Source organism: Argopecten irradians, chromosome 4, assembly GCF_041381155.1.
Source record: "Argopecten irradians isolate NY chromosome 4, Ai_NY, whole genome shotgun sequence".
NCBI classification, from domain to species: Eukaryota; Metazoa; Mollusca; class Bivalvia; order Pectinida; family Pectinidae; genus Argopecten; species Argopecten irradians.
The window spans coordinates 50197204-50250646 of record NC_091137.1 but is presented as its reverse complement, the minus strand read 5'-3'; the positions used below and the strand labels follow the sequence as shown (position 1 = coordinate 50250646).

Genomic DNA, 53443 nt, shown 5'->3' with positions numbered 1-53443 from the left:
GATGCTTTGATTGGTGTAAATCGGCAGTGATCTATATTTTTTTTAAGGAGGTGTATTTAACATTTTTGTATATATTCGCACAGGTAAAAGGAGATACTATGTTGTTGGTTTGTCGGGGCATGAGTGAGAGGGAGTAATGAGAGAGGTAGGCGAGACGAGCTTGTGGGCCAGCGTATTTCCAGCTGAGTTAACACATGATATACAAACACCAAAAATGAGAGGAGAGATAGTGAAAGATGTCTGTCTGAAATCTATAGATTTGTTATGGCAAGGACGAGACATTTATAAGGCAAGTGGACCAATACAGTCCCCAGAGGCTCTTAATTGTGCCTCAATGTTATAGTCTCAAGAGTAACGAATACATATACCATAAAAAATAAAATTTGACGGAGGGCACAGACTTTTATATGTGGTACACAAAAACATAACTTAATTTTACATTGAGGGGTTAGGGGGGGGAGGTGGGGGTTAGTTGGTAAATTATTAGAAAAGAAAACATCAGAAACTCTAGAAGGTAAAACGTTAAACAAGTAAGTAAGGAATACTTTACACTAGATTACTGATGAACGCACTCAAAATGCAAACAGACAACCAAGAAAACTAAAATTGAATTATGATTGATTATCCACTGCTATAAGAATTTGTATTCAGTGTATACATGGTGAGCACAAAATTTTCATATACTTACAGCACATCCGTTACCACAGCGCGTCAGTAACAGCTATATAAAATTCAATATAGCTGGACACCGAGTCGCGCAGCCAACATGTTGTAAGTGAACGTACGCCTGATACACCGTAACGCAGCGAGATTGGCGTGAAATGCGTTACAGTGTAGCTGAGGCTTATTCTAATGTAAATCGCTATTTGTAACATCTTACATACATTACCATGATATTGTAACATTCTCTACCATTAACTGTACCAATGCAGATTGTTAACATCACTACCATCACATTACCCTGATATTGTAACATCACTACCATCACATTACCCTGATATTTGTGTAACATCTCTACCATCACATTACCCTGATATTGTAACATCACTACCATCACATTACCCTGATATTTGTAACATCAACTGACCATCACATTTCCCCTGATATTGTTTCTAACATCACTACCATCACATTACCCTGATATTGTAACATCACTACCATCACATTACCCTATTATTGTTTACATCACATTACCCAGATATTGTAACATCTCTATCATCACATTACCCTGATATTGTAACATCACAGCTAACCATCACAATTACCCTGATATTGTAACATCACTACCATTCACATTACCCTGATATTGTAACATCACTACCATCACATTACCCTGATATTGAAACATCACAGCTACCATCACATCACCTCTGACATTGTAACATCACTTCACCATCACATTACCCTGATATTGTAACATCACTGAGCCATTCACATTACCCTGATATTGTAACACATACTCTCTGATATTGTAGACATCAATCACATTAACCCTGGGATATTGATATGTAACATCACTACATCACATTACCCTGATATTGTGGTAATACATCTCTTATACATCTAATTACCCTGATATTGTTAACATCACTACCATCACATTACCCTGATATTTGCGTTATACATCCTTCTACCATCACATTACCCTGAATATTGAAATCCGACTACCAACTGGCGGAGGTATGGTATCGCCACAAATGCATCACTACCATCCATACATAATTGTAACACCACTGCTAGACCATCACATTACCTCCTAGATATTGTAACATCACAACCATCACATTACCCACTGATACTATGTAACATCTGAACCATCACATTACCCTGATATTGTAACACATCTCCTACCATCACTATTCTACCCTGATATTGTAACAATTCACTTCTACATCTCTATCAACAATTACCTTGATTATTGTAACATCCAGCCCACATTACCCTCTATTTTAACACTTACCATCACATTACCCTGATATTGGTAACATCACTACCATCACGATTACCCTGATAATTTGTTAACATCACTACCATCACATTACCCTGATATATTTGTAACAATCTACAGCCACCTATCACATCACCTGAATCCATTGTAATCCATCACTACCATCACATTACCCTGATATTGTAAACTCATCTCTACCATCACAATTACCCTGATATTGTAACATCTCTACCATCACATTACCCTGATATTGTAAACACGTCTCTACTCTATCACATTACCCTCCGATATACTATTGTAACATCACTCTACCATCACATTACCCCTGATATCTGTAACATCACAGCCAGCCAATCACATTAACCGCTGACAAATTATTATGTATCATCACAGCTATCCCATCACATTTCACCCTGATATTGTAACATCACTACCATCACATTACCCTGATATTGTAACATCTCTACCATCACAATTACCCTGATATTGTAACATCACTACCATCACATTACCCTGATATTGTAACATCACAGCTACCATCACATTACCCTGATATTGTAACATCACTACCATCACATTACCCTGATATTGTAACATCACTACCATCACATTACCCTGATATTGTAACATCACTACCATCACATTACCCTGATATTGTAACATCACTACCATCACATTACCCTGATATTGTAACATCACTACCATCACATTACCCTGATATTGTAACATCACAGCTACCATCACATTACCCTGATATTGTAACATCTCTACCATCACATTACCCTGATATTGTAACATCTCTACCATCACATTACCCTGATATTGTAACATCACTACCATCACATTACCCTGATATTGTAACATCACAGCTACCATCACATTACCCTGATATTGTAACATCTCACTACCATCACAATTACCGCTCATATTGTAACATCACAGCTACCATCACATTACCCCTGATATTGTAACATCTCTACCATCACATTACCCTGATATTGTAACATCACTACCTACCATCACATTACCCTGATACTTTTGGCTAACATTACATATTGTACATCACTACCATCACATTACCCTGATATTGTAACATCTCTACCATCACATTACCCTGATATTGTAACATCACTACCATCACATTACCCTGATATTGTAACATCTCTACCATCACATTACCCTGATATTGTAACATCTCTACCATCACATTACCCTGATATTGTAACATCACTACCATCACATTACCCTGATATTGTAACATCTCTACCATCACATTACCCTGATATTGTAACATCACTACCATCACATTACCCTGATATTGCTAACATCACTACCATCACATTACCCTGAATTGTTAACATTGTAACCACACATCACATATTGGTAACTACCATCACATTACCCTGATATTGTAACATCACTCACTAACCCTGATATTGTAAACACACAGCTTACCCTGATATTGTAACATCACTACCATCACATTACCCTGATATTGTAACATCACTAGCTACCATCACATTACCCTGATATTGTAACATCATCACTACCATCACATTACCCTGATATTGTAACATCACACTACCCATCACATTACCCTGATATTGTAACATCACTACCATCACATTACCCTGATATTGTAACATCACTACCATCACATTACCCTGATATTGTAACATCTCTACCATCACATTACCCTGATATTGTAACATCACAGCTACCATCACATTACCCTGATATTGTAACATCACAGCTACCATCACATTACCCTGATATTGTAACATCTCTACCATCACATTACCCTGATATTGTATACATCTCTACCATCACATTACCCTGATATTGTGTAACATCTCTACCATCACATTACCCTGATATTGTAACATCACTACCATCACATTACCCTGAATATTTGTAACAGTCACTACCACCACACAATACCCTGATATTTGTAACATTACTCTCTACCATCATCATTACCCTGATATTGTAACAGACATCTCTACCATCACATTACACTGATTATTGTAACATCACTACCATCACATTACCCTGATATTGTAACATCTCTACCATCACATTACCCTGATATTGTAACATCACTACCATCACATTACCCACTGATATTGTAACATCACACTACCCACATTACCCTCTGATATTGTACAACATCACTACCATCACATTACCCTGATATTGTAAACATCACTACCATCACATTACCCTGATATTGTAACAATCACATATTGTTAACATCACTACCATCACATTACCCTGATATTGTAACATCACTACCATCACATTACCCTGATATTGTAACAACATCACCACCATCACATTACCCTGATATTGTAACATCACAGCTACCATCACATTACCCTGATATTGTAACATCTCTACCATCACATTACCCTGATATTGTAACATCACTACATCATCACCTGATATTGTACCCATCACATACCTGATATTGTAACATCACTACCATCACATTACCCTGATATTGTAACATCACTCATACATCACATTACCCTGATATTGTAACATCTCTACCATCACACCCTGATATTGTAACATCACTACCATCACATTACCCTGATATTGTAACATCACTACCATCACATTACCCTGATATTGTAACATCACAGCTACCATCACATTACCCTGATATTGTAAACATCACTACACATTCACATTACTTATCACATTACCCTGATATTGTAACATCTCACTACCATCACATTACCCTGATATTGTAACATCTCTACCATCACATTACCCTGATATTGTAACATCACTACCATCACATTACCCTGATATTGTAACATCACAGCTACCATCACATTACCCTGATATTGTAACATCACTACCATCACATTACCCTGATATTGTAACATCACTACCATCACATTACCCTGATATTGTAACATCACAGCTACCATCACATTACCCTGATATTGTAACATCTCTACCATCACATTACCCTGATATTGTAACATCACTACCATCACATTACCCTGATATTGTAACATCACTACCATCACATTACCCTGATATTGTAACATCACTACCATCACATTACCCTGATATTGTAACATCACACCATACCATCACATTACCCTGATATTGTAACATCACCCTACCATCACATTCACCCTGATATTGTAACATCACATCACATCACATTACCTGATATAACATCACTACCATCACATTACCCTGATATTGTAACATCACTACCATCACATTACCCTGATATTGTAACATCACTACCATCACATTACCCTGATATTGTAACATCTCTACTATACCATCACATTACCCTGATATTGTAACATCACTACCATCACATTACCCTGATATTGTAACATCACTACCATCACATTACCCTGATATTGTAACATCACTACCATCACATTACCCTGATATTGTAACATCACTACCATCACATTACCCTGATATTGTAACATCTCTACCATCACATTACCCTGATATTGTAACATCACACTACCATCACATTACCTGATATTGTAACATCACTCTCTACCATCACATTACCCTGATATTGTAACATCTCTACCATCACTTTTTTTGTTTTTAGGTCACCTGAGTTCGAAGTCTCAAGTGTACTATTCTAATCGCCTTTTGTCCGTCGTCTCTACGTGCGTCGTGCTCCTGCTATGTATGTAAGTAAACAATTTAAAATTATCAACTTCTTCTCCAAAAACTGCTGAAAGCTCAATTTCAATGAAATTTTTGCACACAAACCTTCTAAGGCATAAGGCCAAATCATAAATTGTGAAATTATATGGTCACCCTACACAAAGGGGGCTGTGGGATGGAGCCAAAAGGGGTAAAATCTGGAGTTAAAATTTCAAACAATCTTCTTCAGCTTCTCAAAGACTGTGGTCAGACATACATATACTCTTCATAGATAGAAAGGTCTTATGGTCCTTTAACTCTAAAAACTTGTCTATTTATATGACCCTGGGGTCTCTAGTGTCCCTGGGTGAGGAGGGTTAAGTTTATATAACTTTTTATTGAGAAAACACATTTTTGCGCATTATTTCGGTCCTTTGTATTAGGAAATGAGTCATATGTTGTCAGTATTATCAGTTATGAGATGGCCATTTAATTCCTATTAACCAAACTTTTTCTCATTGATCTGACCCCCCATGGGCACTTTGGGGACGCGTGGTTCAAAAGGGTGTCAAATAGGCTATAAAACTTCAAAAATCTTTCTTCTTGAAATTCTGGGGATGGTTTATAATCATATACTTTTCATAAATAGAAAGGTCTTAGGTCCTTCCTCCACAAAATTGGTGAATTATATGGAACATGGGGTCTTGCGTTTACCCCCCTGGGAGGGGGGGTTCATGTTATACTATAGTTTTTCCTAGGGAGGGAAAACACATTTATGAGCATTTTTTGCTCAATTTTCATTGGGAAACGAGGTCAAACTTGCGTTTAGAATTTATTTGGCATGAGATTAGCCATTCTTATTCTCATATCTCACATTGGTTCATGGCCGAACCCCCTGCGGGGGCAGAGGGGGCAGGGGATAAAAAAGGGGTCACAATAGGCTAAAACTTCAAAATACTCTTCTACTCGAAAATTCTAGGACCAAATGGTAGAAGAAACAAAATACTTTTCAATTAAATAGAAAGGTCTTAATGGTCCTTTACAAAAATTGTGAATTATATGACCACTGGGGTCTCACATTTCCCCTTGGGAGAGGGGGTCAAGTTTACTACGGTATAGTTTATATAGGGAGAAAAACACATTTATGAGCATTTTTTGCTCTCAATTTTCATTGGAAACGAGTCCAAACTGTGGTTAGAATTATTAGCCTGAGATAGCATTTTAATATCATATCCATATTTGGTCCAGGCCACTCCCTGGGGGCAGAAGGGGGCGGGGCCAAAAAAGGTCAAATAGGCTAAAACTTCAAAAATTATTCTTTTAAAATTCTGGAAATGGTATAATCAAATACACTTTATAGATGAAAAGTTCTTAAAGTTTTGTTTATAAAAAATTGTAAATTATATGGACCCTGGGATCTCCTGTTTTAACCTTGGGGGGGGGTCAAGTTTACTATAGTTTTATATAGGAAAAACACATTAATGTGCATTTTTTGCTCAATTTTCATAGGAAATGTCGAGTCAAACTTGGTTTAGAATTATTAGCCTGAGATAGCATTTTAATATCATATCCACATTGGTCCTGACGCCGACCCCTGGGGGCAGAGGGGCGGGGCTAAAAAAGGGTCAAATAGGCTAAAACTTCAAAAATATTCTTACTAAAATTCTGGATATTTTGTAGAATCAAATAATTATAGATGGAAAGGTTTCTTTCAGGTGTGTTTTATAAAAATGTGAATTTTGACCTTGGGGTTCTCAGGGTTTACCCCTGGGGAGGGGTCAAGTTTACTTTAGTTTATATAGGAAAAACATAATATATCAATTTTTCATAGGATATATAATCAAATATTATAAATCTATAAATATAAATAAATTTAAAAAAAAATAAAATAATATATAATTATATAAATTTATATAAAAAATAAATATTATCTATTATATTAATTATAATTAATATAGGAAAGGAAGGGGGACGAGATAAGATGAAGATAACGGCGGGGAACGATCGGTCGGGAAGGCTGGGAGGGGAGAGGTAAAAACATATTTGTGTAACATTATTTGCAACATTTTTCGTATGGAAATTAGTCAACTTGATTTGAAATTATTAGCCTTAAATTTTAGCATTGTGGTTTTACATCACTTATACGTCCTAGATGACCCCCTGGGGGAACACGAGGGGGCAAGGAACACAAACTTGGGTCAATTGATTAAATTTCAAAAATTACCTCTAAGTGTTCACAGGTTTGATGGAAGCAATTAAACACTCTTACATAGTCTAAAAAGGTAAAAATTTATAAATCACTGCGACAAAACTCACATGGACCATGAGAAACTAGAGAATATTGTGTTTTTATGTCTTTAATTTGTTTTTTTTATTTGTTTTCATTATATATTCTACATCTGGTGACTGTTAAGGCCCAGTGGGCCTCTTGTTTTATTTTTATTTTGTGTGACTTTTCACTTAAAAGTAAGTCATACAGTGAGCTCATATATGAAAGATTCAAGAGAAGCAAAGCATTGTGGATCACAAATGTCAATTCATTCCTCATGGCTTATTTTTTGCTCACCTGGCCAAAGGGCCGGTGAGCTTATGGTCATGGCGCGGCGTCTCGTCGTCCGTACGCTCGTCAACATTTCCCTTGTTTAAAATCGCTACTTGTCGTAGAGTTCCGCATGGATTGTAACCAAATTGGCCACAAACATCCATTGGGGGAAGGGGAACAGATAAACTTGTTATAAATTTTTGGCTCTGACCTCTGGGGGGCAGCAGGGGCAGGGCCCAATAGAGGAAATAGAGGTAAATCTATTAATCGCTACTTGTCATAGAGTTGCTGCATGGATTTTGACCCAAATTTAGCCACAACAATCCTTGGGGTAAGGGGAAAACTAGAACTTGTGTATCATTTTCGGCTCTCTACCATCCGGGGGGCAGGGAGGGGCGAGGCCCCAATAGGGGTAATAGAGGTAAATCCTATAATATCGCTACTTGTCCTAGAGTTCTTAAATGGATTTTGGGACCAATATTATGCACACTCATAACATCCATGCGGGAAGGGGGATACAGGAATTGTGTTTTTTTTTTTGATGTAAATTTTGGGCCTCTGACCCCACCTGGGGGACAGCAGAGTGGCGCGGGCCACATTACAGGAAATCATGAGGTACAATTCTTTAAAATCGCTTACTTGTCCTAGAGTTCTAACATGGTTGGTAACCAAATTTTGCCACAAACATTTTTGGGGAAGGGGAACAGAAATTGTTATGAAGTTTGCGCGCAGATGGAGCGGGGCCCAATAGGGGAAATAGAGGTAAATCTTATAAATCACTACTTGTCCTAGAGTTCTTCGTGGATTGTAACCAAATTTGGCAACAAACATTGTTGGGGAAAGGGGAACTGAACTTGTGTATATTTTGGCTCTGACCCCCTGGGGGTAGGAGGGGCAGGGCCCAATAGGGAAAATAGAGGTAAATCCTATAAATCGCTACTTGTCCTAGAGTTCTGCATGGATTTTGACCAAATTTAGCCACAAACATCCATGGGGAAAGGGGAACAGAACTTGTATAAATTTTGGCTCTGACCCCCCCAGGGGCAGGAGGGGCGGGGCCCAATAGTGGAAATTGAGGTCGATCCTATAAATCGCTACTTGTCCTAGAATTCTGCATTGATTGTTACCAAATTTGGCCACAAATATCCATGGGGGAAGGGGAACAGCACTTGTATAAATTTTGGCTCTGACCCCTTGGGGGCATGAGGGGCGGACCCCAATAGGGGAAATTGAGGTAAATCCTATAAATCGCTACTTGTCCTAGAGTTCTGCATGGAATGTGACTAAATTTGGCCACAAACATCCATGGGGGAAGGGGAACAGAACTTGTATAAAGTTTGGCTCTGATGCCCCAGGGGCAGGAGGGGTTGGGCCCAAAAGGGGAAATAGAGGTAAATATTTGAATTCCTTCAGAAAAGAAACAATGAACCTGTAATTAGAACATCACTTGGCATTACAAACCAGGTGAGCGATACCAGCCCTCTGGGCCTTTTGTTTTTTGCTCTATCTGGCCCTGATATGGAGTCGGTGAGCTAATGTCTTGGCGCGGGCGTCCAAGTCGTCCCGTCCGTCCATCCGTCAACATTTCCTTTAAATCGCTACTAGTCATAGAGTTCTGCATGGATTGTAACTAAATTTGGCAACAAAACATCCTTGGGGAAAGGGGAACAGAACTTGAATAAATTTTGGCTCTGACCCCCCAGGGGCAGGAGGGGCGGGGCACATAGGAGAAATAGAGGTAAAATCCTATAAATCGCTACTTGTCCTAGAGTTCTGCATGTATTGTAACCAATTTTGGCCACAAACATCCTTGGGGGAAGGGGAACAGAACTTGTATAAATTTTGGCTCTGACCCCTCGGGGACAGGAGGGGGCGGGGTCACAATAGGGGTATTAGAGGTAAAATATTCAAATTCCTTCAGAAAAAAGAAACAATGAACCTGTATTCACAACAGTACTTGCCATTACAAACCAGGTGAGCGATACAGGTCCTCTAGGCCTCTTGTTTTTAATTAGGATATGGTGACCTTATTTCCCGAATATAAAGTTCAGCATTAATTGTTCGTAATTTCCATTATCCTGTTCCTTAAAAAGTGGACTATTCCATAATAAAACTGAAGGCAGCTCAGGAGAAAAAATCTGAACCAATCACAGGCCTGCAAAGATTTCCCTAGAAGGGACTACAGAGAGCAACATTCGGCCAACTTCAAAGCCACACAGTCAAACCACAGTGTACCCGTATACGGCTCTTTTGATGTACATCAAAACGACTCAAATTACCTGTACTGTTGCCTCCAGTTTTACAATGAGATAGTCAAAGGGTAGATATAACGTCAATCATAGTAACCCATACCTTAAAAGGTCAATAAAAGTCGTGTTGTGATACTAAAATCGCTCTTACAGTAGTCAGCCGAACGTATTGTATGCTGAACCCTGGCCCTTGCCAGTGTAGTATAGAAAATTTTGTCTAGAACTACTCAAATCGCTCTTACAGTAGTATGTTTACGTTATTAGGTGTATGTTCCTGCCTAAATATAATTTCACCAACTCCTCAGTGGTTATGTATTGCATTTGATTAACGTACGTGACTTTTGCTCGGGTATAGGTACAGCATACATGTTTTGTTATTTTACCTGCTTAATCGTATTGATCAACGATTTGGAATTTCAACGGTATTAATCAAACATACTTAAACAATGTCATGGAATTTGTCAAGACTTCTTGCTATTATGCTTCATAAGGAATGTTAGAAACAATACATTTATGCCATTATTTTACGTTGTGATTACCGGTATGTAACAGAATTAGCCTCATTGAATTGTCCCTTTAAAGAAATGGTCTTGTTTGGATTAAAAAGAATTGATTACTATTATTTAGACAGTCTATGATTATGAAATTGAAGATAGATCCATCATTCCAAGTCTCTGCAAGGGTTATAAGTTCATCATCATTAGCAATAGCATATATAGTTGGGGAGCCAAAGCCCCTTTTTTTCAGATTTATGGACACCACAAGCTGGCAAAGGTTCGTGTTGTTTTTTGGTTACAATGGACCTTCTCGGATTTTTTAAAGGATTTGTGCAGCCAAATTTTTTTTTTTGATAATACGTCAGGATATTGCTTTAGATGAATGAAAAATCAAGTCCACACCAACGAATCGTCTAGCTTTTAGCGCTATCGGTTGGTTTTGGTCGTGATTTACGGGTAGTGTCGACTGCAGTTCAGAGATAATGAGCTAGGCGGTCAAGTGGTCTTGTGATGTCATATAGTCCGTGGGTACACCTAGGTAAGCCTAGTACTTTACATGTATACAGTTTATACGTTATTCTACAATATGAATTTTTCTTTATTCTGTTTCAAAACATTCCATTTACACCATTTCAAACATTCAAACAAGCATTTATCATGAGACAATCAGTTCAATTTTGATAGATATATCAAAATGATGTTCGGATCAGTCTGGATGAGAGATAGCATTTATGTAATCTGTGTAATAAAAACAGTAAAGTAAATCATGTGGTCACGGCACAGTTTTTTAATTAAAATAAAATGTGGACGGTTGTCAGTTAAGTTATATTGGATTAACGGTACCGAACTTAAACCGAAAAATAATATATATATCTATATTGTTGCCTTTGAAACTTTATCCATTACGTTAAATAAAAAGCAGAAATACATCAATGATATTTCTGATATATGTTTTTAAAGTACAGTATAAGTGTAGATTTTTAAAAAAAATATCATTATTTCAAAATTATACTAAATCCTTAAAATAACCTATTTATTGTCGATCCTTTTGTATATCATACCGAGATTTAAATAGTGTGATATATGAACATACTTAGTGATATTTTTATAAGTATATATAGTGTGGTAATGCTGTAACCCTTCTTGTATGGCTATACATGTAGATTCGAAACGGTGAAAATACATGCTTAGAATTCTTACTAATACCTAGGAACTTACGGAAGATTGCTATATGCCACGATTCCGTTATTACAGTACTTGACTTGAATATTTTTTAAGGTTAAACCTTTAGTTGAAATAGTTCTTAGAACCATTTTTGTTTCTGAATAAGTCAACTTCCATTATTGTTTTACCTGTGTACGACCAAGGACGTATATCTCACGTATAAATCCTTGGTACGACATACATATATATTTCCATTTGCTTTTACATCTTCATTTTGATAATGGGTGTGACAATAAGAAACCTAGAGCATAGATGTACGGGGTTTCCCTAATTCAAATCACAATCCAATTAACGGATGTCCTAACCTGATTGACAGTAAGACAATTCCAAATACCCGATATATCATATAGTCCACCGAATAGCAAATTGCCCGCGGCCAGGTAATTACAGGTGAGTTCGATGGGGGTGTTCTCTGAACGCCAACATATTTATCAACAATAGGTAGGTGTTGTTTTAGGAAACAATAGGAAGGCAATTATATACTGTTTCATATAAGCTGTCTTTGTTTTCACCTGTAAAGTCACCTGAGATTTACCTGTATTTCAATCAGTATTATAGGTAACATTTGTGGATTTTGGAAAATAATTCCTTCAATATATTCTGTACAATATACAATGTAAACTATTAATTAAAGATAATCGGTGCTTTAAAATGCTAAGAATTAATAAGGAGCTACATGCGGATTATTAAGAACAATGCATTTTAAGTTCCAGGTGAAATATATTTTTTTACAAAAACCATATCTCAATTTTATCAGAAAAACAGGTTTCTTGATCAATGTATTGACATAGGAGTTCTCCAGGGCTACATTCTTAGCCAACTTTCATTTCTTGTGACCGTGCATAGTTGATTTCTTTTATCGCAGAGACATACACCTTTAAGTATTTGGTTTGAAAATGAGTGGAGAAAAACAATATCATAAAAGTTTAAATTAATTTTGTTGGAAATTTTGACCTGTTTATTATAGTTTCAGTTGGTAATCTATTAAAGCCGACACAAACACACATATATGATGTTTTATAAACATTGGTAATAATATATCATTGCTATATGTATTTTAGATACAAAATATTTTTAGAAGTAACTTAATAAAAATACCAAATGAAATGAAATTGAAGACTGTTACTTAGGGTCTCAACCATATTCATTTTAATACACATTATTGATGTTAATATAATGTTGCAATACTGGCAAAATTATTTCAAGTCCATATGTTGAAGGTCTTGTAATTCTCAAAATGTTGCAAACTTTTAGTGCTCAGAATACCAAATTAACAGTTTTCTTATTTTTTTTCTATTTAAAGATTACGGTATATATACCAATTTGTATCTAGCAACAATGTTTGACCGAAAATCAACCATAGGAAAGAAATTTATAAATTATTTCTAACATGCACAAAAATATATAATATTACTTCACTGTTAACCGACAACAGTTTAATTATTGGGTGCTCTTATGCTATAATGACATACATTTACATTATAATGTAACATCACGCTGATCTAGACATACCATCTTAGGATAAGAAAGCAGGAAAATTATATAATTATGATAAATTATTCATCCTAATGCAACTTTCAAAATATACATGTATTGTATGTTCTGTTAACTTAAAAAGGTCAGTCAAGTACAAGTAATACATTTTTAAAGTTTTGAAATCATATTTGACATAAATTCCCTTACTCTTTGGTAGGTAATTAACGCAGATGTTACATGTACTTTATATTATATAAGGTCACTTAACAGACATATATGGAAGACCTTGTTGAAAAATATCACGTTTCAACTGGCAAAAGGCTTATATTATTTCAAACTTTTAATCGAATTGGTGTAAAACTAAGTTGAAATAGGATAATTCCTTTTTGGATTTTTTTCTTTGATATTACTGAATGGGAAAGTTACTTCCATGTGAAATAAGTTTCAATGAATTTTGCTTGATTTTAGTATCAATCTATTGAAAATCTAATGAGATTGATACCAGAGATTTTAGATATATCAAGGAAATTCTTTAAAATTCTTGAAATAAAATCATTGCGCATTTAATTCAATTTCATTCATAGATTCTATTGTTATATTTTCATAGATATTACCAGAAACATATATTATGTATATATGTATCTGATATTAAATCTGAACACTTATTGAAGTAAAAATTAATCAATATACATTTCGATAAGTATCAACACAGGTAACTTTTACAGGTAAATTTACCTGTTGGCATTGGGACTGCTTTTAGGAAAAAGACTATAACCACTGTCACAACAAACTACCCCACAGGTAAATCCAAAATGTTGGCGTTCAGAGATACACCCGTTCGATGAATGGCGTTGTGTACAGGTAAACAACATCCTGGTCCAGGTATTACATAACCATCAAACCAAAGGCATGGCTAATTGTATATCTATATCGTTGTATCTATTCGTATATCGATTAAAAAAATGAAAGCGACCGCACTGTCTAAAAAAATAATTTGTTTTGCTTAATATTTCAATATTATGATCTTTTAAAATATCAAAAATAAATTCTTTCTACCACATGTTGAAACGTATTACGGTATTGTAATAAAAATGTAACTCAATTTATTCGGGTTAGCAACACACAACAAAATGTTTGTAATGATCAATCGTCGGTGTGTACGTACGTCAAACATCATATCCTCGATGCTTTAATTAATCAAGGATTTCTTTACTTTTTACGTAAAATTTCATTTTACAGTCACAAACTTTGAAATTCACAATGTATCAAAGATACAGACTACAGGAAAATATCTAATTAAAGCTTATTCGTTGCTGAACTCCTCGACAAAAAAAATCCGAAACTTTAATTTCTGTTCGGATTTTCTTTCATAATTACACGAAGATACCTGCTTTAAGAGCATAAATTAGAGTATTTGTAACATCGAATTTTACTCCTTTAGTTATTTACATTCCAGCCAAAGTTATTATACGATTAACTTCACTCAAAAGTAATCATAAAACAATCGTTAATCGGCTTTTCATGTGACAGTCGATATAAGTGATAGCACATCAGTTATAGTACAGCTATAAGCCACGGACTATTATGATGTCACAACGGTTTAGAGCTAGAAAATATGCATAATCGGGTGGTCAGAAAACTTGACCTCGATATCGACGGCTTACATGTTATTAAGGTCGTGCGCGGCACGGAGAGGTTTCTACACGTGCTTATAAAGCCATTTCCAGCATAAACTGAAATTATCATTTTTGACTGCACAAATCCTTTAAATTAAAATTAAAAACAACTTTTCCATCTATAATCTCCAACATATTTATGAATTGTAAACCAAGAAATTTAAATATCCTTTTATGCCAATTGCGCAATAATGCCAGTGACTTAAATTATGACAAATTCTCTGATCATTTGACAGATGATGGTTCATGCTTATGTGGTGCTCCAACTGAAAATTCTGAACATTATTTTTTTTGATTGTACTCATTTTTCTGATTTTAGACATCACATATTCTCTATTTCTAATCTTTTGGGTTTTGTTAATATTGAAATTCTGTTGTCTGGGTCTATTGATTTATCTTATGATACTAATGAAATTATATTACTTCATAAAAGTAATTATATTAAAAAACTAAGAGATTTCAATTGTACAAATAGTTTTATGATAATATTAAAATATATGCGTTATTGATATATTTAAGGCCAGTATGAGAGGGTGTGTATGTGTGTGTGTGGATGTGATATGTATAACTTAATTATTTATTTTCTATAAAAGAGATTGCCTATTTATTACCTATTCATTTAAATATATATTTACTTATTTGTCTGTCTGTTGTAAATAGTTATTTTCTTTTCTATGGCCCCGCTTGGGTATGCTCCTAATATTATACACTTTTCTTTTCATTTCTATTATATTTATATACTGAGACAACACTATCTATATTTATTTATTAAAGATGCTCCACCGCTGACAAATGGTATTTTTTTCACTATAAAAAACAGGAGCAGACGATTTAGTATATTTCTTCAGTAACAAAAGTTACTTACTTTACACCATTACCACCATTGAAAAGTTTGAGCTTCTAATTTTACTTCATGTTAAAAACATGAAAAATAATTTATTGCATCCCGAAAAAATTCCGTGACACTATATCCTATCTGGAATGAAGTAATGATTGTGCATGCACCAAAGGCGAAATAAATTATTTTATATTATTTTTTGTGTTAATTAGGCATATATATACACGATTAAACACCAATTATTGTTCAAATGATGAATATCATTTATGTTCTGTCGGCGGTGGAGCATCTTTAATAATTAATTAGTTTAGTAAAACCGGATTTCTGGAGAGGACCTGTATAGGCTTTGCCTGTTGTCTAATCCATTTACCAATACAATAATATAATATCTTTCTCTGTAATTCCTGTATAACTTGTATTGTTTAATAAAATATTTTGAAATGAAAAAAAAAAAAAAAAAAACAACAGAAAAGGACCAACTACTGAACCCTGTGGTACACCAGCATACATAGTTTTTCCCCCATTAGATTAATTGATATTTCTCTTTGCTTTCTGTCAGGCTTTAAATCAATTAAACAATTTACCTTTAATTCCATATTTTTTTCAACTTGCACAATAAGCCTAAATGCCATACTTGATAAAAATTAGCCTTCTTATACGTATCACAGAAATCATAGCTGAAATCATTTCCTTTATTCAAGTTTGAACTAATTACTAACTCCAATGATTGAATTGATTGTGGAATCTTTAGGTTGAAATTCAGATCGATTTTCACCGATTATGTTGTTTTTGAGAAATACATGTATAATAAAATAGTCTCTATAAAAAATCCCAACATTTTGATAAATCATAGAAGTTATTGCTACATTCGGATAGTTTTATACATGTGCCCCTTAAATTCCCTTTGTAAGGAGCATTGATATTAGCCATCTTTAAAAGCTGGTTTGGAAATCTACCTAAAGATAATGTTTTATTTAACATAGTAGTCCCTAGATACAAGACCACTCTGACAAGACACCACCCTCCCTCCTAAAACCAGTGTCTTAGTTTTGTGCAAATAATATAATATAGTTATATTAGTTTTACCTCCCTAGAGAGACCACTTCTGTTATCAGACCACTTTTTCATTCCCCAAGGGTGGTCTTCAATTGATGGAGGGACCATTTTAGTGTGTATGTTAGTGCTGAAGAATGTTTTGTTTTTTATTATTCAAGGAAAACATTCCATCAGGACCATCAATTGAATTAATGAATATTGAATAAGTCTAAGATGTCCTAATCAGTGATACCTATATCTGATAGTTGATCTCACTATTTTTTTAACTTCATTGGGGTATGCAAGAATTTTGTCTGCAAATTTATTGGTACTGGACAAGGATTTTATAAGTTCGGAGTACTAAACACCACACACGAGACGCCTATGAACCGGGAATAAAAACGTTTTTCTCAACAAATACTTGTCTTATCGAGTCAAACGAAACACCAATGTAAAGTGTAGTAAATTTTACAACGTTTATTACTTGCTTTGAGGACGGAGGATTTAGAAGATATGTCTTATATTTTCTTTAAAAAAAAAAAGTACGACAGCTCGTGAAATGACGGTCCCGCTTCAGAAAGTAAGACGGTAACCCTCGCACCCGCAAGCTACATCAAAGGCTGCGGCCGGCAGATATCAAAGGAAAACGGTCGTCGCCCAACGTCACGGTCAGTGCACAAACACAAAAGCTCCAGCCTTGTACTCCCCCAAAACCCAGTGTGACTTATCCTTCTCATATACGTCTTTGGTACTGGATTTAGGTGGGGTTTTTTTCTTGCCATTTATTTTATGATGCTATCTTTTCTATATTACATCTTTATCAAATGATTTATAAGTGATCTATTCATTACATGTATCTAAATCTCCAGTAGTAATAACATTAATTAGGCCTATATATATTATTATTACTTTTTAAATTGCATTTTGTTAACACGAAATCAAATGCTAATTGATCAGAATCATATAAATTTATGTTTCTGTTCCTAGCTTTCAATTCAACAAAAATGTGAATCATTTCCTAAGAATGTCAACAGGGATCTGAGAATTAGTCACAATTCAGATCAGAATGGACCCACCCTAGTGCCCTTAGGCCATTTTTAGACGTTTTTAGCAGAGATTTAAATCTTGGTTTTAGTGTCTAGACAAAATGAAATGTTCAAAGTGTATCTAATTCACTAAATCGTCTAAAATGGTCAGTAGGCACTCTGGTGGGTCCATATCGATATAAACTGTACTGTAACTATTCTCAGATCACTGTGAGAATGTCCTGTCCGCCCGGAGCAAGCTAAGCGCACCTGGCGGCATACTTCAAAGGTGTCGCTCTTGTCAATATGTGACGTCACAAACCACTCGCTTCATTTCCTGTTCAACATGGCGGCTTTTCACTACAACTATGCTATCGTCTGTCGTATTCCGGACAGTTTCCAGGATATCCAGTTACAACAAGAAGATGCGGGCCCTATTGATATCGAAAAAGCACGCGAGGAACATGCAGAATTTATCAAAACGATGAAAAAATGCGATGTACGCGTGATTGAGTTGGCATCAGATGAAGCGTACCCCGAATGTTCGTTTTTGGAGGATTGTGCATTGACTATTGGAGGAGTGGCCCTGATCCTGAGACCTTTCTCTAAAACCAGACACGGGGAGGTTTGTTGTTTTCTCTTTTAGGGTACTATTTGATAGTGTATAATAAAGCTATAGACTCTATATAGTGCCTATATAAATGTACACCTGCAATGAGTAAATGGATATGACTCATACTGTCATACCGTATAATGATCATGCTGGGCTGGCTACTGTTGTGGCGCTATCTGTCATCATGTGTACACATATCACAGGGTATGTTTTATAATTTAGTACATAGACCACATAACTTTACTAAAAGTGTCTGAAAATGAATGGATATCCCATTGTGCTGATCATCAGAGCTACCTGGTCACCGATGATCGACCCAGTCCAATCCCATAGGAAATTAATTAAACGTAACAAAGAATGATTAATTTAGTAAAAAAAATGGGATTAGGCCTAATTGAATGTAATATAAATTGAATAGTTTGTGTTGTATGTTTATAGGTTGCTGGCATCCGGAAGCTTTTACAGGAGCTGAACCTGCATGTTTATGAAATAAAAGATCCTGACGCCTATGTGAATGGAGGGGATGTCTTTTTCACTGGTGAGTTCATCAAAACTAGCTGTATTGTAGATTTGACCCGTAGTGTACAGTCAGTGGATCACGAGATAATTCCTCATTCTATGATGAGAGTTTTACAATGCATACGTACATTGTTGGTTTGATCAATGACAGCCTTTGGGAAATCTTGTAATGAGCTGTATCAGTTGGTTCCTGATCATGATCAGTAGTGGTCAAGCTACAGTTGCTCTGTGATGCTTGTTGACGGCTCATGGTGGTGATTTATGTAAAGATCCTGATCAGGTGCTGTTTATATATACATATCATAATCCTAGTTTGAACAATCATGAATGCTCATTAAAACTGGTGCTGAATTATTTCATGTTGTATGTAAACATATTGTTTGATGTTGACTTCATATTACTTTTTTCGGTTGGTATAAAGATTTGTGTATAGATGTACATGTAGCTCAATAGGTAAATGACACTGTCTTTTGCTTAGTACATGGTGTATCCGAATCTTGCCAAACACAGTAAATATTTTAATATTTTCATTTTTGTCTTTCATTTAATCTGACATTGTATTCTTCCTCATAGATTGTTTGTTTATTGTCTCTTAATTAGCTAATGACGTCATAATATGTCTTCAATTCAATAAACAGTCTAAATTAAGAGCTCCCTTGAATGGGGCGAAAGCGCTCACATAACTAGTCAATCACTGTTATTTTTATTTCTCATATCATGTATATTACATGTATATGTACTAGTACGTATGATATATGTATATGATATAACACTTAAACAGATATGTATCTTTACATAGTTGACTTTTACCAAAATATACATGACTTATTAGATAAATCTGATACCTATTAATCAACAATACTTTTATGTAATTTACTTAGAAGTTTAGTACCATGTACCCCAGCTGTACTTTTCTGGCTCTAATTAGTGCAAGCATACTGGTACTCACACTTTTGTTTTTGTTGTCAGCGTGGAGTCTGTATACTTCCAAAGTAGAAGTTATTGCCTTATTCTATGAAATTGATTTCGCTGTGATTTAATGACACCAATCTTTTAAAAACAAATATTAAATTCAAATGGTTCGTGCACCAGATAATGTTAGGAGAGGTGGCCATGGGTAATTATTGCACACTTTTGAAAAAGGTAGTACATGTATATTGAGACTTACAGTATAACCTATTGTATTTTCACAAGAGATCTTTGTTGGTGTTGACAGTGATATATATATTTAACTCTTTCTGTACCGATGTCGACTATATAGTCAACAGGATTTAATTTTCCCTCGTCCCCGAGTTGACAGGATTTTACCCTCCCTCTTGATTCCCAATGTCAACAATCAATATTCACGTGTCACAATGAATTTCCTATTATATTTTTTTTTCAGTACAGCAAAGGAACAATGTTAATTTCAGAAATAAACTTTTTTGATGCGTAAATAAGTAAAATGCTTATCTTTTTTGGCGGAACAAGATAAATCAGATGCACATTCGCTCCAACATTGTAGTATCAAAAAAAGATCTTGATGTAGGCTTTAAAGAAATCGTTAGACTATTTCTAAGTAAGAAGTTATTGCACTAACCTTAGCATGTTTAGATTGAATAAATTAACGCACAAACACCGCCTTAAACTTGACATTTTGTCTGACATTTTCCCAAAAAATTCAAGGGGCAAGACTATTAACTACTTCCAATACGGAATCCAGAAAGAATACAAAGTACGGAAAGAGTTAATGAGAGTTGATTTATGTGTTGTATTTTCACAGGTAAAGAGATCTTTGTTGGTATCGGCAGTGATCTATTTAATGAGAGTTAATTAACGTGTTGTATTTTCACAGGTAAAGAGATCTTTGTTGGTGTCGGCAATGATGAGAGGAGTAATGAGAGAGGAGCGAATGCCGTGGCCAACGTTTTCCCTGAGTACAATGTTACACCCATCAAAATGAGAGGAGATGTTCGTCTGAAATCTCTAGTTTGTATGGCAGGACGAGACATTATAGCATGTGGAAACAGTCCCCAAGCTCTTAATGTGCTCAATGTAAGTCCAAGATAGAATATATACCATAAAAAATGACGTGGCAACTTTAATATTGGTACAAAAAACATAAGTAAATTTACATTAGTTGGTAAATTATAGAAAAGAAAAGAGAAAATTCAGATGGAAACGTGAAAATAAGAAGATATTTAAACTAATTTTAGAGCACTCAAATGCAAACAGACAACCAAGAAAACTAAAATTGATTTATTGATATCCACTGCTATAAGATTTGTATACATGTATACATGGTGCAACAAAATTCATTTACAGCAATCCGTACAAAACAGCGCAGTACAGCTATAAAAATTCTAAAAGCTGGACAACGATCGCGCAGCCAACATGTTGTATGTGATACGGACGCCTGATACACCGTTACACGCAGCGAGATTGGCGAGAAATGCTATAGTGTAAGTAGGCTTATTTAATGTAAATCATATTGAAACATCACTACCATCACATTACCCTGATATTGTAACATCACTACCATCACATTACCCTGATATTGTAACATCTCTACCATCACATTACCCTGATATTGTAACATCTCTACCATCACATTACCCTGATATTGTAACATCTCTACCATCACATTACCCTGATATTGTAACATCTCTACCATCACATTACCCTGATATTGTAACATCACTACCATCACATTTCCCTGATATTGTAACATCACTACTACCATCACATTACCCTGATATTGTAACATCACTACCATCACATTACCCTGATATTGTAACATCACTACATCACATTACCCTGATATTGTAACATCTCTACATCACATTACCCTGATATTGTAAACATCACAGCTACCATCACATTACCCTGATATTGTAACATCACCAACCATCACATTACCCTGATATTGTAACATCTCTACCATCACATTACCCTGATATTGTAACATCACTAGCTACCATCACATTACCCTGATATTGTAACATCTCTACCATCACATTACCCTGATATTGTAACATCACAGCTACCATCACATTACCCTGATATTGTAACATCACTACCATCACATTACCCTGATATTGTAACATCACTACCATCACATTACCCTGATATTGTAACATCACTACCATCACATTACCCTGATATTGTAACATCACTACCATCACATTACCCTGATATTGTAACATCACTACCATCACATTACCCTGATATTGTAACATCACTACCATCACATTACCCTGATATTGTAACATCTCTACCATCACATTACCCTGATATTGTAACATCACTACCATCACATTACCCTGATATTGTAACATCTCTACCATCACATTACCCTGATATTGTAACATCTCTACCATCACATTACCCTGATATTGTAACATCTCTACCATCACATTACCCTGATATTGTAACATCTCTACCATCACATTACCCTGATATTGTAACATCTCTACCATCACATTACCCTGATATTGTAACATCACAGCTACCATCACATTACCCTGATATTGTAACATCACTACCATCACATTACCCTGATATTGTAACATCACAGCTACCATCACATTACCCTGATATTGTAACATCACTACCATCACATTACCCTGATATTTGTAACATCACAGCTACCATCACATTACCCTGATATTGTAACATCACAGCTACCATCACATTACCCTGATATTGTAACATCACTACCATCACATTACCCTGATATTGTAACATCACTACCATCACATTACCTGATATTGTAACATCACTACCATCACATTACCCTGATATTGTAACATCTCTACCAGCTACCATCACATTACCCTGATATTGTAACATCTCTACCATCACATTACCCTGATATTGTAACATCACTACCATCACATTACCCTGATATTGTAACATCTCTACCATCACATTACCCTGATATTGTAACATCACTACCATCACATTACCCTGATATTGTAACATCTCTACCATCACATTACCCTGATATTGTAACATCACTACCATCACATTACCCTGATATTGTAACATCACTACCATCACATTACCCTGATATTGTAACATCTCAGCTACCATCACATTACCCTGATATTGTAACATCTCTACCATCACATTACCCTGATATTGTAACATCACTACCATCACATTACCCTGATATTTGTAACATCACTACCATCACATTACCCTGATATTGTAACATCACTACCAATCACATTACCCTGATATTGTAACATCTCTACCATCACATTACCCTGATATTGTAACATCACTCTACCATCACATTACCCTGATATTGTAACATCACTACCATCACTTACCCTGATCATCTCTATTACCCTGATATTGTAACATCACTACCATCACATTACCCTGATATTGTAACATCACAGCTACCATCACATTACCCTGATATTGTAACATCTCTACCATCACATTACCCTGATATTGTAACATCACTACCATCACATTACCCTGATATTGTAACATCACAGCTACCATCACATTACCCTGATATTGTAACATCTCTACCATCACATTACCCTGATATTGTAACATCTCTACCATCACATTACCCTGATATTGTAACATCTCTACCATCACATTACCCTGATATTGTAACATCTCTACCATCACATTACCCTGATATTGTAACATCACTACCATCACATTACCCTGATATTGTAACATCTCTACCATCACATTACCCTGATATTGTAACATCTCTACCATCACATTACCCTGATATTGTAACATCACTACCATCACATTACCCTGATATTGTAACATCACTCTAACCATCACATTACCCTGATATTGTAAACATCTCTACCATCACATTACCCTGATATTGTAACATCACTACCATCACATTACCCTGATATTGTAACATCTCTACCATCACATTACCCTGATATTGTAACATCACTACCATCACATTACCCTGATATTGTAACATCTCTACCATCACATTACCCTGATATTGTAACATCACTACCATCACATTACCCTGATATTGTAACATCTCTACCATCACATTACCCTGATATTGTAACATCACTACCATCACATTACCCTGATATTGTAACATCACTACCATCACATTACCCTGATATTGTAACATCTCTACCATCACATTTACCCTGATATTGTAACATCACTCTACCATCACATTACCCTGATATTGTAACATCACTACCATCACATTACCCTGATATTGTAACATCACTACCATCACATTACCCTGATATTGTAACATCACTCTACATCACATTACCCTGATATTGTAACATCACAGCTACCATCATTACCCTGATATTGTAACATCACTACCATCACATTACCCTGATATTGTAACATCACTAGCTACATCACATTACCCTGATATTGTAACATCATACTCACATTACCCTGATATTGTAACATCTCTACCATCACATTACCCTGATATTGTAACATCATCACAGCTACCATCACATTACCCTGATATTGTAACATCTCAGCTACCATCACATTACCCTGATATTGTAACATCATCACTACCATCACATTACCCTGATATTGTAACATCACACTACCATCACATTACCCTGATATTGTAACATCTCTACCATCACATTACCCTGATATTGTAACACAGCTACCATCACATTACCCTGATATTGTAACATCACTACCATCACATTACCCTGATATTGTAACATCACTACCATCACATTACCCTGATATTGTAACATCACAGCTACCATCACATTACCCTTGATATTGTATAACATCTCTACCATCACATTTACCCTGATATTGTAAACATCACTACCATCACATTACCCTGATATTGTAACATCACTACCAATCACATTACCCTGATATTGTAACATCACTACCATCACATTACCCTGATATTGTAAATCACAATCACTACCATCACATTACCTGATATTGTAACATCACTACCATCACATTACCCTGATATTGTAACATCACTACCATCACATTACCCTGATATTGTAACATCACTCTACCATCACATTACCCTGATATTGTAACATCACTACCATCACATTACCCTGATATTGTAACATCACTACCATCACATTACCCTGATATTGTAACATCACTCTACCATCACATTACCCTGATTTATTGTAACATCACAGCTACCATCACATTACCCTGATATTGTAACATCACTACCATCACATTACCCTGATATTGTAACATCACATCTACCATCACATTACCCTGATATTGTAACATCACTACCATCACATTACCCTGATATTGTAACATCACTACCATCACATTACCCTGATATTGTAACATCATCATTACCATCACATTACCCTGATATTGTAACATCACTACCATCACATTTACCCCTGATATTGTAACATCACTACCATCACATTACCCTGATATTGTAACATCACTACCATCACATTACCCTGATATTGTAACATCACTACCATCACATTACCCTGATATTGTAACATCATCACCATCCAATCACATGATATTGTAACATCACTACCATCACATTACCTGATATTGTAACATCTCTACCATCACATTACCCTGATATTGTAACATCTCACCATCACATTACCCTGATATTTGTAACATCTCTACCATCACATTACCCTGATATTGTAACATCACTACCATCACATTACCCTGATATTGTAACATCACAGCTACCATCACATTACCCTGATATTGTAACATCTCTACCATCACATTACCCTGATATTGTAACATCACTACCATCACATTACCCTGATATTGTAACATCACTACCATCACATTACCCTGATATTGTAACATCACTACCATCACATTACCCTGATATTGTAACATCACTACCATCACATTACCCTGATATTGTAACATCACTACCATCACATTACCCTGATATTGTAACATCACTACCATCACATTACCCTGATATTGTAACATCACTACCATCACATTACCCTGATATTGTACATCTACTACCATCACATTACCCTGATATTGTAACATCAGCTACCATCACATTACCCTGATATTGTAACATCACTACCATCACATTACCCTGATATTGTAACACATCACTACCATCACATTACCCTGATATTGTAACATCACTACCATCACATTACCCTGATATTGTAACATCACTACCATCACATTACCCTGATATTGTAACATCACTACCATCACATTACCCTGATATTGTAACATCACTACCATCACATTACCCTGATATTGTAACATCTCTATCACCATCACATTACCCTGATATTGTAACATCTCTACCATCACATTACCCTGATATTGTAACATCATACCATCACATTAACCCTGCATATTGTACATCACACATCTACCATCACATTACCCTGATATTGTAACCATCTCTACCATCACATTACCCTGATATTGTAACATCACTACCATCACATTACCTGATATTGTAACATCTCTACCATAACATTACCCTGATATTGTAACATCACAGCTACCATCACATTTACCCTGATATTGTAACATCACTACCATCACATTACCCTTGATATTGTAACATCACTACCATCACATTACCCTGATATTGTAACATCACAGCTACATCACATTACCCTGATATTGTAACATCACTACATCACATTACCAACACATTTGTAACATCTCTCACAGCTACCATCACATTTACCCTGATATTGTAACATCTCTACCATCACATTACCCTGATATTGTAACATACAGCACCATCACATTACCCTGATTTTGTAACATCATACCATTACATACCTGATATTGTAACATCACTACCATCACATTACCCTGATATTGTAACATCTCTACCATCACATTACCTGATATTGTAACATCTCTACCATCACATTACCCTGATATTGTAACATCACAGCTACCATCACATTACCCCTGATATTGTAACATCACTAGACCATCACATTACCCTGATATTGTAACATCACTACCATCACATTACCCTGATATTGTAACATCACTACCATCACATTACCCTGATATTGTAACATCACAGCTACCATCACATTTACCCTGATATTGTAACATCACTACCATCACATTACCCTGATATTGTAACATCACAACCATCACATTACCCTGATATTGTAACATCACTACCATCACATTACCCTGATATTGTAAACATCACTACCATCACATTACCCTGATATTGTAACATCACTACCATCACACATTACCCTGATATTGTAACATCTCTACCATCACATTACCCTGATATTGTAACATCTCTACCATCACATTACCCTGATATTGTAACATCTCTACCATCACATTACACTGATATTGTAACATCTCTATACCATCACATTACCCTGATATTGTAACATCACTACCATCACATTACCCTGATATTGTAACATCACTACCATCACATTACCCTGATATTGTAACATCACAGCTACCATCACATTACCCTGATATTGTAACATCACTACCATCACATTACCCTGATATTGTAACATCACAGCTACCATCACATTACCCTGATATTGTAACATCACTACCATCACATTACCCTGATATTGTACCATCACATCACCAATCTGATATTGTAACATCTCTACTACCATCACATTACCCTGATATTGTAAAGTCATCTCTACCACATCACATTACCCTGATATTGTAACATCAACATACTACCATCACATTACCCTGATATTGTAACATCTCTACCATCACATTACCTGATATTGTAACATCACTCTACCATCACATTACCCTGATATTGTAACATCACTACCATCACATTACCCTGATATTGTAACATCATCAACACATTCAGCTACCATCACATTACCCTGATATTGTAACATCACTACCATCACATTACCCTGATATTGTAACATCACTACCATCACATTACCCTGATATTGTAACATCACTACCATCAACATTACCCTGATATTGTAACATCACTACCATCACATTACCCTGATATTGTAACATCTCTACATCCATCACTATTACCCTGATATTGTAACATCACCAGCACTACCATCACATTACCCTGATATTGTAACATCAATACAGCTACCACATACACCCAGATATGTAACATCCAGCTACCCACATTACCCTGATATTGTAACATCACTACCATCACATTACCCTGATATTGTAACATCTCTACCATCACATTACCCTGATATTGTAACATCACTACCATCACATTACCCTGATATTGTAACATCACTACCATCACATTACCCTGATATTGTAACATCTCTACCATCACATTACCCTGATATTGTAACATCACAGCTACCATCACATTACCCTGATATTGTAACATCACTACCATCACATTACCCTGATATTGTAACATCACTACCATCACATTACCCTGATATTGTAACATCACTACCATCACATTACCCTGATATTGTAACATCACAGCTACCATCACATTACCCTGATATTGTAACATCACTACCATCACATTACCCTGATATTGTAACATCTCTACCCATCACATTACCCTGATATTGTAACATCACAGCTACCATCACATTACCCTGATATTGTAACATCACTACCATCACATTACCCTGATATTGTAACATCACTACCATCACATTACCCTGATATTGTAACATCTCTACCATCACATTACCCTGATATTGTAACATCACTATACCATCACATTACCCTGATATTGTAACATCACTACCATCACATTACCCTGATATTGTAACATCTCTACCATCACATTACCCTGATATTGTAACATCACTACCATCACATTACCCTGATATTGTAACATCACTACCATCACATTACCCTGATATTGTAACATCACTACCATCACATTACCCTGATATTGTAACATCACAGCTACCATCACATTACCCTGATATTGTAACATCTCTACCATCACATTACCCTGATATTGTAACATCACTACCATCACATTACCCTGATATTGTAACATCACTACCATCACATTACCCTGATATTGTAACATCTCTACCATCACATTACCCTGATATTGTAACATCACAGCTACCATCACATTACCCTGATATTGTAACATCACTACCATCACATTACCCTGATATTGTAACATCTCTACCATCACATTACCCTGATATTGTAACATCACAGCTACCATCACATTACCCTGATATTGTAACATCACTACCATCACATTACCCTGATATTGTAACATCTCTACCATCACATTACCCTGATATTGTAACATCTCTACCATCACATTACCCTGATATTGTAACATCACTACCATCACATTACCCTCTACCATCACATTACCCTGATATTGTAACATCTCTACCATCACATTACCCTGATATTGTAACATCACTACCATCACATTACCCTGATATTGTAACATCACAGCTACCATCACATTACCCTGATATTGTAACATCACTACCATCACATTACCCTGATATTGTAACATCACTACCATCACATTACCCTGATATTGTAACATCACTACCATCACATTACCCTGATATTGTAACATCTCTACCATCACATTACCCTGATATTGTAACATCACTACCATCACATTACCCTGATATTGTAACATCTCTACCATCACATTACCCTGATATTGTAACATCTCTACCATCACATTACCCTGATATTGTAACATCACTACCATCACATTACCCTGATATTGTAACATCACAGCTACCATCACATTACCCTGATATTGTAACATCACAGCTACCATCACATTACCCTGATATTGTAACATCACTACCATCACATTACCCTGATATTGTAACATCTCTACCATCACATTACCCTGATATTGTAACATCACAGCTACCATCACATTACCCTGATATTGTAACATCACTACCATCACATTACCCTGATATTGTAACATCACTACCATCACATTACCCTGATATTGTAACATCACTACCATCACATTACCCTGATATTGTAACATCTCTACCATCACATTACCCTGATATTGTAACATCACTACCATCACATTACCCTGATATTGTAACATCTCTACCATCACATTACCCTGATATTGTAACATCACTACCATCACATTACCCTGATATTGTAACATCTCAGCACCATCACATTACCCTGATATTGTAACATCACACTACCATCACATTTACCCTGATATTGTAACATCTCTACCATCACATTACCCTGATATTGTAACATCACTACCATCACATTACCCTGATATTGTAACATTCACACATCTACCATACACATTACCCTGATATTGTAACATCACTACCATCATCACATTACCCTACCACCATCACATTACCCTGATATTGTAACATCACTACCATATTGTAACACATTACCATCACATGACCCTATATGTAACATCACAGCTACCATCACATTACCCTGATATTGTAACATCACAGCTACCAATCACATTACCCTGATATTGTAACATCTCTACCATCACATTACCCTGATATTGTAACATCTCTACCATCACATTACCCTGATATTGTAACATCACAGCATACCCCTGATATTGTAACACATAGCTACCATCACATTACCCTGATATTGTAACATCACAGCTACCATCACATTACCCTGATATTGTAACATCTCTACCATCACATTACCCTGATATTGTAACATCACTACCATCACATTACCCTGATATTGTAACATCTGTATACACCATCACATTACCCTGATATTGTAACATCACAGCTACCATCACATTACCCTGATATTGTAACATCACTACCATCACATTACCCTGATATTGTAACATCTCTACCATCACATTACCCTGATATTGTAACATCACTACCATCACATTACCCTGATATTGTAACATCACTACCATCACATTACCCTGATATTGTAACATCTCTACCATCACATTACCCTGATATTGTAACATCACAGCTACCATCACATTACCCTGATATTGTAACATCACTACCATCACATTACCCTGATATTGTAACATCACTACCATCACATTACCCTGATATTGTAACATCACAGCTACCATCACATTACCCTGATATTGTAACATCACTACCATCACATTACCCTGATATTGTAACATCACTACCATCACATTACCCTGATATTGTAACATCACTACCATCACATTACCCTGATATTGTAACATCTCAGCTACCATCACATTACCCTGATATTGTAACATCACTACCATCACATTACCCTGATATTGTAACATCACTACCATCACATTACCCTGATATTGTAACATCTCTACCATCACATTAACCCTGATATTGTAACATCTCTACCATCACATTACCCTGATATTGTAACATCACAGACTACCATCACATTTACCCTGATATTGTAAACATCACTACCATCACATTACCCTGATATTGTAACATCTCTACCATCACATTACCCTGATATTGTAACATCACTACCACATCACATTACCCTGATATTGTAACATCACACTCTACCATCACATTACCCTGATATTGTAACATCACTACCATCACATTACCCTGATATTGTTAACATCACTACCATCACATTACCCTGATATTGTAACATCACAGCTACCATCACATTACCCTGATATTGTAACATCCTACCATCACATTACCCTGATATTGTAACATCACTACCATCACATTACCCTGATATTGTAACATCACTACCATCACATTACCCTGATATTGTAACATCTCTACCATCACATTACCCTGATATTGTAACATCTCTACCATCACATTACCCTGATATTGTAACACATTACCATCACATTACCCTGATATTGTAACATCACAGCTACCATCACATTACCCTGATATTGTAACATCACAGCCCATCACATTACCCTGATATTGTAACATCACTACCATCACATTACCCTGATATTGTAACATCACAGCTACCATCACATTACCCTGATATTGTAACATCTCTACCATCACATTACCCTGATATTGTAACATCACTACCATCACATTACCCTGATATTGTAACATCACTCAGCTACCATCACATTACCCCCTGATATTGTAACACCATCCACATTACAATCACACATTACCCTGATATTGTAACATCATCAGCTACCATCACATTACCCTGATATTGTAACATCACTACCATCACATTACCCTGATATTGTAACATCACTACTACCATCACATTACCCTGATATTGTAACATCACTACCATCACATTACCCTGATATTGTAACATCACTACCATCACATTACCCTGATATTGTAACATCACTACCATCACATTACCCTGATATTGTAACATCACTACCATCACATTACCCTGATATTGTAACATCACAGCTACCATCACATTACCCTGATATTGTAACATCACTACCATCACATTACCCTGATATTGTAACATCACTACCATCACATTACCCTGATATTGTAACATCACAGCTACCATCACATTACCCTGATATTGTAACATCACTACCATCACATTACCCTGATATTGTAACATCACTACCATCACATTACCCTGATATTGTAACATCACTACCATCACATTACCCTGATATTGTAACATCACAGATACCAATCACATTACCCTGATATTGTAACATCACTACCATCACATTACCCTGATATTGTAACATCACAGCTACCATCACATTACCCTGATATTGTAACATCACAGCTACCATCACATTACCCTGATATTGTAACAAACCTACCATCACATTACCTGATTGTAACATCACTACCATCACATTACCCTGATATTGTAACATCACTACCATCACATACCATCACATTACCCTACCCTGATATTGTAACATCACAGCTACCATCACATTACCCTGATATTGTAACATCTCTACCATCACATTACCCTGATATTGTAACATCACAGCTACCATCACATTACCCTGATATTGTAACATCACTACCATCACATTACCCTGATATTGTAACATCTCTACCATCACATTACCCTGATATTGTAACATCACTACCATCACATTACCCTGATATTGTAACATCACTACCATCACATTACCCTGATATTGTAACATCACAGCTACCATCACATTACCCTGATATTGTAACATCACTACCATCACATTACCCTGATATTGTAACATCACAGCTACCATCACATTACCCTGATATTGTAACATCACTACCATCACATTACCCTGATATTGTAACATCACTACCATCACATTACCCTGATATTGTAACATCACTACCATCACATTACCCCTGATATTGTAACATCACTACCATCATTACCCTGATATTGTAACATCACTACCATCACATTACCCTGATATTGTAACATCACTACCATCACATTACCCTGATATTGTAACATCACTACCATCACATTACCCTGATATTGTAACATCACAGCTACCATCACATTACCCTGATATTGTAACATCTCTACCATCACATTACCCTGATATTGTAACATCACAGCTACCATCACATTACCCTGATATTGTAACATCACTACCATCACATTACATCTCTACCATCACATTACCCTGATATTGTAACATCTCATCTACCATCACATTACCCTGATATTGTAACATCTCTACCATCACATTACCCTCATATTGTAACATCACTACCATCACATTACCCTGATATTGTAACATCACAACCATCACATTACCCTGATATTGTAACATCTCTACCATCACATTACCCTGATATTGTAACATCACTACCATCACATTACCCTGATATTGTAACATCTCTACCATCACATTACCCTGATATTGTAACATCACTACCATCACATTACCCTGATATTGTAACATCACTACCATCACATTACCCTGATATTGTAACATCACTACCATCACATTACCCTGATATTGTAACATCACTACCATCACATTACCCTGATATTGTAACATCACTACCATCACATTACCCTGATATTGTAACATCACTACCATCACATTACCCTGATATTGTAACATCACAGCTACCATCACATTACCCTGATATTGTAACATCTCTACCATCACATTACCCTGATATTGTAACATCACTACCATCACATTACCCTGATATTGTAACATCACAGCTACCATCACATTACCCTGATATTGTAACATCACTACCATCACATTACCCTGATATTGTAACATCACAACTACCATCACATTACCCTGATATTGTAACATCACTACCATCACATTACCCTGATATTGTAACATCTCTACCATCACATTACCCTGATATTGTAACATCACTACCATCACATTACCCTGATATTGTAACATCACTACCATCACATTACCCTGATATTGTAACATCACTACCATCACATTACCCTGATATTGTAACATCACTACCATCACATTACCCTGATATTGTAACATCACATACTACCATCACATTACCCTGATATTGTAACATCACAGCCACCATCACATTACCCTGATATTGTAACATCACAGCTACCATCACATTACCCTGATATTGTAACATCACTACCATCACATTACCCTGATATTGTAACATCTCTACCATCACATTACCCTGATATTGTAACATCACACTACCATCACATTACCCTGATATTGTAACATCACTACCATCACATTACCCTGATATTGTAACATCACTACCATCACATTACCCTGATATTGTAACATCACTACCATCACATTACCCTGATATTGTAACATCACAGCTACCATCACATTACCCTGATATTGTAACATCACTACCATCACATTACCCTGATATTGTAACATCTCTACCATCACATTACCCTGATATTGTAACATCACAGCTACACATCACATTACCCTGATATTGTAACATCACTACCATCACATTACCCTGATATTGTAACATCACTACCATCACACTTACCCTGATATTGTAACATCTCTACCATCACATTACCCTGATATTGTAACATCTCTACCATCACATTACCCTGATATTGTAACATCACAGCTACCATCACATTACCCTGATATTGTAACATCACTACCATCACATTACCCTGATATTGAATTAATATTTCAAGACATCTTTCGGTTCAAACAAACAAGTACTAAAATATTTTATCTTGCATTTGAAAGTCTGACAATGTTTAAAATTAAAAATCAGATTTGGCAGAAAAAAAGGGAGCTGAATATTGTTGTAAAGACATAATTTACAACTAATCTAACAAAAATATTTGTGTTCATCACAATAATGATCATTTTAAATTACAGATTTAGTATAATAAACACTTTCAATGTAGCGATATATGGGGGCAAATATAGCTCACTCATGTAAGGAAGCTTTACTGTATTTCTCTAAAATTAACAAATTAAGAAAACTGTGTTTAAATGTTGAGCCATTATTGAGTGTGACAATTATGTGGACGCTGTATGTGTCGTGCTGCACTGTTACACTACTGATCATGTGCTACACCAGTCACACTTCAGCACCGCTAAGCTACACCAGTCACACTTCAGCACCAGCACATATCCATTTCTCACATCTTTTGTTTCTAACTGCTTATAAATTACCAGAGCTTTAGTTGGTGTTACAACAGGTGCTTCTTCTGGGGGCTTTCTGGGCTAATAATAACCTCCATTCTCATCTGAAATTATTTCACAACAAAATTATCAGAATTTGGATTCAATCCTTTTCTTTCTGGTTGACCAATTTCCTTCTCTAAATGAGCCTAAATTTTGAATGAGACATTTGCTTTTGTAATGCCTTATGAAACTCCATCACATTGACAGGTATCAATCAGTGTTAGATAAAATAAGATCACCTCGTCACATATTATGCCAAGTTGTGAACTCTTAAAAACGTGCATGTGCTTTATATCTTACTCCCCTCCTTTACAATAACTATGTAGTAAGATGATGCACATGTTTTTAAAAGAATTCTCGATACCTTGCTACTATACTGGTATTCAACATCAAGGGAAGTAACTCATGTGGTCCTATTGACTGTGTATTGGTTTGACCCCAGGAGATACAAGATAAACTTGACCAGGTCCCACACCACGAAATCAGCTTCAAGGAAATGAGCAAAGCGGGTGGCAGTGTCCTCAACAGTGTGCTGTTAGTGTTAAAAGTCAAACATCACAAAAATGTGGTGTCCACTCTACCGTGACCACGGCCAGGTACTCTACATTCTCCGCATGCTGGCCATGCCGTTTAATCTCCACCGTTCTACACTTATTACCTGCTCAAACAAAGACTCTTCATGTTTTGTTTTGTCGTTTTTACTAATATTTATTTTTTCTTCAGTCGTTTTTACTATTTATTTTTTCTTCAGTTTTGTCGTTGGTTTTCACTTGCATATTCAATGGGAATGATTATTTTGATTTTCACTGTTTTTGTTTTAGCTTTGAATGCAGCTTTTTTCTTTGTCTGCTTAATGAGTTTGTCCCATACACATTTTTCAGTTTGTATATATATTTTTGCTGATTTTGTTGCTATATTCTACCTTTCCTTTTGATTTGAGGTTAAGCTAGCTATTTAGAGACCAATCACATGCAGTATGCTATACATGTTGTTAAAACAACGAAATTCAATCAGACATTCTATTGTAATTCTACAATCAGTCATACATCATTAAGATATTCATATATAAATCATTAGTTTCTCAGGTCTTCTTCCCAAAAAAAATCGATAAATTAGATTTCGAAATTTCCTGCTTTTTCTGGACGCAAAATTAAAAAAAAAATGATGCAGTTAGGCCTGAGATACTACCAGTTAACTTTGTATGGCCTAAAGTAAGAAACAGTAAGAAGACCTATACCAACTATAACAATGATTGCATACGCACATGTTAGAGATCTCTTATACCATTTTGAATACTCCAAGGGTTCCATTCACATACAATCTCTACACCCCTGGACTATCTCGTAGTAAAACGGGAGGCAACAGAACAGATAATTTAGTCCTTTGATGTACATCAAAAGAACCGTATAATGGTATACTGTTGACTGTGTGGCTTTTACAGGCCTGTGAAAGGTTCAGATTTGTTCCCCTAAGCTGCCATCAGTTTTACTATGAGATAGTCCTGGGGTGTAGAGATCTTAAGTGGTCGGATCCCCTGGAGTATTGAAGATGCTCTTATACATGTACCATCAAAAAGCTGAATGTGATGAAGGGAAAAATTGCATAATACAATTAAAGTATAAAAAAAAATGTTTTACCTCCTAACACATTTGAATTATCCTCAAGCTCTGCTTTTAACCAAACAAATAAATTGTCCATCTATCATCTGTCAGTCCATTTCTTATTACAAAATAAATTGTCCATTTATCATCTGTCAGTCCATTTCTTGTTACAAAACGGCCTGATAGTGTGGACTAGGAATTCTATGCTTGTTGACTGTTGGATTGCTATTTGATGTTTCTGTCTGTAGTTTTGTTACACTATGCACGTCCGTTTGATGTCAGTTGGAATGCCTGCGTGTCACTTAGCAACATCATCAATTATCACCTTACTCTTATCCAGTACTATCGAAAGTCATAAGTGACTTCAAGGTTAATTGGTTTAACCAGTTAAATGCCTACATGACTGTTGTACCACCTACAGAGACTAACAATTTCCATGTCAGTGTTTGTAGGTCTACCTAGCTAATGCATTAGCTTTTCTCTATTTTCTATCAGATTATTTATATGTCATATTTTTCAGGGATACATATTTGTATTTAGCATAATATTTGTAATTACTCAAGTCTTGACCTTTACTTATAAATGCTATTTAATTACAACTTGGAACTTGTCTAAAACGTATAACACAGGGACCAGGAACTTTGGTCGGTATAGACAAGTCTCCAGATTATAAAGGTTTTAATTACTATGAATTGTGTCAGAATAGACAAATCCAAACAAGACAAGTGCCAGCTATGACTATTTATACTGTAACCACTGAACTTGATCTGTTGTAGGTTCTGGCTTTGACAATTTATACTGTAACCACTGAACTTGATCTGTTGTAGGTTCTGGCTTTGATAATTTATACTGTAACCACTGAACTTGATCTGTTGTAGGTTCTGACTTTGACAATTTATACTGTAACCACTGAACTTGATCTGTTGTAGGTTCTGGCTTTGACAATTTATACTGTAACCACTGAACTTGATCTGTTGTAGGTTCTGGCTTTGATAATTTATACTGTAACCACTGAACTTGATCTGTTGTAGGTTCTGACTTTGACAATTTATACTGTAACCACTGAACTTGATCTGTTGTAGGTTCTGACTTTGACAATTTATACTGTAACCACTGAACTTGATCTGTTGTAGGTTCTGGCTTTGACAATTTATACTGTAACCACTGAACTTGATCTGTTGTAGGTTCTGGCTTTGATAATTTATACTGTAACCACTGAACTTGATCTGTTGTTGGTTCTGGCTTTGACAATTTATACTGTAACCACTGAACTTGATCTGTTGTAGGTTCTGACTTTGACAATTTATACTGTAACCACTGAACTTGATCTGTTGTAGGTTCTGACTTTGACAATTTATACTGTAACCACTGAACTCGATCTGTAGTAGGTTCTGGCTTTGACAATTTATACTGTAACTTCTGAACTTGATCTGTTGTAGGTTCTGGCTTTGACAATTTATACTAAACCACTGAACATGATCTGTTGTAGGTTCTGACTTTGACAATTTATACTGTAACTTCTGAACTTGATCTGTTGTAGGTTCTGGCTTTGACAATTTATACTAAACCACTGAACATGATCTGTTGTAGGTTCTGGCTTTGACAATTTATACTGTAACCACTGAACTTGATCTGTTGTAGGTTCTGGCTTTGACAATTTATACTGTAACCACTGAACTTGATCTGTTGTAGGTTCTGACTTTGACAATTTATACTGTAACCACTGAACTTGATCTGTTGTAGGTTCTGACTTTGACAATTTATGCTGTAACCTCTGAACTCGATCTGTTGTAGGTTCTGACTTTGACAATTTATACTGTAACCACTGAACTTGATCTGTTGTAGGTTCTGGCTTTGACAATTTATACAGTAACCTCTGAACTTGATCTGTTGTAGGTTCTGACTTTGACAATTTATACTGTAACCACTGAACTTGATCTGTTGTAGGTTCTGACTTTGACAATTTATACTGTAACCACTGAACTTGATCTGTTGTAGGTTCTGACTTTGACAATTTATACTGTAACTTCTGAACTTGATCTGTTGTAGGTTCTGGCTTTGACAATTTATACTGTAACCACTGAACTTGATCTGTTGTAGGTTCTGGCTTTGACAATTTATACTGTAACCACTGAACTTGATCTGTTGTAGGTTCTGGCTTTGACAATTTATACTGTAACCACTGAACTTGATCTGTTGTAGGTTCTGACTTTGACAATTTATACTGTAACCACTGAACTTGATCTGTTGTAGGTTCTGACTTTGACAATTTATACTGTAACCACTGAACTTGATCTGTTGTAGGTTCTGGCTTTGATAATTTATACTGTAACCACTGAACTTGATCTGTTGTAGGTTCTGACTTTGACAATTTATACTGTAACCACTGAACTTGATCTGTTGTAGGTTCTGACTTTGACAATTTATACTGTAACCACTGAACTTGATCTGTTGTAGGTTCTGACTTTGACAATTTATACTGTAACCACTGAACTTGATCTGTTGTAGGTTCTGACTTTGACAATTTATACTGTAACCACTGAACTTGATCTGTTGTAGGTTCTGGCTTTGATAATTTATACAGTAACCTCTGAACTTGATCTGTTGTAGGTTCTGGCTTTGACAATTTATACTGTAACCACTGAACTTGATCTGTTGTAGGTTCTGGCTTTGACAATTTATACTGTAACCACTGAACTTGATCTGTTGTAGGTTCTGGCTTTGACAATTTATACTGTAACCTCTGAACTTGATCTGTTGTAGGTTCTGACTTTGACAATTTATACTGTAACCACTGAACTTGATCTGTTGTAGGTTCTGACTTTGACAATTTATGCTGTAACCTCTGAACTTGATCTGTTGTAGGTTCTGACTTTGACAATTTATACTGTAACCACTGAACTTGATCTGTTGTAGGTTCTGGCTTTGATAATTTATACAGTAACCTCTGAACTTGATCTGTTGTAGGTTCTGACTTTGACAATTTATACTGTAACCACTGAACTTGATCTGTTGTAGGTTCTGACTTTGACAATTTATACTGTAACCACTGAACTTGATCTGTTGTAGGTTCTGACTTTGACAATTTATACTGTAACCACTGAACTTGATCTGTTGTAGGTTCTGGCTTTGACAATTTATACTAAACCACTGAACTTGATCTGTTGTAGGTTCTGGCTTTGACAATTTATACTAAACCACTGAACTTGATCTGTTGTAGGTTCTGGCTTTGACAATTTATACTGTAACCACTGAACTTGATCTGTTGTAGGTTCTGACTTTGACAATTTATACTGTAACCACTGAACTTGATCTGTTGTAGGTTCTGACTTTGACAATTTATACTATAACCACTGAACTTGATCTGTTGTAGGTTCTGGCTTTGACAATTTATACTAAACCACTGAACTTGATCTGTTGTTGGTTCTGGCTTTGACAATTTATACTATAACCACTGAACTTGATCTAATGTTGGTTCTGACTTTGACAATTTATACTGTAACCTCTGAACTTGATCTGTTGTAGGTTCTGACTTTGACAATTTATACTGTAACCACTGAACTTGATCTGTTGTAGGTTCTGACTTTGACAATTTATACTGTAACCTCTGAACTCGATCTGTAGTAGGTTCTGGCTTTGACAATTTATACTGTAACCACTGAACTTGATCTGTTGTAGGTTCTGGCTTTGACAATTTATACTGTAACCACTGAACTTGATCTGTTGTAGGTTCTGGCTTTGACAATTTATACTGTAACCACTGAACTTGATCTGTTGTAGGTTCTGGCTTTGACAATTTATACTGTAACCACTGAACTTGATCTGTTGTAGGTTCTGGCTTTGACAATTTATACTGTAACCACTGAACTTGATCTGTTGTAGGTTCTGACTTTGACAATTTATGCTGTAACCACTGAACTTGATCTGTTGTAGGTTCTGGCTTTGACAATTTATACTGTAACCACTGAACTTGATCTGTTGTAGGTTCTGACTTTGACAATTTATGCTGTAACCACTGAACATGATCTGTTGTAGGTTCTGGCTTTGACAATTTATACTGTAACCTCTGAACTTGATCTGTTGTAGGTTCTGGCTTTGACAATTTATACTATAACCACTGAACTTGATCTGTTGTAGGTTCTGACTTTGACAATTTATACTGTAACCACTGAACTTGATCTGTTGTAGGTTCTGGCTTTGACAATTTATACTGTAACCACTGAACTTGATCTGTTGTAGGTTCTGGCTTTGACAATTTATACTGTAACCACTGAACTTGATCTGTTGTTGGTTCTGACTTTGACAATTTATACTGTAACCACTGAACTTGATCTGTTGTAGGTTCTGACTTTGACAATTTATACTGTAACCACTGAACTTGATCTGTTGTAGGTTCTGGCTTTGAAAATTTATATTATAACCACTGAACATGATCTGTTGTAGGTTCTGGCTTTGATAATTTATACTGTAACCACTGAACTTGATCTGTTGTAGGTTCTGGCTTTGACAATTTATACTGTAACCACTGAACTTGATCTGTTGTAGGTTCTGGCTTTGACAATTTATACTGTAACCACTGAACTTGATCTGTTGTAGGTTCTGGCTTTGACAATTTATACTGTACCACTGAACTTGATCTGTTGTAGGTTCTGGCTTTGACAATTTATACTGTAACCACTGAACTTGATCTGTTGTTGGTTCTGGCTTTGACAATTTATACTGTACCACTGAACTTGATCTGTTGTAGGTTCTGGCTTTGACAATTTATACTGTAACCACTGAACTTGATCTGTTGTAGGTTCTGGCTTTGACAATTTATACTGTAACCACTGAACTTGATCTGTTGTTGGTTCTGGCTTTGACAATTTATACTGTACCACTGAACTTGATCTGTTGTAGGTTCTGACTTTGACAATTTATACTGTACCACTGAACTTGATCTGTTGTTGGTTCTGGCTTTGACAATTTATACTGTACCACTGAACTTGATCTGTTGTTGGTTCTGGCTTTGACAATTTATACTGTACCACTGAACTTGATCTGTTGTAGGTTCTGACTTTGACAATTTATACTGTAACCACTGAACTTGATCTGTTGTTGGTTCTGGCTTTGACAATTTATACTGTAACCACTGAACTTGATCTGTTGTAGGTTCTGGCTTTGACAATTTATACTGTAACCACTGAACTTGATCTGTTGTTGGTTCTGGCTTTGACAATTTATACTGTAACCACTGAACTTGATCTGTTGTTGGTTCTGGCTTTGACAATTTATACTGTACCACTGAACTTGATCTGTTGTTGGTTCTGGCTTTGACAATTTATACTGTAACCACTGAACTTGATCTGTTGTTGGTTCTGGCTTTGACAATTTATACTGTAACCACTGAACTTGATCTGTTGCAGGTTCTGGATGAGAAGATCACCTACGTTAAACACCGACAAGATATCAGTGAATTGGCCAAGGCTCGGGGCACTCTATCCAGCATGGTTCTCTTCATCAGTAAACACAGACTTTATAAAGAGATTATGTCTAACATCGGCCCTCAGGATCTGACCGCCTACACCGAGGTGTCCAACTTCTAGTTCTCGTCTCATCCTCACATACATTCCAATACACACACTGTATAAATGTTCTGTACACCAACTTTTTTGGTGTTTAGATTAAATTTTATATGTAGAGTGGGTGACAAAAAAGTATTCAATAATAGAAACATTGAAACTTCTATATGTAAATCACAAAATTAAATATTACTGTGAAAACAGAAAGTTGATGAGTTGCCATGGAAATAGTTTGTTTTCAGTATTCAAACTGGATTCCTACAGCGATCATGATCCAAGTGTAAGGTGCCATATATATTATAGTTTAGTATGATTTAACTGTAACCATCATAGTCTGATTAAAATACAGATCCTTATTATCACTACGTTTGATAAGAGGATCTGAGAACATCCCATTAGGGGTCACGTCAAGATGACCTTTTGAAATGGCCAATCAAATTGGCACTGCCAGAATCTTGACTGGGGACGAAATAGTTTGAAAAAGCTGTCCAAATTATTTTCATATATGTAGTCATCTCGCCCGGAGTGAACAACAAAGCTAATTGCATATGTATACTGGGGCGAAAAGACTTTTTCAATTGATGTTGTAAGGTGTAGAAACTGCATTTGCTCCGAAGTACACGTGGTATAAAGGTCATCTGGACGTGACCCCTTATGGGATATTGTCAGATCCTCTATTGAACGGAGTGGTTATAAGGCTATGTGTTTTAACGGTCCTTTGACGGTCCTCTGTCAACTGTAACCATCACAGACTGTAGGTATTCAGTCCTCTGTCAACTGTAACCATCACATACTGTAGGGATTCGGTCCTCTGTCAACTGTAACCATCACAGACTGTAGGGATTCGGTCCTCTGTCAACTGTAACCATCACATACTGTAGGGATTCGGTCCTCTGTCAACTGTAACCATCACATACTGTAGGGATTTGGTCCTCTGTCAACTGTAACCATCACAGACTGTAGGGATTCGGTCCTCTGATTTCAGTATTTTGTTTTAGACTATCCATCCTAAATATTCTGTTCTGGGAATACTGGTCAGATTACAAAAGAATGACCTTAGAATATAGAATACTTGTCTGAGCCCTGAGAACAACAGAAACATTTGTTAGTGTAGATGGCAGTCAATATCCTTTGATTCCAGATCATGTTTTTATTTATCACTTATACTACCTATATAAAGTTATCTAAATGCTGGTAAATGATGGCATTCATATTCAAACACGTTTATGCAATTAAGCTTTTTAGTTGATTATATATGCATTTGTTTGTCAATATGTGTGTCAAAAATTAAAAATGCTTATGGGTTTTACTATGTATGAAAGAAGAATGGTGTGTATGTTAACAGTTTTATCTTGTAGATAATTATCTTTTAATTGACAAGCTCATTAAACCTTGATCTTCATTAAAAAAGTAAAATTATAGAACAGAGCATAGGTGTTTATTTTAGAATTGTTTTACAAGAGCAATACCTTTACGCTTGGGTTGTGGTTACTTAAGTATATATTGCTCAAAGTCACTACCATCTTTAATTCAATATAACTGATAAAACATCATTGCCAAGTTAAAAGATTCAGCCAGAAATAAGTAAAATAGGAAATACATCTTTGTATAGATTTCACGTTTAATAGGAGTAATTCATTCTTCATTACGTTGTGCTCCTAGTTTATCACAGCTTTTAGTCTATTTTTGGCACAGGGAATTTACTGCAACTTTTTAAAGTTTTTTGTATGAAAGTAATATGAAAATGAATCATATCCTAATGTCTGCATTTTAAATGAAGTCTAGTGATTTTGTAAACATATATTTATTCTAAAGCTTGATATCCCAGTACAGTTGGGCAATTTTCAGGTTTTTTTAGTATGATATAAGAAGCATATTTTGTTTTGCAATAATTTGAATTTAGCTGTTGTTTTTATAAAGGTAAATGATGAGGGTTTTGTGTTATCTCTCAGGAACATCAGGAGAGCAGTGGTGAGATATCTCACTCCCTAACCAAGGTGTCCGCTCCCCTCCAACCATGGTTGTCAAAAATGGTGGGCTGTGGTCCATGTATAGAGTTACTTCCCCTGACCTTGGTTGTGAAGTGATTGGTGGTCACCCTTTCATGGAGTTACTCCCCCGACATTGGTTGTGTAGTGATGGGTGGCCTCCCTTACATAGAGTTACTCCCCCTGACCTTGGTTGCATAGTGATGGGTAGTGTCCCTTACATAGAGTTACTACCCCTGACCTTTATATGTGAGAATGGACCATTTTATATAATGAGTAGTTGCGTAGTTAATGGCCTATAATACATACATATTTGTAAAATCTCTCATTTATTGTCCTGTTATATTGTTTTTACATAAAATTCCATTGTTTTAATTTGTTAACCTTTGATTTTATTTTTACCATAGTTTCATATTATAACGTAAATACATGTATATGCATTAGCAAAAAGGATTTATTGATGTGAAGAAGAAATTCCTTTAAGTTAATTTAAATTAAGATTTTTTTTGCTTATTTGTCTTTGTGTAAACATGTTCTTAATGCAAGTTACAATGTGATCAGGTAACCAGAAACCTAATCAGGTTTGTTGTGTGTATAGATCCTCGTTAGACCTAATTCCAGAGATCCCATCTTATCAATAACATGTAAACAAATCTATTTTTGCTCTTGTTTGTGATTTTGGAGAAGCAAGAAACAAAAGTTGATGTATTTTTATTCTCTTATTTAATGCATGAATATTTCCTTACTGCTTTTGTTATATATTTACATGTCTTAATGGAATCTCCCTGTTGTGTACTGGACATCATGTGATCACATGACTAATGAATATGTAAATGTCATGTGACCTACAACAACCAATGATCAGTCTCTATGATGTGTATACTGTATGACTGACAGGTACCATATTGTATATGAACCGTTAGAGTACATGCTAGGTAGATATGTTTGATGTTACACAAGTAAGATTCACTCTATATGTTGTAAGGTGTAAGCAGGGGATTCACATTAATGCTTCAAATTAGAATTAGAATATGCAGCTGCTTTTGTCATAAGATTTTCTTATAATTTGAAAATAGAGAATTCAAGAATGAATCTCAAAGCCACCTATTCTTAATGAAGTGAGTTTTATATTGGTTTACAGATTTTTGATTGCCAAAATTCTGATATCCAATCAAGCTTTTGCCATTTTTTAAATGAAACAGTGTTGGAAGATAAATCATACTATTGCGTAAATTATGCGTTACAAATCCAGAATATACTTTTATAATATTAATGCAAACAAAATATTATTTCTTGTAATAAAATGGCATTTAGAAAACTGTGTTAATTATTGTCTTTCTTAGATGCATCTTAAACATATTGAGAATTCTCTGGGATCACGTCACAGTTGTATTTATCAAAACCTAGTCAATAGACCAAATTAGTCCTGATTTCATCATCTTACAGTAATAATATTACACAGTCTCTTCAGCCTCCACATTTTCAGATAGTTTTCCTGTATCTGTGTTTGAGCTCTGAGCATCCTACAATGAAAAAAAAATGTCTATTTAGGGTTACATTGGCAAAAAAATAGGGTCGGTAAGTCGGGAATTAGGGTCATGGTAAAAAAATTAGGGTCGGTCAGGTAACCCAAAACAGAAAAAAAAAAAATTGTGCCTAAGCAACAAGCAAGTTCTTTGCCTGCCAGTTTTTAGCTCACTTGCTCAAATACTCTTTATCGGTATATGAAAAAACCCCACAAAAAACATGATTTTCTAAGGAAATGAAGGCGACCAACAATGTGTGTAAGAACATTATCTTTGATAGCCTTACAGTTTTGTTTTATAATGAAAAAAACATTGTTTTCACAACAACTTGTGTATTTCTTATATACATGTAATAACAATATTGAAGTAAATAAAATATGTATTATATTGGACAATCAGTGTATATCATTAAAATACTGGTATCGTTTCCTTGATGCCAGTATGGCATCATACCGTTTGCCATTAACAGTATCCAAACCTAGCTATGAGCATACTTAACATAGGACTATGATCATCCATAACATTGGGCCATGAACATCCCTAACATGGGGCTATGAACGTCCATATCATGGGGTTATGGATATCCCTAACATGGGGCTATGAACATCCCTAACATGGGGCTATGAACATCCCTAACATGGGGCTATGAACATCCCTATCTTGGGACTATGAACACCCTATCTTGGGGCTATGAACACCCTATCTTGGGGCTACGAACATCCCTATCTTGGGACAATGAGCATCCCTATCTTGGGACTATGAAAATCTCTATCTTGGGGCTATGAACACCCTATCTTAGGAATATGAACATCCCTATCTTGGGACTATGAACACCCTATGTTAAGGCAATGAACATCCATATCCCTAACATGGGGTAATGAACATTCCTATCATGGGGTTATGGATATCCCTAACATGGGGCTATGAACATCCCCGACATGGAGCTATGACCATCCCTATCTTGGGGCTATGAACACCCTATCATGGAGCTATGATCATCCCTATCTTTGGGCTATGAACACTCCTATCTTGGGACTATGAACATCTCAATCTTGGGGCTATGAACACCCTATCTTGGGGCTACGAACATCCCTATCTTGGGACTATGAAACCCTATCTTGGGGCCATGAACACCCTATCTTGGGGCTATGAACACCCTATCTTGTTGCTATGATCATCCCTATCTTGGGACTATGAACACTCTATCTTGGGGCTATGAACATTCCTATTTGGGCTATGAACACCTATCTTGGGGTATGAACACCCTATCTTGGGGCTATGAACACTCCTATCTTGGGGCTATGAACATTCCCTATCTTGGGGCTATGAACACCCTATCTTGGGACTATGAACATTCCTATCTTGGGCTATGAATCCCTATCTTGGGACTATGAACATCCCTATCTTGGGCTATGAACACCCTATCTTGGGGCTATGAACATCCCTATCTTGGGACTATGAACATCCCGATCTTGGGGCTATGAACACCCTATCTTGGGCTATGAACATCCCTATCATGGGACTATGAACATCCCTATCTTGGGGATATGAACACCCTATCTTGGGACTATGAACATCCCTATCTTGGGACTATGAACACCCCTATCTTGGGACTATGAACATCCCTTATCTTGGGGCTTATGAACACCCTATCTTGGGACTATGAACACCCTATCATGGGGCTATGAACATCCCTTCTTGGGGCTATGAACACCCTATCTTGGGGCTATGAACATCCCTATCTTGGGGCTATGAACATCCCTATCTTGGGACTATGAACATCCCTATCTTTGGGCTATGAACACCCTATCTTGGGGCTATGAACATCCCTATCTTGGGACTATGAACACCCTATCTTGGGGCTATGAACATCCCTATCTTGGGACTATGAACATCCCTATCTTGGGGCTATGAACACCCTATCTTGGGGCTATGAACATCCCTATCTTGGGCTATGAACACCCTATCTTGGGGCTATGAACACCCTATCTTGGGGCTATGAACATCCCTATCTTGGGGCTATGAACATCCCTATATTGGGGCTATGAACACCCTATCTTGGGGCTATGATCATCCCTAACATGGGGCTATGAACATCACTATCTTGGGACTATGAACACCCTATCTTGGGGCTACGAACACCCTATCTTGGGGCTATGAACACCCTATCTGGGGCATGACATCCTATCTTGGGCTATGAACATCCCTATCTTGGGGCTATGAACACCCTATCTTGGGACTATGAACATCCCTATCTTGGGGCTATGAACATCCCTATCTTGGGGCTATGAACACCCTATCTTGGGAGCTATGAACATCCCTATCTTGGGACTATGAAACATCCCTATCTTGGGGCTATGAACACCCTATCTTGGGCTATGAACATCCTATCTTGGGGCTATGAACACCCTATCTTGGGGCTATGAACAATCCCTATCTTGGGCTATGAACATCCCTATCTTGGGACTATGAACATCCCTATCTTGGGGCTATGAACACCCCTATCTTGGGGGGCTATGATGTGACACCCTATCTTGGGCTATGAACATCCCTATCTTGGGGCTATGAACATCCCTATCTTGGGGCTATGAACACCCTATCTTGGGGCTATGAACATCCTATCTTGGGGCTATGAACACCCTATCTTGTTGGCTATGAACATCCCTAACATGGGGCTATGAACATCCCTATCTTGGGAACTATGAAATACACCCTATCTTGGGGGGCTATGAACATCCCTATCTTGGGGCTATGAACACCCTATCTTGGGACTATGAACATCCCTATCTTGGGGCTATGAACACCCTATCTTGTTGCTATGATCATCCCTAACATGGGGCTATGAACATGGGAATATGAACATCCCTATCTTGGGGCTATGAACATCTTGTATCTTTGGGGCTATGAACATCCCTATCTTGGGACATGAACATCCCTATCTTGGGGCTATGAACACCCCTATCTTTGGGGCTATGAACATCCCTATCTTGGGACTATGAACATCCCTATCTTGGGACTATGAACATCTCAATCTTGGGGCTATGAACACCCTATCTTGGGGCTACGAACATCCCTATCTTGGGACTATGAAACCCTATCTTGGGGCCATGAACACCCTATCTTGGGGCTATGAACACCCTATCTTGTTGCTATGATCATCCTTAACATGGGGCTATGAACACCCTATCTTGGGGCTATGAACATCCCTATCTTGGGGCTATGAACATCCCTATCTTGGGACTATGAACATCCCTATCTTGGGACTATGAACACCCTATCTTGGGACTATGAACACCCTATCTTGGGGCTATCGAACATCCCTATATGAACTCCCTGGGGCTTTGAACATCCCTATCTTGGGACTTATTTGGGACTATGAACACCCTATCTTGGGCTATGAACATCCCTATCTTGGGGCTATGAACACCCTATCTTATGGGCTATGAACATCCCTATCTTGGGGCTATGAACATCCCTATCTTGGGGATTATGAACATCCCTATCTTGGGGCTATGAACATCCCTATCTTTGGGCTACGAACATCCCTATCTTGGGGTTATGAACATCCCTATCTTGGGGCTATGAACACCCTATCTTGTTGCTATGATCATCCCTAACTTGGGCTATGAACAATCCCTAATCTTAGGACTATGAAACATCCTTATTCTATCTGGGGCTATGAACACCCTATCTTGGTTGTTATGATCATCCCTAATCATGGTGCTATGAACATCCTATCTTAGGAATATGAACATCCCTATCTTGGGCGACATGAAAATATCCCTATCTTGGGGACTAATGAACATCCCTATCTTTGGGCTATGAACACCCTATCTTTGGGACTTTGAAATCTCTATCTTGGGGCTATGAACACCCTATCTTGTTGTTATGATACCCTAACATGGGTGCTATGAACATCCCTATCCTTAGGAATATGAACATCCCTATCTTGGGGCTATGACACCCTATCTTTGCTTGTTATTGATCCATCCCTATTCTTGGAGCTATGAACATCCCTATCTTGGGGACTATGAACATCCCGATCTTGGGCTATGAACACCCTATCTTGGGGCTATGAACATCCCTAACTTGGGCTATGAACATCCCTATCTTGGGAATATGAACATCCCTATCTTGGGGCTATGAACACCCTATCTTGGGCTATGAAACATCCCTATCTTGGGACTATGAACATCCCTATCTTGGGACTATGAACAATCCTATCTTGGGGCTACTAGGAACACCCTATCTTGGGGCTATGAACATCCCTATCTTGGGCTATGAACATCCCTATCTTGGGACTATTGAACATCCTATCTTGGGGCTATGAACATCCCTAAACTTGGGACTATGAACATCCCTATCTTGGGAATATTGAACACTCTATCTTGGGGCTATGAACACCCTATCTTGAGGAGGCTATGAACATCCCTATCTTGGGACTATGAACACCCTATCTTGGGGCTATGAACACCCTATCTTGGGGCTATGAACACCCTATCTTGTTGCTATGATCATCCTTAACATGGGGCTATGAACATCCCTATCTTGGGACTATGAACATCCCTATCTTGGGACTATGAACACCCTATCTTGGAGCTATGAACATCCCTATCTTGGGACTATGAACATCCCGATCTTGGGGCTATGAACACCCTATCTTGTTGCTATGATCATCCCTAACATGGGGCTATGAACATCCCTATCTTGGGACTATGAACACCCTATCTTTGGGCTAAGAACATCCCTATCTTATGAAAATCCCTATCTTGGGGCTATGAACATCCCTAACTTGGTTATGCTATGGTGCTCATTAACATCCCTATCTTGGGACTATGAACATCCCTATCTTGGGCTATGACATCCTATGGGATATCCCCTATCTTGGAACTATGAACATCCCTATCTTGGGGACTATGAACACCCTATCTTGGCTACGAACATCCCTATCTTGGGACTATGAACATCCCTATCTTGGGCTATGAACACCCTATCTGGGGCTATACTATCCTATCTGGGACAATGAGCATCACTATCTTGGGAGCTATGAAAATCACTATCTGGGGACTATGAACACCCTATCTTAGGAAAATGAACATCCCTATCTTGGGACTATGAACACCCTATCTTGGGGCTCGAACATCCCTATCTTGGGATGAACTATTGTATGATCATCCCACACATGGTGCTATGAACATCCCTATCTTGGATTATGAACATCCCTATCTTGGGACTATGAACACCCTATCTTGGAGCTACGAACACCCTATCTTGGGACTATGAACATGAAACATCCCTATCTTGGGGCTATGAACACCCTATCTTGGGGCTATGAACATCCCTATCTTGGGACTATGAACATCCCTATCTTGGGGCTATGAACACCCTATCTTGGGGCTATGAACACCCTATCTTGGGGCTATGACGAACATCCCTATCTTGGGGCTATGAACACCCTATCTTGGGGCTACGAACATCCCTATCTTGGGACTATGAACACCCTATCTTGGGGCTACGAACATCCCTATCTTGGGACTATGAACACCCTATCTTGGGGCTACGAACATCCCTATCATTGGACTATGATACGTCATCCCTATCTTGGGTCTATGAATCCATTCTATCTTGGGGGCTATGAAAATCCCTATCTTAGGAATATGAACATCCCTATCTTGGGGGGACAATGAACATCCCTATCTGGCGGCTATGAACACCCCTAACATGAGGCTATGAACATTGCTATAATGGGGCTATGAGCATCCCTATCATGGGCCTATGATCATCCTATCTTGGGGCTAGTAGCATCCTATCTTGAGGCTAGTAGCATCCCTATCTTGGGGCTATGAACATCCCTAACATGGGGCTATGAACATCCCTATCTTGGGGCTAGTAGCATCCCTATCTTGGGGCTATGAACATCCCTAACATGGAGCTATGAACATCCCTAACATGGGGCTATGAACATCCCTATCTTGGGGCTAGTAGCATCCCTATCTTGGGGCTATGAACATCCCTAACATGGAGCTATGAACATCCCTAACATGGAGCTATGAACATCCCTAACATTGGGCTATGAACATCCCTAACATGGAGCTATGAACATCCCTAACATTGGCCTATGAACATCCCTATCACGGGGCTATGAACATCCCTATCTTGGGACTATGTAGCATCCCTATCTTGGGGCTATGAACATCCCTAACATGGAGCTATGAACATCCCTGTCCCTTTAAGCAGCCCCCCAGTTCTATCGCCTTTACTGCCATGTCATCATACTTGGCTAAGTGGTATCATCACATCAGCATCGATTGGCGTGCAGTCTCAAAAGTCGCTAACAATCACAATAAAGACAATTGCTCGTGTCACGTGACTGCGTGCTATACAGACACACTGACAGTCCCGTCATGGCTGGATTCAGATCCTTGTCCGGGTTCCAAGTTAACACGTTTTGTCTTAGTTAGGAGATCTAGAGATACCCTGGCGGAGGACAAAGGGACAAGTGTATATCTGGACTGATCTCAGCTGATCAGAGGCGTATGACAGCCCCACACGTCAACAAATAGGACCCCTACGCTACCGCAGCTCGCCGACCGATTTGATTAGTGGATTCGGTTAATTAGCTGTTTAAATATCGATATATTTAATTGTTTCCTGTATAACGGAATTCTCACCTTTCCCACGGAACGCTTGAAAGATCGTATTAAAATGTTTGACGTGGTAGGGCAAACAGATAGACAATCTAGATGGGATGTCCACCGCAGATGACCAAACATCTGTATCAGATAGTCAGAGGCACTGGGAGTGCCCGTCATTATAAAACGTCTTGTGAACATATGTTTCATTTTTAGCTCAAAAACCAACACCAAGGTAAGCTGACGTCATATCGTAGCGTCCGGCGTCCGTCCGTCGACAATTCATAATCGAATTATAC

General features: G+C 36.8%; 1 pseudogene; it reads left to right on the top strand.

Moving 5' to 3' along the window:
* Positions 1-18466: 18466 nt before the first annotated feature.
* Positions 18467-46907, top strand: LOC138321956 (N(G),N(G)-dimethylarginine dimethylaminohydrolase 1-like; annotated as a pseudogene).
* Positions 46908-53443: the final 6536 nt, after the last annotated feature.